This window comes from Amborella trichopoda, chromosome 11, assembly GCF_054954075.1.
Source record: "Amborella trichopoda isolate Santa Cruz 75 chromosome 11, AtrichopodaSantaCruz75HAP2 v2.0, whole genome shotgun sequence".
NCBI classification, from domain to species: Eukaryota; Viridiplantae; Streptophyta; class Magnoliopsida; order Amborellales; family Amborellaceae; genus Amborella; species Amborella trichopoda.
In genome coordinates, this window is record NC_142346.1 from 30792561 (window position 1) to 30863262 (window position 70702).

At 36.2% G+C, this 70702-nt stretch overlaps 2 protein-coding genes across 12 annotated transcripts; one reads left to right on the forward strand and one right to left on the reverse strand.

The window, feature by feature from the left end:
* The first annotated feature begins 6274 nt into the window (after nucleotides 1-6274).
* LOC18449050 (Methylthiotransferase) lies at nucleotides 6275-49111 on the forward strand. Of its 11 annotated transcripts, none has more exons than XR_016044292.1 (12): nucleotides 6275-6449; nucleotides 6539-6577; nucleotides 43794-43885; nucleotides 44334-44583; nucleotides 44687-44806; nucleotides 44885-44960; nucleotides 45313-45537; nucleotides 45693-45801; nucleotides 45943-46035; nucleotides 48055-48215; nucleotides 48368-48465; nucleotides 48564-49111. XR_016044292.1 is itself a non-coding variant. In XM_088851734.1 (12 exons), exons 7-12 carry the CDS (start codon nucleotides 44958-44960, stop codon nucleotides 48935-48937), a joined length of 1161 nt encoding a protein of 386 aa, XP_088707860.1. In that variant the 5' UTR covers nucleotides 6275-6449; nucleotides 6539-6577; nucleotides 9920-9981; nucleotides 43794-43885; nucleotides 44334-44583; nucleotides 44687-44806; nucleotides 44885-44957; the 3' UTR covers nucleotides 48938-49111. The 11 variants fall into 11 exon arrangements, 9 of the variants coding, with proteins under 9 accessions (XP_088707860.1, XP_088707856.1, XP_020532194.1 ...); XM_088851734.1 differs by adding an exon at nucleotides 9920-9981 and having other exon boundaries at nucleotides 48368-49111; XM_088851730.1 differs by adding an exon at nucleotides 9920-9981 and having other exon boundaries at nucleotides 45329-45537; nucleotides 48368-49111.
* Nucleotides 49112-52916: 3805 nt separating this feature from the next.
* Nucleotides 52917-56347, reverse strand: LOC105421788 (FT-interacting protein 3-like). The gene has a single exon (XM_011630568.3). It carries the CDS (start codon nucleotides 56186-56188, stop codon nucleotides 53228-53230), a length of 2961 nt encoding a protein of 986 aa, XP_011628870.1. The 5' UTR covers nucleotides 56189-56347; the 3' UTR covers nucleotides 52917-53227.
* Nucleotides 56348-70702: the final 14355 nt, after the last annotated feature.

The following is a 70702-nucleotide window of genomic DNA, read 5'->3' on the forward strand; positions in this document are numbered from 1 at the left end:
AAACTTTTCAGGTCAGAGGTGGACCAGTTATCACATCTACCATGAAGCCAACATGGTAGCAGACGCATTTGCCAAGAAGGAAATATCACTTTTTAATACTACAATTTGGCGTTCTAGATTGCCGAATTTTATTTCTTTGTCTTTATTTCATGATTTGGCACAATTGTCCTATAGTAGGGTTGTCAAAATTTGATTTGTATTTTCTCCATTTTTAGTTAATAAAAAATAGGTGGCTGACCTTCTCCACCACTGACTTACCCAAAAAAAGGTATATGATCTCTCACCACAAACTTTTATTAGGAACTCAAAATTTAATTCTTTTCTTTAAAAATATATTTTAAAAGTAATCCCCATATTTAACATGCATAAAATACTATTAATAAATATTTTTCTTGATAGATCAAGTATACAATGTGTTTTTATGGGTACACTTTAGACAATATACTTTACATCGTCCACATTGCATGTGTGGGAGTGGCGTACAATAATTAATGAACTACCAAAGTTAATTAATAATAAAATTAGATTTAAATCATAAAAAAATTATTGTTCTTTTATAAAATATGTACATGAGATTACTCGCATATTTAATTAGTTACTTGAACTCTTTGGCGATCAAATTGTCAGGTAAGTTTGTTGATCTTAATTGCCTATTTATAACTTTATAAGTATAATGTCAAGATTAAAAAAATATAAAGGAAGAAGTTATATCAAGGAAGAAATTTTTTTTTATTGAATTACAATATTGAAATCATGATTTTTTTGTATATTAGTTCTAAATAAAGTCTACATTCATGGTATTTTTCTAAAATAAATTCGACACAATTTGAGTGGGTAGCACAACATAATGCAACAATGGAATGCATAATTAACAATAATATATATATATATATATATATAGATATCCAAGTACATATTTGTAACTTCTAACTAATAACTTACAAATATTTAAATTATTTTTTATAAGTTACAATAGTCATAATAAATTATAAAGTTTTATTATAGTAAACTCTTAAAAATTGATTAATAAATATAGTTAACTTTAAAACATAATAGTAATTACTGATAAACCTACAATATAATCTAGCAAGACCACAATAAAAAAAATTTCTATTTTTTCTTTACATTATTAAAGCATTAAGCCCCGTGTTCGTTTGTAATGCATACGCCCCTTTCAAATATGTAATGAAATAATATAATTCATTTTAAATAAATTCTACATTAATGTTGACTTCTTTGAAATAAATTTTACATAAGTTAAGCAGGTGACACAACATAGTCCCAACATAAAGATGACACATTGTGCGATTACAAGATTAATTAAAAACAAACCTACAATATAATCTAGCAAGATCGTAATAAAGAATTTCCAATTTATAATTATTAAAAAATCTAATTGGTAATTTCTTTAAAATGAATTTCACACAAGTTGAGTAAGCAACAGAACATAGTGGCACCACAAAAATGACGCTTTGCACTGCTCGAAGCAATAGTTTAGTTAAGATTAACGCTTCTTGAAAATAATAACACAAGTTGTGTGAGTAACACAACATAGTGCCCACCACAAAAATGACATGTTGAACTGTTCTAAGCAGCAATTTACTTAATACTCTTATCAATTGAATGTCAAGTTTGAATATTAGTCAATTATTATTTATATATCAGTATAATATCAACTAATCAGTCAAATTATAAAGTTACTAAGCTATATGTGTTATGACTCAGTATAAGTTACATAGGTTGTTCTTACATATTCTTATGGTAAAAAAAACATGCTATTACCTTCCCTTGGGTATCTCTAGAGCCAATTATGGTTGACACATAAACTCATCACACAAATTGAGTTGGTAACACCATAAATCAGCACCACAAACATAACGAATTCAATTATTCTAAATTTTATGTTACTTAAAATTAATTTGCAAAATTATAATTTATTAAAAAAATTATATAAGGTTGTAATCTTACAATATAGAATTAAGATACACCTATAAAATCCATCGTAAAGACTATTTTGAAGTTAGAAAACCCGCTAACAGATGATTTTCTACATCGAGATAGATGAATATGAAAAAAAGAAGAAGAAAAAGATATCGAGTCCTAAAAATAGTACATCTTGCAATACATTATCTGGACCATCCATTTTCAATATTTTCATGTGTTTATAGATCTACTTGATTTGAACCATTTTTTTAGTCTAAAATTTTATAATTATAGATGAAAATAGATTCTTTTTACGCCAAAATTATACCTTATGATAAATTTTGATGCTGCACCTTACTTTGATTGTTTAAGGTTTAAACCTTAGGTAAAACACACCCTCATTAGAAACCTTCTAATTTATTTTAAAATATTTCAAATCACTTGTGGAGCACATCGATTCTGGTATTATGAATAATGCACCATTCCGACCCCAAGTTGTATGATAGATAAAGCACAGAGGCTACCATTTCCCCTCCATTTTAAGAAAATGCCTAGGCCTGATTAACGAGGACTCGAGAGAACCCGGGTATCCTGAGTTTAGTGATCCAACTCAGGGACCCCAAAAAAAAATAAAAAATGCAAAAATTTTAAAAATAAGAAATTTATTTGTAATATGTTTTTTTGTATGTTTTTCTATAGTTTTGGCACATATTGGAAAGTGTTTTGGTCACAAATACTTATTTCTATATTTTCCCTTCTTTGTGGATTAGTTCTAAAATACCCCCATCACAAAATGAGTTTTTCAAAATTCATTTTTTTACTACTTTTTTAACCTCATTTAGATGCATTTTGTGTAATTTTACTTTAAACATATTTTTTCTATTTTTGGCCCAACTCGGGCCGTGTTACTTAGACTTGGGCTGAGTACTTGGCCTAATTCATTCTTTCCAATGTTGCTTCATCCATCAACAGGACCTAATTGTTGTGGTCCCAAGGTAGTAGAGCTGGCAATGGGCTGGCTTCAACTTCACCCTAGCCCAGCCCCAGCTGCCATAAGACCTACCTTGGCTCGGCCCGGCCTTGACCAAGCCAGAGAGGCCCTAGCCCAATCCTGATCAGGACTCGCTCAAGCTAGATAAACAAACAGAGAAATCAGGGAAAATAAAGAAAAAAAGGAGGGTTGGGCCGGCCTACCATTTGTGGCCCTGCCCTGGCCCGACCCTCAGGGCTTAGTGGCACAACCTTAGCCCCCTCGGGCCACATTTTGTAGCCTAGACCCTAACGTTTTTGGTCTGGGTCAACTTGGTCGAGTGACTCGGTCCCCTATAATGCAGCTACAAAAAAGAAAAAGAAATAGAAAACTCAAATGTTAAAGAGTGGCAATGGGTTGTATTGGTCCAAGACACTTGGAAGAAGACTCGACCCACCAGTCTGAGTTAGAGTCTTTAAATGACAATTATACAAAGAATTATTTTAAATATATAATTAATGTTGTTTATATGCATTTTGTAATGATATATACCAGTTGAGTTGGCCTAATAGGATCCAAGCTGGACCAAACTACGAGGCTCATGTCAAGGTCAAGTGGACCCAGACCGAAGCTATTGAGTCCATTGTCCATGCCTATAGAGTCTAGACGTAGACCCAATTGGGTCGACCTCAACCCACCCCATTTCTCATAGGTAAGTATTGGGTTCCAACAAAACATCAGACCGTTTGACAGAGGTCCCAGCTCATGCGAGATCAGTGACTCCTAATGTGATAAATTGATGGAATACTATATAAAGATATCATTTACTTTTGACACAAGGAGGTCACAATCACTTGTGCCCATCAAATTTCAAATTTGGTGGTTGTAAAAGTGTTACTGACTTGATTAAAAGTTCAAATAAAAAATTCTTGAGCTTAGTGATATTAGAAACTCAAAATATTGCAGAGAACTCTCTTTATTAATTGCTCATCAAGAATATACAAGACCCCATATAAATATACTGCTAATAACAGTTCTGGATAGATACCAACAACTATGGATAATTACTAACTAATCTTGAGATACCTATTGACACCTAACCTTATCAAGATATATATATATATCCATATACATACATATCTATACTGATATGTATCCATAATGATGTATATCGATACTAACAATATATCCATACGCTAACACTCCCCTTCAAACTCAAGATGTTCACAAAGCAGCTTTAGTTTGAACAATAAGTTGCATAAACGAACTAGTTGGATCTTGAAGTCTTGATGTGCATAGACTGCTTGAACAACATGCACATAATAACACTTGGAAGAGCCAACAGAACTCAGTCGAAAAAAGACTAGGTAGAGAATCGAAATTGACTCGACAGATAGTCAAAACTGACTCGACAAAGAGTTGAAACACAACTCGGAGGCCTTTGACAGTGCTTCCTTGGTCTATGAGCTTCTCTCACTAAACTGAGAGTATTGATTAATTCAACCGTAAACGAAGTGGAGAGCTGAAGATTTTGTTAAATTGATAGTGTTGATTGATTCAAGGAGAGCAGAAGTTTTTGTGCAAAGGGCGAGTCTCGTAATTTCATTTTGTCAGATGATGATGGAGTTTCTCCATATTTTATGCCCTCTTAAGAGCAGTAATGGCAGCTTCCTTGACCGGGGGAAGGTAGACCATGAAACCCAATCTAGGGTAGAACCACCGACTAATGTGAGCATCATTCTCAAGAGATGCAAAATCGTAAAATCAATCCATTGCTCTATGCAGGCATATTCAAATGGTGAAGTGCCATAGAGAATGTTATCTCCCTTCAAACGAGCAACAAAACATGAAATATCATTGCTCTCGAATATGGGACCTTCAGGTGTTTCCAACACGGGAACCTTGCCCATTGGGTTCATCTTAAGAAATTCAGGAATTTATTAGAAACCCCCACCTCAAAAGACTCAATGAGTTTGACTTCCACACCAGCATACTCCGCTGCAATCAGCTCCTTGAAAGCATTTTTATTGTTGTTCCATGCATGCAAGATCAGACCATGACTCAAAAACGGTGATAAAACCACGGACTGATTTACTGAAGATTAGGAGGTTGAGGGGTCGATCGAATTAGAGAGAATAAAGAGAGAGAAACTCTGATATCGTGAAAATACGGTGGGCATGAATCCGAGCCAATGACAGAGGTAGGGGGTAATGAAATTTCCTGACCTCAGATATGAGGTTGAGGACGACGAGCCCATATTTGAGGTTGATGAGTCTATTGCTCTAATACCATATTAGAAACTCAAAATACTGCAGAGAACTCTTTTTATTATTTGATTAATCAAGAATATACAAGACCCCGTATAAATATAAAGCTAATAACAGTTATGGAAAGATACCAACAACTATAAATAATTACTAATTAATCTTGAGATACCTATTGAGACCTAACCTTATCAAGAGATATATATACCCATATACATACATATCCAGACTGACATGTATCCATAATGATGTACATCAATACTAACAAGATATCCATACGATAACAAGTGACACATTAAGCCATCTAATGACTAAGAGTAATTACCTTGTACCAATGATAAATCTCATCTTATACAATTCTAAAAGGGATTGTATACAATGAGACCATTTACCTTTGATACAAGGTGGTCACAATTACTTACAACCATCCGATTTGAAATTTGATAGCTTGGATGCGTCACAAAGTTCAAGAAAAATTATTTTAAAGTTTGAACTTAGTCAATAGAATGATTGCAGCCACCCAAATTCACTGCCAATGGTCAAGATTAATGTCTCACCTTGTACCAAAGGTAAATGGTTTCATGCTAGACTTCTCATTCTAAAATTGATACTGAAAACTACTTGAGCTTTATGATACACATTAAGTCATCTTTTGTGATATACATTAGTCATCTAATTTGACATGTAATGACTATTTTTTGGGTAATTCACCGGAAAAGATTCAAGTAGATTGGGAGTTAGCTTTTTGAACGTATTAGTGGGGTGATGTTGGCGTCGGGAATAAAAACCACATGACTAGAGTATAGCGTGCTATCACTACAACTCAAGCCCTTTCAAAGTAGTAAGAGGTATTTGGGGGGCCAGCCCTTTTATGAGAAAGAAGTCCGAGACCTCATCAATGGGCAATAATGCTTTGGCCCGTGCCATTCTCATGGGCAGGAGTAATTATACTTATACAAATGATACATGTTCTCATTGTATGCATTCCCTAAATTGATAATGGAGACTTACAGAAGTACGGTGGCACCGCGGCGCAGGATGCTTTTTGCTTGAAACTCCCCCATTTGAAACATGGAGAACTTGGGTTCTTAAAAAGGGCTTCGGAAGCTCTCTGCGTAAGGTTCGTGATAGACATATCAAGATTGGAAAAAATGGAAGATATTGAAGATGTGATTGGCAGTGGAGCTCCTCCTGGTCTTCGCTTTCCTATGATAGCAGTTGGAATGAAACCCAAAAAGCTTCAATCTCGCAAAATGGAGGACATCCCTTCACTGAACATACCTGGAACGCAGGTGAAAACTCTAATTTGTATATTTTTGTTTATTTATTTTGTTTGTTTCTTTTTTATATGCTTTCTTATGGTGATGAATTTTATCGACAGACGATATACATAAAGACATTTGGATGCTCCCACAATCAGGTATCATCTCTTTAGCTTTCTAGTTTTGGATTAGTTTTTATGAATTGATGTTGTATTATTTTACACGGGAGTTTGGGAGAAAATGTTTTGCTTTATTTCTGGTTAATGTACGTTATAAAAGTGAGTTATGGTTCTCTAACAAGAAAACGATTCACTTGTGGTAGGTTGAACAATCTTGTAGCCTAATTCAGCTTTCCCTTATTGTTCCTATCTTGCTTTTTGGTACTCTCTGAAGACTACTGATACTCATTTTTGGGATCAGTAGCCTTATCAAATTTTAATTAGTGAATGGATCATAAAAGTTTCTGAAAAGATTATTACTTCAAGCATTACTTGCCTCCTAGGTTTTGGTTCCGACTACAAAATAGAACCGGAGGCGGAACCAACTTGGCAAGGAATGCTGAGGAAATGCATGTTCTAACATAGTTTCAAGATGAAACCTGAATCAATGCTTTGTCATAAAAAACTATGTTTCAAATTTAAACTCTGATTCGTAAAATTGTTGAACAATTGGTACCCAAGAATGGGAGTAAGGAATACAATTCTACAATATGATACGACTTAAAATGAAGTTCATGAACACCATAGATGTAATCAATTCAAATTTCCCTCTTTTTTAAATGGAAAATCAAGCTGCAAAATGGAGTTACATGCCTCGAGAGAGAGTCTATTGAATATTAATGTGGTCTCATGCTTGTTTAGGACACCTCACCATACGTCTAGGTAGATTACTTAGAGGATATGGTGGCTCATGGGCAATGTACCTAACAAGTCTTCTATCCGAGTTGTTGGCATGGTCCAGGCATGTAACCCTTTTCATTTTCTGATAATGAATAATGTGTTTTACTACAAGAAAGTATAAAATTTTGAAGGCCTTTGCTTAAGGATCATACTTTCTCCCCTAAGTGAACCTCAAACACAGGGTAAAACCCTGCTGATGAACCCAAACCTGAGCACCGATTCCCTTATCCTCTACCAATTGCCCTCACACTCATGTTGCTGCCCGTAAGCACTGCTAATTTATCTGATTCAGTGCCAAAAAATATTTAACCTCAAGATAGAGAGCATGGTAAACCAAGTGAGCCTCCAAAATAACTTTTCAGCATCTGACAATGGAATAACCAGAAGTGGAACAAAAAGTGTTTACTGCTGCAAATCTGGGATTCAGCTAGAGAGGATAAATAGTGTGCCATCTCTTAGCCAATAACTTGAGAAATTAGATGCCAATTTTTACGGTGAATCTTGCCATCCATAGATAATAAGTTTACTGATTCTATCACTTCAGTTTCTATTTCTTTCTACTGCATCTAGTATCTATCTCTCTTTTTGCATGCTCGTAGAACTTGATTTATGCTACTCTTTCCAATGAAATGCCATACATACATACATACGTACATATATATATACAGAAGCAACTCATAATGCATGAAGCCACCCTTAGACTTGAGGCTTCAGGTTGACTTGAGGTGCCATGTGCCTATGCATTTGGGGGGTTCTCACACTTGAAATCCTTAATGAAGGACATGATATTTTGGTTCTTGATTCTTCAAAGCTTAAAACCTACAGAATAAAAAAGAAAGAACTTGATATTTCAAAAGTACTTGCTTTATGCAAGTGACCTGGAATTTGTAAATCTGACCAGATTTAACTGTAGAATGCTTCCAAATTTGTCAAATTAGGGTTTCCAAACTTAGGACCTTGGTTTCTTGATCTTATGCCATACAGTTTAAGAAGAAATCAATCTTCATCATACATGAGTTTCATTTATTAATCATGTAACACACAAACACAAGGAACATGCATCCGCAATGTAAGGTTTATGGTAACACTATTGAGGCTTTGATAAATGAGAGCTGAAAAGCTGAAGGCATTAGATTATGAAGAAAGGAGCTACAATAGAAAATCAGAATGGTTGGGAGGGAATGCAAGTAAAGATGGAAATAGGACTTGAGGAAGCATTTGAGGATGAATCTATTTTTGGATTGAATGAACTAGAATTCATTTCCTTTATCAACTTAAATGGTAAATGCTAGGGATAGAATGGAGGTGAGTATAAGGAGAGCTGATAGTGAGAACGCTACAAAAATTATTTCCTTGATTGCTAACAGAAATGGTTTTTTTTTTTTAAATAACCAAAGTGGATAAATGAAAGCATGACAGATATTCAAAGGCAGCATCTAGATGATCTAGAAAAGAAAATCCTTTATCAATAAGATGCCTGCATGACACGTTCATTGGCTAGTATGTCAGCATCACTTTTTGGCTTCTGTCCTTACATGCTGAAAATAGAGCGATCAATGGACCAATCTCATATTAAATAATATCACCGAGGACCAATGGGGAGAGAGCACTCCGCTTGCCTATCTAATAAGTCAATGAAGTTTCACATGGAAAAAGCTGAAAGTGATTGAGCAAATAAGGAGGATATCGTTGAAAAGATGAAGAAAGGTTTTGATTGAGTTGGTTTGATCCTGCTCCCATGTCAATCAGGTCGAGGTCTGGACGTGCCTCTTGGACCTAGCTGGTTGGGTTTAGATCGTGTGGATCTAGACCCATCCAACCAAATTTTGGTTATTTCTAGTAAACAAGTCAAATGTTGTGTTTGACTAAGCTGAATGGCTGCTTCAGCCTTTCATTGTCAGATTTGAGTTGGAGATACTCCTAGTGTGAGGCCATAGTAGGAAGTTGAAGGTGTCGGGCATTTCGAAACATGGGTGGAGGAAATTTTTTCAGAAATGTAAATACTCCCAAGGTTTTTAGAGGATCTAAGGCCAAGGACACTGAGAGCCCAGAGTGAATGCTTCTGACTTTTCTTGGATTTAGGTAAACTCAAACAAAATCTTAGCCTTAGGATTTGATTGCTACTTAGATGTTGTACAAGGCATGTTATTTGTGCACACTATTAGGCTTGCTCATTACCTTGAAATTCACTAGGCTTTTCGTATTTCTTTTGATTTCAAGAATGTCATACTTTTTTTATCAAAGATAAGCAGTATGAATGGAGATGCAGAGATCTCCCTATCCTATAGAAACTAAGGGTAGGATTTTCCAATACTAACACCTAGCTGGTAGCATAGAGACTTAATTTGTTACTTGCAATCTTGTAGTATAACATAGAGAATTAATTTGTTACTTGTAATCTTGTGGCGATGACCTTAGTCTGTTCTATTTGAATTTGTTGTTCTGCTTCCTCTCATCCTAGGTCTCTTGTGTATCTTCCTGGTTTTTCTGATGATGTGCTCTCTCGTGATAACAAGAAGTGGCCTCCCTTATACTGAATCCCATACTTTTCCTTACGGTCCACTCTCAAAATATTCCTCTAAAAGTTTTCCAAACATACAGGTGCTACCAAAAGGAGATTGTGGAGATGCTAACTATAGACATCCATGAGTTGCTGAATCATGGTAATCATTAGAGAGTTGTTTCTAGCAGATCCTACTGCTAAATAAAAGTCAAAGTCAAGCCTCTCATATTGCGGAGGTGTAGCTATTGCTTATCTGGCTTCATCACATCATTACATGCTTAGGCCAATTAATTGTTTTGGGAGCATACTATCTTATTTGAAATTAATTTACTCTTGATAGTATTACGTTGCTAGTTGTTTGGTACTTACCTTGTATTATTTGCTTATTTATTTTTTTCTGGCAATTACGGCTATTTTTAGCTACAGCTGGCTATAAGAAAAGTGATTTTCAGAAAATTATTTTGAGTAAAGTAAAAAAAGTCTTTCCAAAAAGATAAAACTTTATGTAAAACTGCCTGTAAATTTATCTTATATAACTTTATAATGGACAATGCCAAACAAAGACAATTGATTAATTTATTGAGATAGTGAATTGTTGGACAAGAACCTTTACAATGGATAAGAAGTTTTCTCCGAATTCTCATGGTTCGACTTCATGCTTCGGCTTTATAAAAGTCAAAAGGGAAGGTTTTATTGGTTGTGACTCCAATACTTGAGGGAAAATATGTCTCTCTTGGACCAAAATTTGCATGTCTTTATTTAATGGGAGTGCGATGCCAATCTAGCTAATTCATCAACCGGTCCACTGAATTGTCAAGGAATGTGATTGATTCTCATCTCATGAAACAATGAAATAAGATTTTAGCCATTCCGACGTATGTGACTAATTCTCTTTTCTGACTTCATAAGTCCCCAAAAGCTGTCTGAGAACAAGTTAGGAATCACCAAGTGTGGCTAAGGTATTAACCTGCATCTCGATGGCCATTTCTAGGCAATGGTAAGAGCTTCATATTCTGCATCATTATTGTAGCAAAACTTCTCTAGGGAGAAAGAGAATGAAAATAACTCCTGTTCTTGGCCTTTGGCTTTGAGAAGCTCCATCGATACAACTTTTCCTAAGGACAAGAGGTTTAACCATTAACACAGCCTCATATGGTAAATCCTCATTTAGAGGAGATCCATCTGGTAAAGGATCTGCTGCTAAGAAATTGGCTAACGCTTATCCCATTTTTGCTTTCTGTGGGACATATTTAATATTGAATTTCATAAAGGGAGCCAACCATTTGGATAGACGGCCTAAGAGAACGGGTGAGTCTATCCTAGAAACCAATTGCATGGGATGTGTGAGGAGGCAATGGTGTAACTTTTGAACTGCGAATATTAGTGCCATGCATGTCTTTTCGATGGGTGAGTAGTTACTAGTTATATTCTGCCCCAACCATCAGGCAGGTTAGATAGTTAATGTGATTTCTTTGCATTCCTTATTGTGCGGAGCCAGTACTGCTCCTAGCGACCTTCCGAGACCAGCAACATATAGTATAAGTGGCTGAAAGGAGAAGTTAGGAGGTTGATGCTACTGAAAGCATTTTGGTGGGCTTGATCCACTCGTGGGGCACTCCTTTCTTCATCAGCCTTGAGAAAAGTTGGCACCTTCTTGAGAGGTTTGAAATAAACTCGGATATATGTGAGTCTCCTTTGTAAGGATTTTAAAAATTCGCAAATTCTTTGTGGCGGCATCTCTTGTATGGTTTTGATCTTTGTGGGATCAATCTCAATGCCTCTATGTAGATTGATAAGCCCCAGGAATTTTCTTGATGTTAGGGATGGGTATGCAACTTTTGGAGGAACATTTAAAGATCATGTATGTGATATTTCCAAGCTTTTGAGTTCACAAACAAATCATCTGTATGACATTCCACCATATTATGTAGGAGTTCATTGAAGATGATGCCAATGGCTTGTTGGTTTATCACTCTTGCATTCTTGAGACCAAAATGTAGTATTTTGTAACAAAAGATTCCTTTAGGCATATGAAAATGTAATGAGCTCTTCCTCCTCTGGGACCATCTTTATTTGATTATACTCAGTGTTTCAAAAAGCGCTAGGTAGGTCCTAGGTAAATTGGGGGGTTCGAGCCGCCCAGCGCCTAGGTGGGCGCCCAGAACCTGTGCGGCCTAGTTGAATCCAAATAAGGATTCTACAGTCCAGTTGAATCCAAATATGGATTTTGCAGTTATTTGAGTATCAGACTATCTGTTATATTCAAATTATACTATGTATTAGCATTTAACACACATTCCATAAGCATAACCATAATGCACACTTTCCATAAGCATAACCATAATCCATAAGTCGGTTCATACTCCATAATCTATATCCAATTAAAATTTAAAATATGCCAACCAACCAAATTATAAAACTATGAAAGTAATACTTGAAGACTCAAAAGAATCTTAAATAGTTCAAATGTTCAATACACAATACTTCAATCAAAGTTCAAACTTCAAAGTAACAAAGTTTAATTATTCAACAATCAACATTCATTCATCATCAGAAAATCTTAGGTCAGCTGCATTGGCATCATATTCATCGGAGTCGACGGAGTCGTCACTCTTCTCGACATATTGCTACTCGTCTTCTTCCGTCTCTTGTGAATCTGCCTCTTCTTCCTACTCCTCCTCCACCTTGTTCTCTGTGCAGAAGCTCTAGTGGCCCTAGGAGGGTCAGCTGATGTCCCTGAAGCATCCATGACGATGTCCCATGTCAATCCTTCATGTCCCTTGACCTCATTATCATCAACTTACCACTCCATAACATTGTCCATATTATTTGATCTGATGGGGTCTCTATTAGCTCTCTTAGCAAATCTGTCCTTTAAGAATTGATTGTACTTGACATAGACAATGTCATTGACCTTCTTTGATTCAAGCCTGTTCCTTTTCTTTGTATGAACCTAACAAAATAAAATGAAAGTGAACTAAGTAAAATCTAATATCTATGGTTCATGTATTATTTATAAAATTATACAAATTACCCTTATGGCCTTACCCCTTCAAAAGTACTCCAATTGCACTCACAATCAGATGAAGAAATGGTTATGTTTAAGATCCAAATGGCCAACTTTTGTAAATTTGGAGAACTACGCTTATGTTGGCTTCACCAATGGGCTGCAACGAACTAAAAAAAATCATAAATAAATAATAGAAATACTTGATTACTTGAACAGTTGAATTTGATGAAGATGAACTTAAGAATATTATTAATATAATAATATTTAATACTTGGATTAATTTTGGTCCTTTGCCTCATCACCATTGGACTCCCAAAAGACTTTAATGAGCACTTGCAATTTATCAGCTCATCAGCGCATACAATATCCTGCATTTCAAGATCAGGGACTAACACCTCTATACACTTATTAAATCGATCCATGATTGTGTCATTTGTTTGTATATCCTTGTAATATAAAACAAAGCTGTGTTCAAAAAATAATCAGCTGCATGCAATTGCCGATGTAGCTGTTTATTCCACTTCTCATCAATATTCTGCCAAACAGGCTTGTAGCGGGTTTCTTCATCATTGAAATTTTGGGCTATCTCTCTTTTACATTTCTCCATAGCATCATATATAGCCCATAGACGGCTTGTCACTATCAACCATGCGAAGGACTTTGATAAGAGGAAAAAATACCTTAAGAGCATCCTTCACACCTCGCTAAAAAGCCTTAGAAAGTATAATCTCTCACTTTCTTCCCAACTTGAGCCTTAGACCACTTGCATGTTCTCCACTCATCTGAGGTAAACATTTGTTTCAACTGCACTCTCCTCGAATGTACGCTATCTAGGCATAAGTACCAGGTCGCAAATCTCGTGACCCAAGCCTCACAATCTCTTTCTTCTTTGTAAAGGTACACATCATGCTGAGGGTGATATGGTGGCTATAAATGAAATTCGTAACATACTTGGCCTTCTTCACTGCATCTGATATCTCGGTTAAATTGTGAAGTGCCTCAAGCATGAGGTCTATACAATGTGCTGCACATGGTGCCCAAAAGATTCTAGGATAAGCTATGCGCAACAAATTAGATGCTGCAACATTGGGAGCAGCATTGTCTGTAACAACCTGTACAACAAGGTGCTCCCCAACATCCTTGATTCCCTTCTCTATCACTTGAAATATGTAATGGGTATCATGGATATGATCAGAGGCATCAATAGACCTAAAAAAAAAGTCCCTACTGGACAATTCATAGGCATATTCATTTGACTTCTTCTCTTCCTATCACTCCAAGCATCAGTCATAAGAAAAACCGCATACTGAGCCCATGCATCTTTCTTAAGTTCTACAGCTTCCTTCGTGGCATTCACTGCCTATTTTAAAAAAGGCTTTGAAAGCTCATATGGGGTTGGGGGTTTCATCCCAGGGCTAAACTGGCCAATTGCCTATACTACAACATAAAAGCTGCTCAAGCGAGCGGTATTGAAAGGAATGCTCGCCTCATAAAACCATGTAGCCAAATAATATGCGGCTTTCTCTCTCTTCCTTCTTGATTCTATTTTCAATGGTGGTTTGCTTTTTTGTTTTCTCTCCTGCAATCTCAAGGTCAGGCCGAGGTAAGAAACTATCCATAGGGCCTCTAACCCGAGGCTTCTTAGTCCTAGAACCAGAAGCAATTACAACTCCCTTCCCCTTTCCCCTAATAATGGATTGCTCAACCTCTTGACATCCCTCCCCAATCTTTTCCTTATCACTATCATCATCATCAAAATTGACTCGAACCCCAGACCTAATCTCTGCTATAGAGGCAAAGCTCTCATTTTTTTTTCATTTTCACCATGTTCATAAAATTCCTTATTTCCTCTTTAACAGTATCATGAGTCTTTTTTCATGGGGCAACATCCCCCCTGATATCGGGAAGATGTTTCTTGAACCGGTTTATGCCCCATTGTGTATCACTTTCACAAAAATTGCATCTTATGCAATTTTTATCATTAGGATCTGGTTATAGCCATATTTCCAACCGGGATCACCACTCCTATTAGATCTCAAAGAAGACATCTAAAAAATAATGCAAATTACTAAAGCAATAAAAAAAATCACTTACTTTAAGTTTGATTGCTCAATCTTCAAACTTCCACCTCAAAGATATTTCTAAATACTCAAAATCTTCTAAAACACCCCCTAATAACTTTGCAAAATCTCAAAAAGTAAATATAATACCAATGGGTGATGTTTTGATCAATTTTAGTTAACTTTGAGTAACCCTTCGATCTTAAAAAATTCACGACAATCTACTTTTTTGGTAGTTTTCTCTCTCTAAATTTGGCTCAAACAAGGTTCAGGTTTCCAGTGAACCTAAACCCCAATTTTTGGGCCTTAAAAACAAAAAAAAAGACGTAAAATGCCCTCACGATTTTTTTTGCAGCCCTTGGGCATGGCGCCGGCCCTAGGCCACTGCCTAGGCTTTGACGGTCCAGATTGGCCGCCTAGGCTTGGGCGATGTGCCCAGGCCTTTCGGACCGCCTAGGCGTCTGCCTAGGTGTTGGGCGGTCCACTTTTTGAATCACTGATTATACCCTTAGCATGCATTAATGAGTAAGAATGTTTCTTGCCCTTTAGCGGCATCAATTAATATTTCAGTTATCAGGAGAGGGAGATTGTCTTCAACACAAATGGCATTCAACTCGTGAAAGTCCCAACAAACTCAAAATTTACCCTTTTTTCTTCCAAACTGACGCAGTATTGGCTAAAAATATTATATTGGACCTCCCTAATGAGTCCAACATTAATGAGATTGTCAAATTCTGGGTGTAGCCTTTGTTGACCTTGCTAGACTGGCTTGGTTTTGGGATCAATAGTGTAGCCACATCAGAATCTAAACCTGGCATTTCGTGAGTTCAAGCGAAGCTAACTTTATTTTCTTCGAGGAAGCTCTTGTATTCCTCCCTTTTGTCGTTGCTTAGTGCATCACTAAGAAAATTGGGCCATGGACCACTTTCATCCATGATTACCTGTTCTCCCAATGTAGGTGTCGATCCTACTATGGGATCTCACTCCAGCATGCCTAGATAGGGATCTCCATGGGATCTCGATCCCCACTTTTTAGGGATCTCTCCTAGCCACTCGAACGTGCAAAAGAGTCTAATAAGATAATTCATATGGATCTAGTTGCTATCATATTCTCTCTCTTTCATGCTCTTGGATGTTGTAAAGTGTAAAACTGCATATAAAACAGCTTGTTATGTGTTTGGGTGTTGTAACATCAGAAATTTTAAGTAAAGCAGAAATTTATGAATAAAGAATCAGGTCCCTTGTGTTGATTGGTGATCCTAATGTGCCTGTTTATAATTTTTTATTTTATTTTATGCTATTAATGTTACATAAAATGCACCTCAAATCAGCAAAAAATTATTCTTTATTAATTGAAGAGAAATTAATTAATTAATAATTACGTTTTATTTTTGTTTGCCCATGTTTTATTGCATTTTGTGAGATTATTAGATTTTTTTATTTTTTTTTTATAAAATTTCTGATTTTTTGAAAATTTTGATGTGCTCATTTTATTTCATCATCATCATCATCAAAGTCTTTTTCCAACTATTTAGGTTGGCTACACGGATATGTGCTCATTTTATTTATTAATTAAAAAATTCCACGGAATGCTTCTTACCTAGGGAGCTTCTTGCATGTATCGATCCATTGCTCCTGCTCCCACCCGGCCCCTGCTTCATGCAACTATGTTTTCATCCATCAAGTTGATTTGTGTCAATTCAACTATGGTTTGGCCTACTTCTGTGGAAACTATAGCGAATGTCGAGGCGTACTTAATGTCATTGTCTTTTGAGCAAGTGTATCCATGTTGATGGTAATTATGACCTCGACTCATATATCGCATGACTTCGAGGTTTTTGGACAGTATACTTCTCGGCATCTAATTTAGCACATTCTACACATGTAAAATCAATTACACTTGTAATAAAGACACCGTTTCTATTCAGTCGATCAAGTCTTTGACCAAGTCTCCAGCTATAGAGAAAAATTGAACGACTTTTTAATAGAATTGTAATAGTATCCTGGGGCAAAACTGCGGTGGTGTTGAATTTTCTCCTCTTGAGTAAAATAATTTGGCCCTTATAGAGGTCCTTTCGTTCTCCATACCTCTAGCATTACTTGTTTGCCTTCTCCCAAATGAAACGATATCTGCAGAGTAATGGGCTTAAACTGATTTTGTCTTGGCCTTAAGATCAAACTAGAGGTGGATGCCCAGAATCTTCCAGGTCAGAGAATCTACTTGCAGCATTTTGTCACTCAGAATGGAGCTGCCAATCCACTTCCATTATTTAAAACTTCATTTTTTGAGAAATCATGGTTTATACTCCACATGGTATTCTGACTACTATAATAATACTATTCAGGGGGAGAGCTCCATCTTTCAGAGGATTGACATTACGTCTCTCTGTTGCTCTTTTTTTTCTTCCGTTTATCAAATGGAATCGCTTTTTGGTTAGGACTTTCTGCTACGGCCATAAAGTCTCCTTAACAACTTCTTTGGGAAATATTTGACTGAGGTGTTAAATTGGACATTCAATCGAGCTTCTCCTTGCCATCCTCAGTTTGAACCTCCACTTTATTCTTACCTCTTTGCTTTCATCTTTGAGATATATTGCTAGCCTCTGATCGCATTGATGAACTTGAATCTTGTTCATGGTTTTTAACTGCATCTTCATTTTGGATATAGAACTTCAGATCAGCATAGTAGTCTTCTGCACCAGTAAAGGATTTTCTATCAGCATGAACCCTTTTCTGCTTCTCATTCTCATAGTATTTGAGACATTAGTGGAGGATGGAAGCAACGTCTTGGTTGTCATAGGGCCATAGCTTCCAAGAAGAACAGTATAGGAGATATTATGCATCAGTCACATGAAAAAGGACTTTCATATCTGAATCCTTGATTTTAAATGCAAGTCTTATGGTTCTCAAAGCTTGTTGACATTTTTAATTGGAAACTTGAATATTGGGGTTTGCGGGGTGCTGGATATTGATTGTTAACTCAGTTTTTTGAAGAGTCTTCAGTGGCAGCAATTTGACAGCAGATCCACAATCAAGCATAGTCTGTACCTCATGAGTGCCATCCATGTCAATAGTGATGTACAATGGCGGTTATGAGATTTGGTGCCAACTGTAAATCATCATTAGTGAATGTGAGGGATATTTCCTTTTGCATGATTGCCTGAAGCTTAATAGTCTTGAGGTGAGCTTAAGGCTTGAAGCGATGTCATTCTAAGCTCTTCAGACACCATGAGTCTCTTTTAGGTGAGCAACCACATTACATTTAATGTCCTTCTTGAAGCTTGCTGATGAGAATTATTTATCTGAAATACTGGCATTAACACGTGTCACCCCCTCATTGTTTGAGTTTGATTTGGTCTACATTCCCCTTGATCTTGAGGTGGCCTAGTTTTGGTTGTCTTTCTTCTAGATGGAAGAGTAATCTCATCACTCTCTGGTCTAGATTCCCCTTGATCTTTAGGTGGCCTAGTGTTGGTTGTCTTTCTTCTAGATGGAAGAGTAATCTCATCAATCTCAACTTCAGCAACCTATACCATTAGATATTCCACTCTATCTGGTACTTCATCAGTTCATCCCTAGCTGGTGTTTTGCCTTGTACTTTGCATATTCATTACCATCATGCCTTGGCAATTTAGGCATGGATTCACTCAACGTGATAGAAGTTCTACTTCTTGGTGGAGGAGATTCCACTTTCCTCTTGCCCTAAGGTACATGGAGTTTTCTCTTGCACTTAGATATATGGAGCTTCTCCTAACCTGAGAATAACTCTTACTTAGTGATAAACCTCATTCTCCTTAAAGCTTCTTGTTGTAGCCTATCCTTCTCTTTTTAACACGTACCGACACCCTTCATCAATATCACATTGGTGGTTGATGAGTTGAGAGTGCAAGAGTATGCAGAATGAATCTCATGCAATTCGGGTGGATGACACCCTTTTTCTTTTTGCAGAATAGGGATTTCAGAAAGAGATCTAAAGGTTGCAGGTGGGTCCTATGAAAGTAGGATTAGTTAAATTTACCTCCTCCTTGGGACTTGAAGGTGGTTCCTTTGCAATGATCACTTTCTTTGCATGAGTCTTCTTTTTGATGATGTCCTTTTAAGGCCAACATCTTCTGTCACAACTAGTGGTTTAAAAAACGGCGAGTCGGCCCGGAATCGCCCTGGTCAACACGGGAATCGGCAACCCCGTGCCGATTCTTGCGAAATACCAGAGATCGGGCGGTTCTAGAGCTGAAACGGTGAGTCGCTACAGTAACACAACAATTTGGTACAGTGACCCAGCAGTAACACGGCGACTCGCTACAGGGACCCGGCACCACATGTCCATGAGCACAAAGTGGCAAGCTGCGTCACTCACTTCACACACATCCTCATGTGGTACCAAGGAAACATTTATACAATTCAACCTCTTTTCAATTTTTCGATGTGGGATTTGAGAGTTGTACTTGGCTTGAAAAGGTAATATAATATAATATTTTTATATCACATGGACAATGGCAGAAGTGGCGCTCTGGGCTACTTGGTTATCACATCCTTTTTCAATGTGAAGGTCCTTCGTTCAAATCCTCCCCGCAGTGCCATTTTTAAATTTTTGGTTCAAATTCTCCCGCCAGCGTCGTTTTTTAATTTTTATTTACAAGAACGTTCTATTTTTTTTGACAAGAATTTCTTGTCAAAAAAATAGAAAGTTCTTGTAAAAAAAAATTTAATTTTTCTTGTCAAACAAAAATAAAAGGTTCTTGTAAAAAAAAAAAAAGGTAATACAACAAGTATTTCTTGTCAAAAAAAAAAATAAAAGGTTCTTGTCAAAAAAATAAAAGTTTCATGTCAAAAAAATAAAAGGTTCTTTTCAAAAAAAATAAAAGGTAATATAACAAGTATTTCTTGTCAAAAAAATAAAAGGTTCTTGTCAAAGAAAGAAAAAAGAAAAGAAAGGTAATACAACAAGTATTTCTTGTAAAAAAATAAAAATAAAGAGTTCTTGTCAAAAAAAAAAAAAAAGAGGTAATATAACAAGTATTTCTTGTCAAAAAATAAAAAGAAAAAATAAAAGGTAATGCAACAAGTATTAGGGTTTTAGTGGATTACGGTTGTCTGCCAATTCGAGATTTTGGTGGCCATTTTTTTCATCGATTTAATTCATTCTTTATTGTAGTCCATGTATGATTATATACTTCATCCATGATAATTCTATGATTTTTCTTTTGTGTGATGTAAATTTAATGCTTAACAGAAGTTCATACAGGGAAATAACATCGCAATATTCGCATAGTGATGAAAAAAATGAAAGTTAATACTGTTGTACCCCCATTTCTTATTGGATTCTTAGAAAACAACATTTATAACGAATTTTAATAATTGTTTTTGATTTTTTTAAGGCTTAATCCGACCGATTCGGTAGATTTTCGATCCGGATCGCCGATTCACCAATCCGAATGGTTTTTGGGGTACTCGATCCGAGGCACTGATCTGTTTTTTAAACCACTGGTCACATCACATAATCCAGCTATATTCACTGTAGTTTGGGTCTTTAGATTTTTTTGGCTTCCTTGGGATTTAAAGTATTGAGGGATGCAACTGCCCAGTACCCATGAGCCGGTCGAGTATTTTTGGGTCTAGCTTAGTGTAGGAAAATCGAACCGGAACGGTTAAACCAGACAAGTGGCCAGAAGTGGTTCAACTTGCCTAATCCGTAAATCGGAGTCCCGGGCGGTCAAAAAAGTGTTAAAAAAAAAAAAATAAATACAAAAAAAAATAAAATGTGAAAAGTATATTTAAAGCATGATTAAACAAAGCACATCCAAATAAAGTTGAAAATTAATGAAAAAAATTGGATTTTAAAGAATCAATTTGTGCTCAGGAGTATTTTTGAATTTTTTTAAAAAAGATGGGAAAATATAAAAAAAACTATTAATGGCCAAAACAATTTCCAATCTTTGCCAAAATGATGAAAAATATTTAAAAAATGCATTGCCAACAAAATCGTTTATTTTTTGGGATTTTATATAATATTTTTGATTTTTTTTAAATTACTCGGTCGGTTCACCAAAACCCGTCGAAACTGGCCGGTTCCGATCTAACCGGGCTGTTTGAACCGCCGGATATTTCCTGCATTGGTCTGGCTCTTTACCGAAAGACTATTTCTTGTTGAGTTACTCTTTTGGTGATGTCACCTATGCCTTCCTTTATTTGGGTGGCTGACCATTCTTTATGTATTTGACTTCCCTAGTCTTTGGATGTTTCATCTCGACTCTTAGGAAGTCTTTGAGACCTGCATGATTCTCAATGTTCTGTGGTCCTTGGAATCCTTTTTTGATTCCTTGGGGATCTTTCCCTTGTCATTCTTTTGGATCGCGATAATCTTCTTAGCTTCCTTAGAAGGATTAGGTTTATTTATTCCTCTTTCACCTTCTCTCCTTGGTGGAGTAGGCTTGGAATCGTCCAGCTTGAAGGACCTCTCTGTAATCATTGTTTGTGACATCAAATAATGAAACATGAATGGATCGCTGGCTTGGAGCTAAATAGTGATATCCTTATTTAGATTCCTGAGTCACATATCTATGGCCTTTTATTTGGGCATTGGATAAGATAAATTGATGCTCAGATTTCATCATCTGGTGATAAACAGAATATCTCTCTCATGAGTTTGCTATTTTGTTTTCACAAGATCTGACATTAGGATATCTCTTTGCATGTTATAAAGCACACACGAAGAACTCTTTTTATATGTGCTCCCAAGAAGTAATGGAGCCTGGCAGGCAGCAACCTTGCATACCATGTAAAGGCTGGCCTCGTGAGTGTCCCTACAAACCTTCTTAGAAAAAGCTATTTGTTCTTGGTAGGATTACCACAAGCCTCTATAAAACAAGTAGAGTGTTTTGAGGTGATCCATTATCATTGAACCTGACAAATCTGTAATGTCCCAAAGGAAAAGGAGCATCATCCATATATTGTGAATATGGCTTTTCATAAGCCGCAGGAAATTTAACTGTTGGGCCTTGGAACCTTGTCAAGTCCTCCATGATCATTTTTGGTACCATCCCGGTTGTGATTGATGGTCTACTTGATATAGGTACAACCAATGTCTGACAATCCGAATCGGCCCGGCAAAAAATCGGTCTGGATAGGCAGAGTGGCAGTCTGCATCGGTGGATTGGTAGGAAACGGCCTTAACATTTTTTCAAAAAAATTACCAAAAATTTTTATATTGTTTTTGGGGCTTTCAAGAAAAAATAGGGGTGGCGCATTATGAATTTTCTTATTTTGTAACAGTTCATGAATATTGAAACGCCATTTCCTATTTGAATGTCTGTTGAACATTACATCCATATCATAGAAAAAATAAGCATACAATCATCATGGATGTGAAATACATGGTCCAAAATAGAGCATACAGTTATAAAAACACAACCTAACCGTCAAATCAAAGCTTTGATCTTGTAGAACGCTCTTCAACAATCATTTAGAAGAATTTAGTGAAAATGGTTGAAAGTTTATATTAACTAATATTAGATATATTATCTAATGTATTATCTAGAATCAAGTTATTATTTAATATATTTGAATTTTGATATATTTAAATTATAAATTTACAATATATTATGTGGGAAAAGTTTATAAAGAGCCGAGGCTCTAAACAATCAAATTGGAGTCTACCTCAAAAATTTCAGTTTAAGAGGTTGTTTTGATGCCCAAATATCCTCGAATTGATCATCTCGACATCAAGATGCCTGAACATGAGAAAAAAATGGATTTCAAATTTTGAAATGTCTTTTGTAACGCATTTTTGGACCGTCAAGTTTCAAGATTTTCAAGTTTTGATAAATATGTCGATCTACACTATTTTTGAAGCTTTAAACTTTATAAATAACGATGAAAATGTATTTTAAGGCTATCACAAAGATTTTCAGTATTGAAACCACATTTCTCGACTTTGAAGGTAGGCTTTAACTTGATTGTTTAGAGCCTAGGCTCTATACAAACCGCACCCATTAGATATTATCTAGTGATACTATCCAAAATATTATCGATTATTATTTTCCTATCTAATATATTTTCTAATATTTTATTTTAATAGACATTATGATATATCTATCAGTTAATTAAATAATATTTAAAAGTTTTGACACCTGGTAAAACATATGTAATTATATCTTAAAAATATATATTAGATAATTAGAAAATATATGTTTAAAGTTCAAACTTGAACGGGGTATATTAAACATTTTATCTAATTAAACATAAATATCTTCCATTTATTTAATATATATTTAATTATTTAGCTAAATTTAAAAAATATAATATATGTAGAAAATTTCTAGTTTTAAAAGTTTATACAAGGTAACAACCTTATGCTATTGAAGTAAGTGCACATTAAAAATCCTCTAGAAGCGAGTGTTCCTGTGTTGGAGAACCCTCCAATTGATCATCTCCATCTCGAGATGTGCAGATATAAAGGAAAAAAATTTTAAATTCTAAAAATAGTGCATCTTGTAACAAGTTATCTGAACTGTCTATTTTCATGATTTTGAAGTGTTCATGGATTTGCTCAATCTTGTACCATTTTTGAAAGTTTGAATTTCATAACTGGGGACGAAAATGGAGTTTCAACCCATCATAAAGTTTCTGACATTGGGATTATATCTCCAAGCAAATTTTAGAGGTGTGCCGTTGTTACACCCCAAGAATTTACAATACTGTTATTCCTGAGATGTGACAGACAAAACATATATACATCTATTGATAGGACAAATTTACAGTGGCGAGGTCTTACAAAGTAACAAAAGAAAGCTAGCACAACAACAATATCTTCCAAGGTTGATCTTGACTAGCACTCAAAATGAATCCGCAATTATCCTGAAAAAAATGTTTACTATAGTTTGATGAGTTTGACTATTCAGTAAGTGATCATCATAATCCTAAAAATAATCATGATTGAAAGATATCAATATTTTCTAAAATGAGATTTATTAACAGAAATGCATCAACAGTTTCACTTTCAATAAATGCATAATTAATTATAATCCGAGTAATTGAAATGCTTATAACACTTTTAACGGTAGTGCATAATTCAAAGGATTTCACAAAATACCCTACTGGCATCCCAAGTAGGTCACCTATATACCCCATCAGCGTTCTGATGGGTCCACTTAATCCCTATCGACGTCCCAGATAGGTCCACTTAATCCCTGCAGGTCCACTTATACCTCACCGGCGAACCGGATGAGTCCACTTAATCTCTACCGGCGTCCCAGATAGGTCCACTTATACCTCACCGGCGAACCGGATGAGTCCACTTGCATACTTAAATTATTTCTAAATCTCTTTAAACATTCGAAAGCAGCAATATCATGTACTCAACATATCACTGAAATCATTAATATGAATTTCACTTAAACCATTAATAACAGTCAGTCTCTATAACATTTCAAAAATAACCAATCAAATATTTTGGGCTCAAATTTAGAAAGGTAGCAGTTTGTAAAGGCATTCTAGCATAATTGCCAATTTAATATGTATAGAAAAACTCTTATAGAAATTCAAGAATACGGAATTATCACAATTTATGGGATATCAATCCACAAATAAACATTTCACAACAATACTATAATCAATTGCAAAAATGTCAATTTTTAAATAATAAGGCAGTCATTTGCACATGAATTTTACAATGTCTAAATATTCAAAACAGTAGAAAGAAATATTACAATTTTACTAAAAGTAGAAATATCACATTTATTTCTAACAATAGACAAGAAAAATAAATAAATTTATTTTTCTAATTTACAGCATTCAAAATTTCTAACATAGATAAAATATCACAATTTTTATTAAAAAGATTATTTTTCAAGATAATGAGGTCACGTGCGCATAAAATTTATCGCGCCTAAAATTCATGATAATAAGCAGAAATAATTATTTCATTTTATTTTTAAAAAGAATGGATTATTTTTCGAGACAATGAGGTCACTTACACACAAAACTGATAAAATAAAGATCCTAGACGGAAATATCACTATTTATTAAAAACAGACTATTTTTCAGGAAGATGATGTCACTTACCCACAAATATTTGAGAGGGAGCTTCCGATAAAAATTCGGTTCGAGAGAGTTCACTGTGTTTCGACCAGAGAGAGAGAGAGATCTCAAAATTTTCTAGGGTGGGAGTGTTCACCTCCCCTATTTAAATTCTTATAACGTATTATTATATTATTTTATTAGGCTCTACCTCATACCTGAGGTGTCGCGTTAAGAGTCTGTTTTTAACATATGAAAACCACGTCCATTAAAGGATGTGGCAAGCAGCAAGCAAAAGTTTAAACCAAGTAAAAACCTTTGAAAATAGTGATGGTCCCCAAGGACCATCATACTCAAACAGACCATCACCTATTTAAAAGTATCTTTTCTCTTTTTTTTTTTTTTTTTAAAAATTTTTTTTTTTTAGGATTGTTACAGCTGTACCTCTATAGTATAAGGAGGGCGCCTGACATAAACATCACTCTTACCTAGAATATAATTTTTTTGGATATTAATTTATCTAAATTTTTTTACTCAAAATCCAATGATTATATGATGGAAAAAAAATGTTATAAACTGGAAATTAGATTATCTTAAGTTAGGTAATCCCTTCCTGACACTACCTACAAGAAGAGAAAATTGATATAATCAGTGGTTTAAAAAACGGATCGGTGCCTCCGATCGGGCACCCCAAAAACCCTTTCGGATCAGTGAATCGACGATCCGGATCGGGAATCTGCCGAATCGGTTCGATTAAGCCTTAAAACAAAACCCAAAAAAATTATTAAAATTCATTATAAATGTTGTTTTTTAGGAATCCAATAAGAAATGGGGGTGCTACATTATTAACTTTCATTTTTTTCATCAATATGCGAATACTGAGATGTTATTTTTCTGTATGAACTTATGTTAACCATTAAATTTACATCACACAAAAGAAAATCATAGAATTATCATGAATGGAATATATAATCATACATGGACTACTATAAATAATGGATTAAATCGATTAAAAAATGGCCACCAAAATCTCGAATTGCCGAAAAACCCTAATCTGCTAAAACCCTAATACTTGTTGTATTACCTTTTATTTTTTCTTTTTATTTTTTGACAACAAATACTTGTTATATTATCTTTTTTTTGACAAGGACTCTTTATTTTTATTTTTTTACAAGAAATACTTGTATTATTACCCTTTTTTTTTCTTTGACAATAAACTTTTACTTTTTTAACAAGAAATATTTGTTATATTACCTTTTATTTTTTTTGAAAAGAACCTTTTATTTTTTTGACATGAACCTTTTATTTTTTTGACAAGAACCTTTTATTTTATTTTTTTGAGAAGAACCTTTTATTTTATTTTTTTGATCAGAAATAATTGTTGTATTACCTTTTATTTATTTTTGACAAGAACCTTTTATTTTTGTTTGACAAGAAAAATAAATTTTTTTTTTTACAAGAACCTTTTATTTTTTTGACAAGAAATTCTTTTAAAAAAAAAATACAAGGTTCTTGTAAAAAATAAATAAAAAACAGCGCTGGCGGGAGGATTTGAACGATAAATTTAAAAATGGTGCTAGAAGGAGGATTTGAACCACGGACCTTCACATTGAAAAAGGATGTGATAACCAAGTAGCCCACAATGCCACTTCTGCCATTATCCACGTGATATAAAAATATTATACTATATTACCTTTTCAAGCCAAGTGCAACTTTCAAGTCCCACATCTAAAAATTGAAAAGAGATTGAGTGGTATAAATGTTTCCTTGGTACCACATGAGGATGCGTGTGAAGTGAGTGAGGGAGCATGCGACTTTCTGCTCATGGACATGTGGCGCCGGGTCCTTGTAGGGAGTGGCCGTGTTACTGTAGCGAGTCAGCATGTTACTGTTGGGTCACTGTACCGAATCGCCATGTTACTGTAGCGACTCGCCGTTTCAGCTTTAGAACCGTCCGATTTCCAGTATTTTGCAAGAATCGGCATGGGGTTGCCGATTCTTGTGTCGACCTGGGCGATTCCGGGTCGACTCACTGTTTTTTAAACCACTGGATATAATACATTACAAAAAAATTCGGCATTTGCTAGAATTTTTCGAGATAACCCTAAGTAGTGTGAAAAAGATAAATGTAACTTTTGTTGAAAAATTACTACAACAATTTTAATATTATGATTAGAATTTTAGTACATTTATATTAAATATAATAATAACAATTTTTTTGGGGAAAAAAAAAAAAAAAAAAAAAAAAAAATATATATATATATATATAGAAAAAAGATTTCCTAAGCTATAATAAATTGTATAGGCTACGAGCTCCCAGCTGTGAAATCTTTCATCGCGTGTCTTTTTTTTTTTTGAGGAAGTTAATGGTTTGTATTTCTAAAGGAAGTGTACATATGTAAGAGTTGAGAGTACCCACATACCCGGGTCTCTCAACCAAAAAATAGGCCACCTAGCTGTGGTCCTATACAAAAAATGGAGGACTTATAGGACATACCCAATTACAAGAAATATACTGTGCAAAAGAAATAGAAGGTGCGTTCGTAGAGGTCTAGAGCAAAAAAGGAGATGGACCAACGACAAAACCATAGTTGAAGTAGCTCAACAAAAAGTCGCATTTATATTGGGGCTTCAGCTTTGGTCCAAGCACCATCCTTAGTCAGAAGATTTGCGAAGTCATTTGACGTCCTCCAGATATGCGTCCAGGAGACGTTTATATCCTTGCAAATATGCTCAATTTCGTCAAAAATATGGGCGAGGTACCAAGGAGGAGTGACCTTTCCAGAGGCCTAGAAGATAATGTTTTTGGCATCCCCCTCGACAAACTACTGAGAACCCCAGGATTGGTCAAACTTTTTAAGACCCAATAAGAGAGCCATATTGCAAACTGAGTGTCTCCGTGGCCTAGGTGGTATGAGTAAGAGGCCAGAATATTGCCATTGTGGTCACGAAAGATCCCTCTGGTTCGAGCTGGGCCTGAGGGAGCATCCATCGAAATTGAGCTTGATGATGCCATCCAGGGGAGGTGACCAGTAGTTGGCTCTTGATACCTGTGGGGGGTATAAGGTGTATGATATTCTTCCAGTCATGAAGGAAAGTGGCTGCGGAGATACACCAGCGAAAGCCCTGTGGTTGGAAGCCCAAAAGATAACCAACATCTTGTGGAATTCCACGAAAAATCCAGGATTTTCTTTTGAGCCAAAGAACCCATATGGTTGCTGCTGTGTAAGCTTTCCAGAGGATTCTGCCCGCCTTTGGCCTTTGAGAATCAAAGGAAGAAGTAAGTAGTGCCTGAAGAGAGGCTAGGGTAATGCATGAAAGTCCAAAAAGTTGAATAATAAGGTTCCAAAGTTTAAGGGCTAGGTGGTAATGAATGAACATATGGGAGTTCGCTTTTTCCTCACAAAGGCATGTGACACACCTATTGGGGATGGGAATCCCTCTCCTTTGGAGATGGTCTACAATGAGAACTTGTTCAGAGAAGCAATCCAGTTGAAAGCATGCACTTTGGGTGGTGCGATGGTGGACCAAACTTTGGAGAGAACAGAGGTAGGGTTGAGAGGGAAGGTGGGAGGTTGCAGGAGTCTCTTATAAAAGGATGTCACTGAAAAGGAGCCAGAGGGGGAAGGGGTCCATACCAAGGTGTCTGTCCCCAAAAGGACGAGGAAAGTAGAGTGGAGGGAGGCCGACAGTGATATGAAGTCCAAAGATTCTTCCTCAGAGAGCGATCGTCTAAAAGAGGGGTTCCAGACCCTACAGTTTCCAGAGATAACCATTTCATCAGCCACTAGGAGGATTTGTTAACAACCAGAGAGTATAGAGAAGGGAAGAGATCTCTTAGGGCGGTGTGGCTTATCCAAAAGTCAGACCAGAAATGCACTCTAGCACCTCCTCTCGGATGAAAGCGAATGAATTGCTTGAACAATGAAAGGGAGGTCAAGAATGATTTCCAGGCACCAGAGCCCCTGGTCAAGGGTCTCCCCTCGGGCAGCCAAAGATCAGCCAAAATTCTATATTTGCTGTGGTGCACCTGGGCCCAAAGCGAGCTGTTCTGGGTGGCCAACCTCCACCACTATTTGCCAAACAGCGCTAAGTTGTGTTTTCTTAGAACTCTGATTTCAAGACCTCCCTGGTATTCAGGAGGATCACTTTGTCCCAGGAGATAAGGTGGAGTTTTTTGACTCAGGTTCACCAGACCAAAGGAAGTTCCTCATTAGTTGGTTGTAACGGTTAGCTACAAAGGCGAGCATATGGAATAAGGACATAAGGTGGACCAAAGAGTTGGCCGGGGTGGCTTTGATAAGATTAAAATTCATATCACCATTTAATTTTAATCATTTTTCTATAAATCAGATTAAGATGAAATGTTGGGTGTATATACTTAATACTATTGCGCACCATATAAAAATATAAAACAATTACTTTCAATAATTTAAAATGACTAAATTACCCCCATCATTTTTCTGGGGTATTTCGGTCATTTTATATTTTAGGAAATATTTTTATGTATTTTTTATTGTATGCCCAATTTTTTAGTACTCATGTCCAAGATTTCATTACGATCTGATTTCGAGAAAAAAGATTAAAGTTCAAATAGTGATATGAATTTTGAAGCACCCGATAAAGATCTGACAGTTGTGAGTTAATAGCTTATACTATTCATTATAGCTAGTAGTTTAGGAATTCTTTTTCGATATATATATATATCTATATATATATATATATATATCAGTGTTTTAAAATGCGGCCGCATCATGTGGTATGCGGTGGGCTCCGCATCTAAACTGATTGCATATGCGCCGCATCATAGCCGCATCGCACCTCATCTTTTCCGTCGATTTTATATTTTGATTGTGCCCCTCGAGGAGGGGCAAAATGGTCTTAAATGGGGGAAACGTATTAAACCCCCTAAACAATGATTTATAGCCACTTTTGTGGCTTTTTGGATCAAATCGAGCCAAAAAAAATTAGGCGGAAGTTTTTTTTTCATTCAAATCTTTGATTTGGCGGTTGTTTGATACTTGGATGTTGATTTGATGCTTTTGATTATTAATTTGGGGAAGTTAAGGTGAAAATATGATGATTTACAACCACTTTTGTGCCTTTTTTTTTTATCAAATCAAGCAAAAAAAAAATTAGGCGGAAATTTTTTTTTCCTTCAAATATTCAATTTGGCGGTTGTTTGATACTTGGATGTTGATGTGATGCTTTTGATTGTTAATTTGGGGAAGTTAGGGTGAATTTGTGACAAGAAAGAAATCGAGCATTGCTTTAAGAATCGGTAACTTTTTATTCCTTCTTGTACAGTAATACTGTAATACTTATTTTTGGGGCAATGTTTTCTTCCCAATCTTCTCGTAATAAGGATCCGGCTTGGAAATATGCCAAACTAAAAAATTCGCAAGATAGAAATTGTGTGATATGCTTGCTCTGTGGAAATACTTATATGGGTGGTATTTTTCGACAAAAAGAGCCCTTAGCCAGAATTTCTGGGAATGTAAGAGCATGCCCACAAGCTACAGATGATATAAAAAAGGAGATTGGAGAATACTTGGATAGATTGAAAAAAGAGAAAGAGAAGAAAAAAAATGAAAAGAAAAGAATTACTTGATGATATGCAATTATTTGATGATGCTATTGATGATGATGATACTTCTGAAGTTGCTATGAGGCAAAGGGTTACTCGTACTCCAATATCAAGAGAGAGGGTTATAAATATTGGTTGTAGTGTTGAAAAAAGAACAGCTCTCTCTAAGGGGCCAATGGATGTTTTTTTTACCCCCAGCCCCGAAATTGTGGTTCAGGAGAGAGAAAAAAACAAAACAAACCACAATTGAAAATAGATACGAGAAAGAATAGAGGAAGTTGGTATGTAAGTGGATTGCAAAGTGGATTTACATGGTCGGTATTCCTTTTAAGATTATAACTCTTGATAGTTTTGTATGTATGGTCCAGGCAATTGGGCAATATGCCCCAAGACTTGTTCCTCCTTCACTACATGAAGTTAGGGAGCTCTTGATGAAGGATGCTGTATTTGATGTGAATAAAATTTTGATTTCTCAGAGAGAAGGGTTGGAGAAATATGGGGCCACTATTATGTGTGATGGTTGGTCCAATGGGAAGTCAAGGGCATTCATTAATTTTTTGGTTAACTTCCCCGACATGTACTTTTTTTTGTTAAGGCTGTTGATGCATCAGACAAGTCACATGATGCTAAATACTTATGTGGCTTGATGGATGAGATTGTAGAGTTTGTTGGAGAGAAAATGTGGTACAAATTGTCACTGACTATGGTGCCAATTATGCTGTAGTTGGGCATTTCTGGACTTTGAAATGGACGTATATGTTTTGGACTCCTTGCACAGCTCATTATGTTAATCTTATGCTTAAGGAAATGGGTACATCTTTATTTAGTGGGGTGATTTCAAAAGATATGTTTGTTGTTGGATTTATTTACAATCACACCATAGTCTTAAGCATGATGAGGTCTTTTACAAAGAAGAGGGAATTAGTGAGACCGGGTATCACTAGATTTGCCACGTCATTTCTCACTCTTCGAAGCCTAGCCAAGCAAAAAGGTGCCTTGAGGACTATGTTTGCTTCGGAGCAATGGAGTCAAAGTAAATGGTCAAAGCATAAGGATGGGAGAAAGGCTGAAAAAATTATTCTGAATACTTCTTTTTGGAGTCAAATAATTCTTGCATTGGAGGTGGCATGCCCTTTAGTGAGAGTGCTTCGACTGGTTGATGGTGATGTGAAGCTTGCCATGGATTATATACATGAGGCAATGACTAGGGCAAGAGCAGTGATAAAGGATGTTTTAAAGGATGATGAAAACATGCGCAAGGCTATACTTGAAATTATTTATAGGAGATGGGATACCCAGCTTCACAGGCACCTCCATTCAGCCGGTTACTTTCTAAACCCATCTCTTCATTACAAGCACCTCTCCATTGAGTCTGATCGTGTAATAAATGGTGGGTTCTTAGATGTGCTTGAGAGGTTGGTGCCTAACAAAGATATCCAGGATGAGATCCAGAGTCATGAATTGATTAAGTGCAAGTTAGTCTTGGGAAACTTTGGGAGAGATATTGTTATTCGAAATAAGGACACTATAGATCTAGGTAAAGGCCAAAAGTACCTTAACTTGTCTATGACTTTATTTACCCTTAATTTTTATCTATAATCTAAATTATAAATTATTATACAGCGGCATGGTGGGCGTTGTATGGAAGTGAGACACCAAATCTACAACGTCTTGCTATTCGAGTGTTGAATCTCACATGTAGCTCAGCTGGTTGTGAACGCAATTGGAGTGCATTTGATTTGAGCATGTAAGTGCTTAACTCCTTATTCCTTAATCTTTATTTCTTGGATTTCAATTTCAAATTTCAATTTTCTAATATAAAATCTAATTTCAATTTTCTACCACAGCTCCATAAAAAAAAAAACGAATAAGTTGGAGTTGAATGATTTGGTTTATGTGCGTTATAATGAGTGGCTTAGGGAGAGGTATCAAAATCGCATGAAGCTCAACCCTATTCAATTGTATGAAGCTGATGGTGATTCCACAAGTGAGTGGACCGGATCCAAGACTAGAGCGTGTGTTTGAGGGTAAGGAACTTACATGGCTCGATCTCGAGCTAGCAACAGGGGTTAATGAAGAAGATCGACCTAACACTAGAGCACAGAGGAGTAGAGGAGCAGTAGGAGCTAGGTCTAGTCGCATTCGGGCATCAGCTCCAGAGGTTGAGGAGGAGGTGCCTGACTCATAGGCGATCGAGGAAGAAGAATACATGGAGGCTGCCAAGGATGATATTGATGATGCAAATGACGACTCTCAAGATGACTTTTCTGATTAATATTTGAAAAATTGACTTCAAAATTGTCTAGGATGATTGTATTAAGTAACTATTAACTCTTATTGAGCTTGATTTCAAAACTCTTTAATCTTCATGGAGACATGGACTTTTGGTTTGTAGTATCACTATTTTGTAACTTTGAAGTTTGTGGTTGCAAATTTGCACTTATGGTTATTGATTGTTGAATGTTTTATGAAGTTAGTTTCAAGTTTCTAGTTTCTATCAGGGGATAATGGATACAAAATCTTCGACAGCTATTTTTGGACTTAATCATTAAACTAAAATAGCTACTATCACATATATCACCTCCATATTTTTTTCTATGCATTAACCTATTTTTTCAGATTTTTTGGATTTTTTTTTATATTTATTGACCGTTTCGTTGCGATGTACCCGCATCCAGACTGCATCGAGCTGTATCGGGCCCCCCACCGCTTTGGCCACATCCCTCATTTTAGAACACTGATATATATATATATATATATATATATATATATATATATATATATATATATATATATATATATATATATATATATATATATATATATATATATATATATATATATATATATATATATATATATATATGGTATACAAATGTTGGTAATTCCGTTCTTTGTTCTTTGTGTTGATGCTTATTTGTTTGTTTTGTTTATGCATTGTTGCGTTTGTGCATAGTTGGTATCAAAGCCATTAATCATTAAGACAATAGTCTTGTTCACTATAGGACAGTCCAAAGTAACTATAAGTCGCAGTGAGCCCATAAACCCAGAAAGACCAGAGAGTTGAGGGTATTCAAAGGCACTGTTTCCTGTTGACTCGGTTACGGGACGATAATGCTGAACAAAATTTCTACTCTTAATGGCTAGCATATTTAGATCTTTATCTCGTAGGACTAGTATTGATAATACTCTTCAAGTTAATAATAACAAAGAAATTATTATAAATAAGGTAGAAAAACATATTCAAAATTGGAATATTCCCAAAGTTCCAATATATGATATTTATCAAAAAGGTACTTTTGAATTTAAAAGTGATTATTCAATTAAAACTGTTGAGAAATCAATTTCTGTCATGGAAACTAATGACAATTTCCAATTATTATCTAGATCAATGATCGAGGAACATAAAAAGAGATACACATTGGTCTTACACAGGTAGCAATTAAACCTCTAACCAGGACAAGACTAAATAACTCTGTCTTGTTGTGTGTTAGAGACATAGGAAATTCTCAGATTCTTTATTAGGAATAGTAGAATCTAGCTTATGTGAAGGATCAATTTATTTTAATTGTTATCCTAATTTATCAGTAGCACTCACAAATCCAAATATTTTAAAGGTATTTACTCTAAACCTTAAAACACCAGGGTTTGACATGGATCTTGGATCTCAAAATATTGCAATAGTTTACATAATTTGCTATAAAGTGATGAATACACTTATTGCCCAAATGTTAAAAGAATAGACTCTAGAGGCCAAACGGTATTTTTCCAAACAAATGTAGGGAAATCAAATCTAATTGTTTCAAAGACTTTGTCTTGGAACCAGATCACTCTACCTGAAAGATGGAGCATGCACTTAGAAGTGCAATCAAAACCTTTAAAAAATAAAGATGTTGAACAATTAATAGAATATTCTGATGGGGAAGTAGAAATCTAATTTTCCTCATTAAGAAAAGCTAGAATAAATGTTTCACGATTACCTTCTAAACTTCCTGCTTGGCTTTCGTACTCCTCAGTTCCACTAACTGATTAGGAGAAGGAACATGAGAGGATCAGTTTGGAAGGATTCCGGACAACTGAAAGTCAAGTCTAAAGACCTTATTATGGGGTGGACACTCCCAGTTCTTCGATTAAACAAAAAGAACCAGAAGATCACATTGAATCAACATTCTCTGATGTTGAGTTTGAATTATATGTGATACAAAGGGAAAAGGATTTTGAAATCAATAAAAGTCATTAAAAAAATGACTTTTACTCGGAAGAAAATAGAGAAATGAGGGAATGGTTTCAGAAGGAATTCAAAGAGAGATTGAGAATCAAATTTCATGAGAAATATTATGAATTCATGAAACGGAATAAATTTAATATCCGATTCTTTATATGGTTTGAATGGTTTTGTAAAAAACAAAACATACCCTTTCCAGATTTTCCTAAGGAAAAGAAGAAAAATTAATGTGGCTGAAAATACTTTCCAGCCATATACAACAAAAGAAGGGAAAATCATCCAAGCAATACATCCCGCCTGAAACGGCAGAGAAAGTGAAGGAGTAAAAGCATCCCCATATGAGATTGAGCCTAAAAGATTAGATTCTCCAGCCAATATAGAAAGCATAAATCATATAATTGAACAAAATAATTGTAAAAATTTATACTTAAAATCCTTAGGAAAACAAACTACTATTATTGAGAATCTTTTAATAAAAGAAAAGCAAGCAGGAGAAAAGCCTAAGGAACCTATTATGTTTAAACCTCCTCCAAGTATTGCAAAAGAAACTTTTAAACTACACCCAGTTAGAAAAGAAGATAATGAGTTTTAGACGAACTCGTAGGAAGGTTATCTAAATTAGACATCTCCGGCAGAGCAAAGCCAGAAACTTATGGAATACAAAAGGACCAAGTAAATATCCTCCAGGAAGACAGCTATAATTACTCAGAACAAGAAATAATCGAATTAGAGGATGTTTTTAATACACCTAATCTAGAGGTTAATAGGATTTCTTATGGAAGAAAAACCATGCTTACAACTCCTACTAAAATGTACTATACCCTACCTACTCCTGTGGATCTTTAAATTGAAGAAGATTATATAGTTAACCTTGATCAATATGATGGGAAATCCATAGTTGAATGGAATGTAGATGGAATGTCTGAATATCAAATAATCAACCTAATGAAACATATGATGATAATGTATGCCACTGGATCAAAGAACAATGGGAACACAAATGCAGATATTGCTAAAGCAATAATATGTGGATTCACATGCCAACTTAGTTGGTGGGATTTTTGCCGTGAAGAAAGTGCTAAAAATCAAATATTAGGTGCAAAAAAGAGATGCAGTGTTTGGACTGAACCCTACCTAGGAATTAAACAAGAAATTTCTGTAGAAGAAGAAGATGCAGTAAATACCCGTATCTATACAATTACGTTACACTTTGTTGGGAGTACTGCCTTGCAGTTGAATAGGTCTAAAGAATTGCTTATGGACTTAAGATTTGCAACTTTATCTCATTATAAGTGGTACAAAGATGTATTTTGGTCTAAAGTCCTTACTAGGGAAGATGCCAAATCAGATTGTTGGAAGGAAAAATTTGTAGGACATCCAAATCTATTTGCTGAAAAAGTTAAGACCAGACGTAGGAATAAACACAATGGGGAATACCCTACCATGCTTATACATATGGAGAATTGTCTGTAGAAATATGCGCAGAAGGATTAGCCTTATGTATAGATGTAAAGTTAAAAAGGCAATTAGAAAAGGATAGAATAACAGAAAAAAGATAATTACGAGACTTCTGTGAACAATTTGGTTATAATACATTAATTCAGAATTCTCATCATAAGGGAAAAACACAGAGTTTTCAAAAAATAAGTATCATAAAAAGAAGAGAACTTCTAATAAGAAGACAGAAAAATTCTTCAAAAAGAATAAAATAGGTAAATTTCCCAAAAATGGAAATAAAAGAAAATACCTATATGTTACAATTGCTGAATGGTAGGACATAATAAAAAAAAATGTCGTATAAAAAAGAAGATTAGCTCTTTGAAATATTGATGAAGACGTAAAAAGGTACGATGTCAAATTGTCAAATCCAGATAGCTCTTCAGAGAAGTCATCAGATTCTGAAGAAGAATTAATGGTAGGAACAATTGAGGATGAGCATTTAATACTACTGATACTGAGTCAGAATCCTCGGAATCAGAAGATAATACTTACAACAATAACTATAGTTGAGAAGTTAGATAAAATGGGGATAGAATCCAATATTAAAGGACATAAGGTCAAATTTGAATTTATAGAAAAAGCATATATCCAGGAAATCAACCAAATAAAAGATAAATTCAGACAAAAGAAAGATTCCTATTTTCTTTAAAGGAAGAAATTCGTTACAGAACTGTCAAACAAAAATTAGATGCCTTTAAGCTAAAGAGGGAAATACAAGATTTCCAAACCTTATTGGAAAAGGAAATCTGCGCTGATGTTCCTAATGTCTTTAGGAATAGGAAATAACATATGGTTGAATTACCATATGAACCATACTTCAATGAAAGATTAATTCCAACTAAGGCTAGACCAATCCAAATAAATGATAGGCTGCTAGAAATATGTAAACAATAAATCCAGGATTTATTAGACAAAAATCTAATAAGAAAAAGTTATTCTCCTTGGAGTTGTCCAACTTTTTATGTTGAAAAAGCTGCTGAATTAGAGAGAGGAACTCCGCGGTTAGTAATAACGTATAAACCTTTAAATAAATCCTTTAGATGGATTAGGTACCTAATACCTAATAAAAAAGATTTGCTAAACAGACTGCATGAGGTATTAGTATTTTCCAAATTTGATATGAAATCTGGCTATTGGCAGATACAAATTGCAAAAAAAGATAGATATAAAATAACATTTACAGTTCTATTTGGGCACTGAGTGGAATGTTATGCCTTTTGAGCTAAAAAATGCCCCGTCAGAATTTCATAATATTATGAACGACATCTTCAATCCCTATACTTCATTCATGATTGTTTATATTGATGATGTCTTTGTATTCTCTAATACTATTGATTAGCGTTGGAAGCACCTGAACTTATCCTAAAAGGTAGCCAAAAATGCAGGACTGGTGGTTTCAGCAGAAAAGGTAAAGCTATTTCAATCTAATATTAGATTTTTAGGGCATAATATTAATAATGGAACTGTAATTACTATAGATAGAGCAATACAGATTGCAGATAAATTCCCTAATGAAATCAAGGATAAAAAACAATCACAAAGGTTTCTAGGAAGTCTCAATTATAAAGCAGACTTTTATAAAGACCTTGCAAAAGATTGTAAACCCTTATTCGAAAGATTAAAGAAAAATCCTCCAGAATGGGGAGGAGAGCATTCTAAAGCGGTACAAAAAATCAAGCTCAAAGCTAAAGAAATCCCATGCTTAGCTATTTCTCATCCAAAAGCATTTAAAATAGTAGAAACATATGCTTCTGAATTGGGGTTTGGAGGAATATTAAAATAAAAATTTCAAAATAAAGGTTAGGTATACTTCCGGGGTGTGGAAACCATCTCAACAAAAATACTCAACTATTAAAAAGGAAGTTTTAGCCACTGTACATTGTATCACTAAATTTGAAAGTGATTTGTTAAATCAAGAATTCCTCATACGAACAGATTGTAAAGCAACTAAAGACGTTCTTGAAAAGAACATAAAAAATTTAGCATCTAAACAAATGTTTGCAAGATGGCAAGCAATCTTGTTATCCTTTGATTTCCTGATTGAACATATTAATGGAGAGTCCGATATATTAGTATCTAAAAGAGTGGGAGGGATATGTACTTATATTTTGTCACTTTATATGAAGTGCCATGGATCATGAGATGGGCTTATACGCTCAATGAAGAAACATACCGATGGGATTATATCCCACATTTAGGAAAATAGGTTTTTCTTAGATGGTGGGATAAATTCAATAGATCACCATTAATCCTTGAAAATATAGTACTAAAAGAAATCCCAATATTAAATTCGCTCCCTTATGGCCAGGCCAACCCCAATGAGTTAATAGGTTGTTTTAAATCAGTTCAACACCAAAACCCTAAGTTGTCCAAAGCTGAGATAAAATGTCAATTCCTTATTGCCCTAAGAGAAGACTATCATCACGACATGTCAACCTCAACAAACGTAGACGTAGAAGATGAAGTGAATCTAAATGGTGATGATTGTTATGGCATATATTTGACCCCAGCACAAACGATGATTGTACTAAAAGCAAAAGCACTAGACATAAGGCATCTACTTTTCTTAAAGAAAATCGTATGGGCGATTCGACTCTAACCTATCCAGGACACGTGCCCCAAAAAGCAGATAGCTACAGTAACTAAGTTAGTGGCTACAGTAACTCCACGGACATATCCTTTGAAAAGGACCACTGCATGGATTTAAACATCTTTGAAGTCCACCGACAAGGACCACTTTGCGGACTTAAAACATCTTTGAAGTCCGAATAAAAAGGCCTATATAAGGGGCTCTTAACTTAGAGAAATCATCAGTTGTTGAAGTGATTTTAGAGAGTACTTGTTCTAGAGTGTTTACATTGTAAGATTTGAGTAGTTCTTATGAGTTTCTTTTGTGATTCATCTCTTGGGTTGAGTTTGTCATCTATTCTGGTGGTGAGTCAAGCTCCTTTGTTGCGTTTGTGCATACGTTTGTGCATTGTATCCATCTATGTAAGTTATTTCATCTTTATAAAAGTTTATGTTGGTAATTCCTTTCTTTTTTCTTTGCGTTTATCCTTATTTGTTCGATCTGTTTATGCATTGTGTATATATATATGGATTGTATACAATGAGACTATTTACCTTTCATACAAGGTGGTCACAATTATGTTCAACCATCTGATGTGAAATTTCTTTTTAATAGCTTAGGTGTGTCACAAAGTTCGAGAAAATTTCTTTTGAAGTTTGAGCTTGGTTAATGGAACAAATATAGCCATCTAATTTTAAATCTAATGGTCAAGATTAATTGTGACCACCTTGTATTTGTACCAAAGATAAATGGTCTCGTTGTATACTTTTCCATATATATATATATATATATATATATATATATATATATAAATAGGAAAAAGCTGGGGTTAGCCCACTAGCTCCTATGAACATATGAGCCCAACGGCTCAGATTGATTCTAGGCCGATCTGACAATCACGGATGTTTGGTAGTGCTTGAATTTTATTTTATTTACAACAAATCTAAATTACTTGAAATTTTAAGTGTGTATTCTTTTCATCAAGGTGCACCTAATTAAAAAAAAATTTATATTTGTGAAAAGCAAAATGACCAAAATACCTCTAAAACCTTTCGGGGGTATTTTGGTCAATTTATTTCATGTAAAATATTTTTTTGATAGTTTTTAAAGATTCACCTATTTTTGATGAACACACGCCTAAAATTTCAAATGATTTGGATTTGTAGAAAAAAAAATAAAATTCAAACACTATCGAACATCCATGATCGTCTGATCGGCCCAAATTCAATCTGGGCCGTTGGGCTCATATGTTCATATGAGCCAGTGGGTTAACCCCAGCTTTTTGCATATATATATATATATATATATAGAGAGAGATAGAGATATGGAAGATACTGCAATTGTTAACAATTTTTTTTTAAAAAAAGATATTACAAAACACCTATAGGCGAAAATGAACAGTGATTACGCCTACCCTCATCACCGTTCAAAGTTCATCGTACGGTCATGATTGTTTGGTTGTGTTTCATTTTTCATTTTTTTTTTTACAAATCGGAATGATTTGAAATTTAGAGCGTGTGTTCATAAAAAACTTGGCGAATCTACGAAAAATATCAAAAAAATATTTTACATGAAAACAATTGACCAAAATACCTCCAAAATGTTTGGGGGGGATTTTGGTCAATTTTTTCCGCGCATTATTTTTTTTATATTTTTATTAGGTGCGCTTCACTAAGATGTACACAGGCTTCAAATTTCTGATCATTCCGATTTGTGGAAAACAAATGAAAAATAAAACACTATCGGACAATCGTGTCCGTGCGATGAACTTTGGACGGTGATGAAGGTAGGTTAACTAATAAATTCATATAATTACAATTTAATGATACAATAGTTTCTAAAAAGGAATTATACGCTTACATCTATATTGTGCGAACTCAAAACAATAATAACAAATTCTTTTAAGAAAATTTATTTTACAGGAAAGCAAAAAAGTTTGTAAAATAAATATAGATTAGAAAAATTCAGAAAAATAAGATAGGTATTGTAAATAAATACCCCTAATAAATTGTCATATTGCATAATATCAAAAATTCTTTTTCTTTTCAAAAACATTGGTTTTATAAATCTCAGTAAAAAAAATTGAAGATAATTATAGAACTAGTGAAAAATAAATCAGATTATAAGGATTAATCCTTCCTAACAGGAAATTACGCAAAACCCCTATGAACATTATGCAATTTATTAGCAATGTTTTAGTGAAAGAGCATTTATCAGGCAAACCCTTAACCAAGCCTTATTTGGGGCTAGATTCAATATAGGTCCAGTAAATTACAATGAATGTTATTGCAGAGTGATTCAATACGATTCATTTGAAGTAAATTTCACCAAATTTGGTTCAATATTGAAGAGAATCGAGTTATTTAGGGATTTTCAGAAACCCTAGGTTTATAGAAAATTCGAGTAAAAATTCTAATAATAAAGGTAACTATGTTAGAGGAGATCTAAGCCGTTGTAGATCGCAACGGCCGCTTCAATTTGAAGATAAACCTCTTCAATCACACATGATTTTCAGGATCTAAGAAACTGAGATGGAAGAGAACCAGAAAATTTTCCCGCTCGATCCAAGCAAATATGTTGTTTAATAAGGCAAATAGAACATTCAATCTTGTAGAAGATTTGATTATGAACATTTTGAACCAAATTTCATTGACTTTAGTTCAAATTTGGTGCTAAACTGTGAAGAATGGCAGATTTGGGGAAACATGTTTTTGTTATTAGACCTTTCAAAAAAACTTTTGGAACTAATTCCATCTGTTGCGGAATTTGAAGCAAAATACTTTTGATTCTCTGAATACATTAAAAAAAAAAAACAAAGATTACATTGAAGAAATTAAGAAAAAATGGCACTTAATTGACCCAGTTACCTTGCTTGTTACTCAATCTTCTCGTTCTGCAAAAGTCTCTTTATTCTTTCTTTACTATTCATCCATGTTCTCTGTCGGCTGCTTGAATGTATTTTTGGTCAGTTGGAACAATCGTCCTTTTTGTCCAAAAATTCAAAGTGCAATATGGTGGGAACAGTTATTATATCAGTTAAAAGAAATGGGGCTTTTTACACAGCTGCATGAACATGTTGAGTGTGCATCCAATCGCTTTAAGACATCTCTTATATAAGTTTAAAATATTGTTTGTTGCTTAAGGACATAAAGGCAATCATTTGAATGCTTCCCTGTAATATAGGGGCAGTATATCAAAATGCCATCCATGAATTTATGTCTCAGTCAATGATTCAAAGCTCCAATTTAACTATGTTGTTGAATAAATTCAAAAATAAATTTTGAGATTTTTGTTCAAATTCATGCATGATTTTGTCATTTCAATTCATTTTGTATGCTAGTGAATATGATACATTTTTTGATCCAATTGTATCAAAAATTGGCCGACGTCTTCACACTTAAAAGGGTGTCTTGGTTTCTGCCATGGTTAGGCTCTTAAATGTCATGATGATTTTCAAATATCTGAAAATAAAGTTTGACATCATTTTGATTATATTTGACTTCATTTCAATGTTTTTTTCTTTGACTATGTGATTGTTAGGTCAGAAAAAGATCTTATTCCAGGTTTTTGCTGAAATTAATTATTTTGACTGTCGAAGCGATTTAAAAACACCCTAGACACCCAAATAGTTGGTTAATCATCAACCATTGGCTTGCCATCTTGATCATTTTTTAACTTTATCCAAAGTCCATTATTCAACTACTTGACTTTTTGTAATCATATGGCCCAGTACATTACCTGCATTCTTACCATGGTTAAGGACTTAGGCACTCATGAGGGCTTTATGCACTGGAGTGTCATGGTTTTCACCAGGGTTAAGTAGTTAGGCATTTTTAGGGTACATAAATCATGCAAATGTCTGCATTCCCTGTCTTCTTGGGAATGCTTTCCATTAATGTTGCTAAGAATAGCCTCCTCTCTGTTTTGGCTCCATGTGGACCTACAACAGGCCTCAAAAGACGAATTTGGGTCTTAGAAAAGGGGCACATTTTCATTATAGAACAGATTTGAAAGAGAACTTGAGCATCAAATCCTTCAATTATTTTCAGGTCTCTCTTATTTTATAAACAATTGTCTATTTAGGAAGTGTGGGTGCTCAATATTGCTCCCTAACTAGGGGGAGCTTCTGGCAAACCACGAACCCCTGATCCAAATCCTGCTTCCTCTCCCAACAAGTATGATTGTGTTCGATGCATCCTTGGGGGATCTCATTTGTCAGTGTAATGTTCTATCTTTGTCTGGCGAGTCTATAAAATTTTGAGGGTGAGGTTCTGGTGAGGCCACGTATTTATGAAATTTGCTAAGGTCTCACCTCAAACTGTGTTGGATAAACCAGATGTGGCAGTGGAAGACCTTGTTATGACCTGCAAATCCATTTGTTCAACATGTGCAGATCAGGTGGATTTTTGAAGACTTCTGATGGATATCAGAATAAGTGTTGCGAAATAGACCCTTTTTAGGGCTTCAAATCGATATTTTTCTTTTAGATCCATGGTCATTGATGTGGACATGACTGATTTGCAGGTTTCTGGCACCCGAACTACATTTTCCAGCGAGATATGAGGTGCGACTGTATAAAGCAGTGGCTTTACAAAATACTTTTTCTTATTTAAATCAAGAAAATTATAAGAGTAAGAAATGAGAATCAGTGGAACACACTGAAATTCAAGGAAAAAGGATGTGTCCAATGGAACAATACAGAAGCTGTGAAGCATAAGATGATGAGCTTGGTGTAACTGTGTACTTGCATTTTGTTTATTTTACCGGGACATGACATTGTTGGAACCAATTGCTTTCACTAACTCAAAATATCTGACAATTTTTTACTTGTGTATAGAATTTCTTTTCGGCATTACTAATGTGTGTGTTTACTTCTTGTTTTGCACTCTTTTCATCAATTGATATGTGTTGCTTAGCATAAAAGGCAACAGTTAGTTTGTGTTGATTAAAATCATATACTGTGATTTTGCACTTAAGCAATCTCTTTGTGCTGCTTTTGAGCAGAGTGACAGTGAATACATGGCCGGCCAACTTTCAGCTTATGGATATGCTATTAATGACAATCCTGAGGAGGCAGATTTGTGGCTGATTAATACGTGAGACTATTTCTCATCTTTTATTATGCTTTTATCCTTCTTACTTATCAGTGCTATTCCCATCAAGAGCTAACGGAGCTGTTTCTTTAAACTCTTGGCAATTTATCATGCATTAAGTTTTGAGGAAGAGTGAAATCAACTCATTTCCAGTTATGTGGTTTTGGTGTTACAAACTTCTCAAAATTGAGTCGAAGTATTGAATTGACTGGTGAGGACCAAAAAGAACCATAACTTTTGGGAGGTCTGCAGTTTGGATTTTTGTTAACCACAAGAAATATTTTGAGTTTGAGTTTGTGTATTGTGATCATGAGTCAGTAGGCATGTTCACACAGTTGTTAATATATTTTTACACCTCCCTTATTCTCTTTATGGTATCGTTTAGGCTTCCTCTAGACATGTAATATGTGCATTGCATCATCATTTAATTTATCCCTTTTCTTTGGAACAGATGTACTGTGAAGTCACCTAGTCAATCTGCTATGGAGACCCTGATATTAAAATCTAAAAGTGCGAGGAAACCACTAGTGGTGGCAGGATGCGTCCCTCAAGGCAGTAAAGATCTGAAGGAACTGGAAGGTGTGAGTATAATTGGTGTTCAACAAATTGATCGAGTTGTGGAGGTAGTTGAAGAAACATTGAAAGGTCATGAGGTGCGCCTCTTGAAAAGAAGCACGCTGCCAGCACTTGACCTGCCAAAGGTACAAATAACTTCAAAATCATCAATTTTATGCATACATTTTCTCATTAGCACATCCTTGCTTCTGCAATAATTTCTTTTCTGAGCTCATGTAACTATGATAGGTGAGGAAGAATAGATTTGTTGAGATTCTTCCCATTAACGTCGGCTGTTTAGGCGCTTGCACTTATTGTAAGACAAAGCATGCTCGTGGACATTTAGGGAGTTATACAGTGGAAAGCCTGGTATATTTCTCTTCCTCTAATTTTTTTCCATCGAGGATCGGTACTGTCTCTTATGGTTACTGTGGGTTCATGTTGTAGGTTAATCGTGTTAGACAAGTTATATCAGGAGGAGTAAAAGAGATTTGGTTGAGCAGTGAAGACACGGGTGCTTATGGTATGTTCCAAACAATAATTTCTGAAACTATATGCTTCCATCGCTAATATCTTGAGAAGCTGAAATTAACAAGTCTATGGAAGAGTAGAATTTTGATTTAGAAATTGTGGAAAGCGATAGAAAATATCATTAATTGATGGCAACCTTGGAAATTCTAAAGGGTTTCATGATGTAGTTTTCTAAGGGAAATATCAACTCATTATTTTCTTAATCATTTTGGCTCTTACTTGTAAACTTCTATAGTGTCTTGGAGTGACTCAAAAATATCATATATGGCAATGTTTATCTCAATATGTATTCCAAAGTGCATTCTTGTCTGTACCCATTATTCCTGTAAAGACAACAGAAGCAGTCTGGTTCTTTTTCAGGTCGAGATATAGGAGTCAATCTTCCAATTTTACTGAATGCAATTGTTGCGGAGCTTCCTCCTGATAGAAGTACAATACTTCGGATTGGCATGACAAATCCTCCTTTTATTCTTGAGCACTTGAATGAGATAGCTAAAGTTTTGTGCCATCCATGTGTGTACTCATTTCTGCATGTACCAGTCCAGTCTGGAAGTGATTTTGTACTGAAGGTAAATCAGTAATTGCTTATAGAAACTGTGGGGCTTAGTCATTGTATAGCTTTTATCAACTAGAAATTACGAAACTTTTGTTGCGTCTAAATAGCACTTAGTGTATAGAGTTGTACGTAAAGATTAGTAACTTATGTTCTCCTCCATGAGTACAGGCAATGAATCGAGAATATACTGTGGGTGAGTTCAAAGTTGTGGTAGATACTCTAAATCAACTAGTACCTGGCATGCAAATTGCAACTGACATAATATGTGGATTCCCAGGTTAGATACCCATATACATTTTTTCTTTATTATCCTTATTTCTTTAGTAAGCTGGATAGTAATTGATAACTGGGCTTAAATGCTTTCACTATTTAGAAATTTAATACGCATACATCATCAAGAGCTTTACCGGATTCTCAGGTGAAACAGATGAAGATTTTGCTGAAACCATTAAGCTGATTCAGGAGTATAGATTTCCACATGTTCATATCTCACAATTCTATCCAAGACCAGGTATAGTTCAGTAAAATACTTTCATGTCTGATTTGATGTTTAAGGACAAATCAATGCATGCATATTGAATGCTGCTTGTTTTGTCCACTATGCTACTTTAGTTTCTTTGTCAAACTGTTTTGATCATATGAGGCTAGAAACTTGTTCAAGCTGTTTATTGAGTATGTTGCTTCGATGTTTCTTTGGAATGCCCATACCCCATCTCTGTCTATACTCTATAGTGAAGAACTGAACTTGCAGTCAAATGGAAACTTTTTCTGTCAACAAAGTCAACAAGATGTCTGATGAGTTAACTTCACTACAACAAAATCAGACTTGGGGCCTAGTACTCCCATCTGTTTTATAGAACCTATAATTTAGGTCTTAATGCCTTTGATATTTGAGCTGGATCTTGTCGCAGAGTGATCCATTTGATAGTGTGGTCTTGATTATGTTCAGGCTTCCTTCACCCCATTCGAGCACATGTGCAGGATCCAGATCTCCACTGCTGGTTGCCTATTGTCAGGCCCCTAGCCTTGATGCATGCATGCTGGTCAAGGGGGAGGGCCAGAAAAGTTCCCTCGAACCAGCCAATCTAAGGATGAGAGGCTGTACCATGGTGCTTGTGGTGCACCTATGCTAGTTAGGCAGGAAGATGGTGATAGCCTTGGGTTGACCGGTGGACCGCTACGGACAAGGCACGATGGTGGTGCATGACCCAGAGCTGGTGGTGCTTAACCCAGAGACCGTGGTGCATGACCCTGAGTCAGTGGTGCATGGCAAGGAAAGGGGATTTAGGCCCTGCAGCCAGCTCAGTGCACAGCAAGGCAGTGCCCTGGACCATGGGGCCCATGATGTGCTGAGGTTGGGCAAGCAGCCAAATTGGAATTCAAATAGTGGCAGGACAATGATGGTGCGGCAAAGGCATCCGTGGCTGGCCGGCATGGTGCATGAAGGTTGCGTGTTCGGCATGCCAATGCCTGCAGGCACCTGCCAGGGGCCTACAACACCCATCATGAGGCACCAGGGGGCCCAAGCAACCCCAACGGTCATCCTGGCAGGTGCAGCAGAGGCAGCCGCTAGGTGGCACTTGTAATTTGAATTTCAAATAGTGTGACCAGTGGTCTATATAAACCCTAGGCCTAGACCCATAGTGGGCATCTGTGGCAGTGTACCCTGTAATTGTGAAGAGCTTGATAAAACTGGGCCACGGCCCTTAGACCCTAGTCCCTGTGCGTGTGTGTATGCTTATGTACTAGTGTGTGCACACTTGTGCTGTGGTGGTGGTGCTGGGTGAGGCTAAACCTGTGCTTCAAGTGAACCAGGCTTGTGAGACAGGGCCACACAATTGGCTAGAAAAAAACTCATTGATGATAATTGATATGAAATCTTAGCATGTATATGGCTTACAAGTTCTATGAAAGATATTCAGTGATGGATGGTTTTGGCTCCATGTGTGAATCATTTACAAAGATTTGTGATATAATGCTTATGGAAAACAATATCCTTAAAAAGTGACTGCTGCCTTTGCATGCATTGTTATAATAATGTAGTACAGGTAACAATTAGACAACTGATGGTGGAATCCCCGAGATACACACACACATACAGTTGCGGTTATATTAAAAGTTTATTAATGAATTGTATGTTTCATTCCACCATCTTGATAAGAACTGGTGGTGGAATCTCATGTATATAAACAGTAGTTTGTTTTCATTGCTGATAATTGATATGGAATCTTGGCATGTATATAAGATTTGCAAGTTCTATGAAAGATATTCAGTGTTAGATGGTTTAAGCTCCATGTTTGGTTATTTACAAAGATTTGTGATATATCTTGATGGCAACAATATCTTTTAAATTTAAAATAAAAAAAAATGAAAAACTTGAAAGATATTGCATACCTTGTGATAATAATATATTACAGGTAACGATGACCAGTTTTCCTTATTTGTGAACAATTGAAATTAACAAACTTTTAATATTTCATTGCTGTTGTTTGTAATCTTTGGTTGGTGCTTGATTCTTTGCCTTACTAAGGTACGCCTGCTGCAAGGATGAAGAAAGTGCCAAGTCGCACTGTGAAGAACCGCAGCCGTGAATTGACATCGGTTTTTGAATCATTCACTCCTTACCATGGAATGGAAGGACGGATTGAGAAAATATGGATTACAGAAACTGCTACTGATGGGATTTACTTGGTTAGATTCCCCCCCTCCTATCTTGCATTTTTGCTTTTAACATGGATGGTTCGATGTTACTTCTCTTCCGAAGTGTCTTTCTGAACACGACTTTCATATAATTGCAGTTGATATCAGAATCAATCTCTCTCTCTCTCTCTCTCTGCCTGCAGGTGGGACACACAAAAGGGTATATTCAGGTACTCGTGGTTGCCCCCAAGAGCATGCTCGGCACCTCAACCTATGTGAAGATTACTTCAGTAGGCAGATGGTCAGTATTTGGAGATGTGATTGAAATTCCAGATGACAATATTTGTGGTGGAGGAGACGTATTAATGGGTGATTCCGCTATTTTTGGTTTGTCTAAAGATGGTTCCTGCTCTATAGAAGAAACTGAATGTTATGCATGTGACTGTGAGGAGAGATGCAACGACATGGATACTCATAAAGTTTCCACCAATATTACAAATCAAGAAGATAGAAGAATCAACGGAGGAAGTTCAAATTACTACTCGAGCATGAAACATGGTGTATCTTTACGGTGGTTGATATCAAGGAAGCAGAAGAACTGGCTTGGAAGCAAAGATGGCCGCACTTCAGGAGCTGGTGAGAAAGAAGAAGTGAGCAGAGAGTTAGCCAGGTTTAGTTACATCGATTGGGCCCTTATGGGGGTGATGGTTTTGAGCTTTGCATGTGCTATGATTTCAGCAATTTTGTATTTCTTTATTGTCAACTCATCATAGCTGCTTGATTTTGCTTTGTTGCCTGTGGTTATGATGTGGACTGTGCCAAGGTCAAAGGTAATGCCTGAAATGTTTGGAATTCCTTTTTCTTTTCTTGGCGCATGAGTGTCCCAAAAGGTGTCGTAGAGCTTGTGGTTTCAAAAATGTTGCATGGTGTAAAAGTTGTGTGAAAAATATGAGGTGTTGCGTTGTAGTCGTACTAGTGTTTGAAAATGCTGATATGGGCTCTCTGGGTCCTGAACCGAGACAGAGGTTGAGTCTAAGACCTGACAGCCGATTTTGAGGGAAAATAGCAATGAGAATCCTAAACGCTAGACAATAGCCCAATTTTAGGGTGACTCTTTTTCAGAATCGCTAGGGTCCCAATCCTAAGTCGTCACTTGGGCAATTCCTTCGGCTCAAAAACTTTGGCATCACTTTGTTATACTATGCTAGATACCATGTCATGGCAGCTGTCCATTCTTTACAACAGAGAGTTGATGTGAACCTTTCTTCCACCTCTCAATGTCTTGGTGGAGGAATGAGTTCTGTCATGGGTGGACGGTCGATGTGATGTGAAAGTTCACTTACCAGAAACTGCATGCATCACTGTATACAATGTGCGTGCGAAAGTGTGTGGTGGTATCCATTTATATGTTGCATGATTATGGACAGGTACACCTGTGTTGTATCGATTGGCTTCAGGTAGAGGAATGATAGAGGGGCCTGTTTATATTCATGCATCTTGTAAACAAGCGCCATGGTATCGACACATGTATAACCTGAATGGACCTGCGTGCACATACGTGCGTGTGCACATGTGCGTATATATATATATATATATATATATATATATATATATATATATATATATATATATATATATATATATATATATATATATATATAGTTTATGTTAGGGTGTTTACATTATGGAGTAATTTATCATTGTGCTTAACATTTTTAGGTATTATATATTCTTGTTTTGTATATGGAGTATTTGTTTTTTAATAAAGGTATTTTTTGTCATTAAGAGTGGTGTGACGCTATCCACATGAAGAATAACGTCACTCACATGGAGCATACTAGTGGCATGTAATGCTCATGTGAATGATGTCACACCCCATTTAAATAGGAAAAGGTTTATATAAGGTTACAACCTTATAATGTAGAGTTACATATGCACTTCAAAAATCCATCGAAAAAGGTAGTTTTAATGTTGAAAAACCTTTTGATTGATCATCTCGACATCGAGATGTATGACCACGAAAAATAAAACGATTTTAAGTTTAAGAAATAGTGCATTTTACAACATATTATCTACACCATCCATTTTCAAGATTTTCATATGTTTATAGATCTACTTGATTTTAACCATTTTTGAAATTTAAAATTTTATAATTACATATAAAAATAGATTTTGAGATAATCCTAAGAGCATTTTACATCAAAATTATATATCAAGATAAAATTTGAAGGCATACCTTACCTCCAAGCTACGGATGCATTTGTATGTCAACTGCACCCATTTAAATGCTTATACCTCTCCTAATAACAAAAAATACCCTTACTAAAAAATCGTTCCATGTATAAAACAAGGTTATACAAGTGTCCAAAATTAATGAGTACAATGATAAATTACTATATAGTGTGAGCACTTTAATATAACTCTAACACCCACACACACACACAAACAAATATATATATATATATATATATATATATATGGTGCGGTTTCTATAAGGTTGCAACCTTAAACAATCCATTTAAGGCGCACCTTAAATTTTTATCATAAAATATAATTTTGTTGTAAAAAATTAGTATTATTTTAAAATCTATTTTTATACCTAATTAGAAAATTTTAAATTTAAAAAATGATTAAAATCAAGTAGATCTATACATATATGAAAATCTTGAAAATAGATGGTTTAGATAATGTGTTACAAGATGCACTATTCGTGGGACTCAAAAACTTTTTTTTTTTCATATTCATACATCTTGATGTCAAGATGATTGATTAGAGGGTTTTTTCAACATTAAAACAACATTTTCGATAGATTTTTGAGGTGCATATGTGATTCTATATTTTAAGGTTGCAACCTCTTATAAACTTTTTTATATATATATATATATATAGATTTGGGGGTGGGGCAGTTAGTGTTAGTTGTGCGTATTAAATCGGAGGGGCGGTTGTGATTGGCATGCTTGTAACATTTTGTTAGTTAGGGTTGGTTTGGTTATATACAAAAGCTGCATTTTTACAGTGGAGAGTCGCTGGCAATACTAGCGAGTGGGGTTCCACCCATCTGTCCTTTGTCCGTATGTGTTAGGGTGCAGCTCCGCATTGAAGGAGTCGAATTTGGCCCTTCTGCACAGCTGTTAGGGTGCAACCCTCGCATTGAAGGAGTCGAATATGGACTGGACCATCGGATTGGCAGTTGGAGGAAATCGGGGTCAGGGAGTAGGTAAGCCAAGCGGTCCTCCTTGTAAGATTTTATGAATGTATTTGTTTTTCAACTGGCCGATTTCAATTAATTGAAAAAAAAACTAAGATGATGATGATTTGTTTTTCATGATAAGGAGAGAGAGAGGGGGGTTAGGTTAGGTTAGGTGAGGTGAGGGTCAGTTTTGGAAAAGGGAGCAGTAAAAAGTTTGGGAGAGGTCGATATCGTTTGTCGGAGGTAGGATATGATTTCTGAAAATGAGAATTTTTGCCTTCGGTTGATATTAATGTTAAAATTCAATGAGATTTTGATGTATGAACAACCGCTTGTTGGACCAGTATAAAAATGAGAGAGAGACGGGGAAAGCATAGCTATCAAGTTCTGACAAGCACTCTGTCTAATAGGCCGGTCAGATAATCCATGTTGGTTGTTCTGGTCCAAGCAAGTTCTAATTCAAGTAAAAATCAATAAAAATCGGCATACAGTGCCAAGTTTTGACCTGTTTGGCGAGTTAAACAAAGTAAATAAATTTTCTCTAATATATCTCATATTTATGAACTGATAATCTTATTCCTATTGTATCTCTTTTCCAAATCTGGTCCTTTGGATCCCTCCCCAGTTTGGTTGGCGGTCTGATCCTAATAAATGTGCTCAAAATGCAATTCGGCAAACTATATTTCGACGCCATCATCTCAAGGAGATTTTCGTGCAACAAGTGTGATTGATACTTATGGCCTAAAAATTGCGAGTCCAAATCGAGTTCGGGTTAGATAGGTACTAATGAAATTCTTTTATGGATCTAGGAATCCATCTGCTTAGGTTTCCATAAAATCGATACTTAAGGTCTGTGATACTGAGTAATTCATATGCAAATTTTTCTGAGCCGCAAAAAACCACAAATCCCCATCCGTTTATCAGAGGGCAGATCCAACCGATTCCCAATTTCAAAATACCGGTGATACCCATTAAAGTGTGAAAAACGAGGGTGAGGTCGTGGTGTTAGTACCCCTGTATTTTAGTTATTGGTTTCTATTCTTACAGACACCACTCTATTAACCCGTTATGAAAAAAAATAAAAAAAATAAAAAAAAATAATATAAAGTGAGACTATTTACCTTTGGTACAAAGTGGGACATTAATCTTGACCATTGGATGTAAAATAGAGTGGCTGTAATTATTTCATTGACCAAGTTCAAACTTCAAAAAAAATTTTTTCAAATTTGGTGACACATCCAAGCTATCAAACTTCACATCGGATGATTGTAAATAATTGTGACCATCTTATATCAAAAGTAAATAGTATCACGCTATTAAAAAAAAAAAAAACTCTCAAAAAAATTGGTTAGGAACTGTATTCCCCCTGAAATACCCAAAAACAATCACTTCAATCGACTCATCCTAAAATATTTGTGCGGTTCTTCCTTGCCAGTTATACCGTGAAATGCTAATGAATGCTTCCCAAAACTGACACATCCTCTCGCTCTTCTCCATAATTATATATCCCCTCTCTTTCCAAGAAAGTCACTACAGAAATCATAGCACAAAGGAAACCGATGAAATCAAGAAAGGAAACTTTATTGAAATACCAAAAGCTCAAAATCCGATCAAAATTTACATCCTAGTCACATTCCATCTCTAATTCTCCCAATCCATCTCTAATTCTCCAAGACACATAAAGTAGGCCCCTTTTTTCCCCCACGGATCAGAAAAAGTCGGTGTATCATTTTATACACACCACTTAGACTAATTATTCTTATTACTATGTATCATTACAACATTGAAGATCTGAGCCCAATAAGACGAGAAAAATAATAGTGACCAAAGATTCGGTCAAGGAGTTGGCCGGAAAAAAAGAAAAAAAGGAGGACTAGATGAGGCGGTCCGACTGGGCTGGTAGCCGGCGATAGAAGTTGAGGGGGGCGGAGGGCAGCTTGGTCCTGAACCGGGGGTGGCGCAGAAGGTAGAGCCCCACCAGCACCGCCACCACCTGAAACGGTGTCGCATACACAAACACCACGGTGAACAAGCAAAACATGACGAATATGGCCGTCGCCCTCGGGTCCCTCCAGCTGAGCAACGCATTGGCACGCTCGCCCTGCGTTGCGAGGTCCCCCGCCACTGTCTGCACCCTTCCAGCGACGCTCCTCAGCCGGTCGTACCTCATCCTCACTATGTCGGTCGCCTTGCTCGTCGGGAATGTGTCCATCTCCTCGTCGAGCTCGTCAGGGTGAGAGCGGTCGGCGTGCGACAGCCTGACGTCCATGTGCGGCGGGTGCCTCGGCCGGAACCTGTAGTTCCATATGCCAACTAAGAACATGTAGAGGAAGAGGGTGGGTAGTATGAGCTCGGGGTGCCAGACGAGGATGAGGAAGACCACATGGAAGAGGATGGTGGTGACGGGGTTTCGCCAATTGCAGACATCTTCGAACCACCGGCTGATGCCCGCGATCCCCGAGAGGACCGACACCACCCTCTGAAAGTTAGCCTTAGCGCGGCGGAGGCTCCACATGTGGGAGCGGGAGTCGAGCATGTACTCGACAACCTCCTTGCGCAAGGGGGGCTCCATGCGGTCGAGCCTCGACGCCACAATTTGCATGGCCTGGAAGCGGAGGTTTTCGAGTTGGCCTACTGTGAGGGGGAGGAGGTAGTGCATCTTCGGGAGGAGGGGCTGCGAGTAGAGATGCATCATGTTGACGAAGGAGGTGCAGGTGAAACGCACTGCGAGGTGGAGCTCGCCCATCGGCTTCACGCCGGACGGCTGGAGAGCTATCAGAGGGTAGGCACGAGCGTAGACGCGTTCGGTGTCGAGGGTTGACAGCCGGATCCGGACCTTGCCGATACTCCTGTCTCTGTTGTCGCTGCCACCGTCGAGGTGTCCATTGTCGAAAACCCCGATGGTGACGACGGTGCAGGGGTCATACACCTCCCATGTGTACTGCTCATTCCATCGCGGCTGAAGGGAGTCGACAATGGTTCGGGTGCGCACCCACTTCGGCCCGTACTTGGCCACGCAGTAGGCGTCGGTGGTCTGGTGCCCGCCTCTGTTCTTCATGGGCACAAGACCGTTCGCACTGATGATGCCGATCTCGAGAACTCCGATGGCCGGATACTTTGCCAGAAGCCGGTGCTGTGTCGCCCTCAGGTCGCTGCTGTAGTGCGTCGACTCGTCGAGGACATGGTACCCGCCCTCGAGGCACAGCCTGAGGTGAATCCTGCTCGCGAATTTCACCTCCTTCTTCTTCTCCGCCTCGGTCTCAGTCACAGAAGTCGGCTTCTCCAGGCTGAACCACCGCGACGGAGTGGAGACGACATCAATCCTGCTCGGCGTGCCAGTGAGGGGAATGGCAATCTTACCAATTAGCTCGGCCTTGCCGGGTCCGATCCTGTCTTCGACCATGATCATTAACCGGTCCTCGTAGGGCTGAGCGGCGATGAACAACATATCTTCCTGGAAGGCCGGGTTGATCGTCCTCCCCACAGGCCTCGTCCTCTGCTCCTGGTTCCCAAGCTGAACCCTAACTGTGGCCTCCGGCACCCGCCCCTTCTCCGACGCCACCAAGTCCTGGGCCTCGAGGACGCTGACTCTCAGGTACCAGAGCTTGGGTGCGACATAAACCCTCGACCTGGTGTTCATGAGCCCCTCGTGCGTTGCCAAGACCGCCGCGTCCGAGTGCCAGGCGTTCGGAAACGCCTCGTCCGCCTGGGTGCCCATCCAAACAGCCAGCATAATCTCACCCTTAGTCTTCCTCTCCCCACTCTTCTCCTGAAGCTTGTACCACTGTGGTGCCATGGGGCTATCAGGCGGCACACGCGTCGGCACCTCCCCGACCTCGAACAGAACCCTCCCCACAAAATCATCCTTCACCACATCCTTGTCCTTCAGCACCACCTCCACCACGCTCGCCTGAAACCTCTCCTTCGAGAAGGCAAAAACCTGGTTCCACACAGGGTTCAAATTCTTCTCGAAATGCTTGGTCTGGCCCTTGTAGTTCCCCAGCTTCACCTCCACATAGGGGTCGCAGCTCCCGCTCACGTCCATGGCCGGAAGGTCTCGTGCTTTGGCGACATGAACATAGAGATACTGCATCTGCTCCACCAGATCGTATGCGCTCGTCGACTTGCCTCGTTTCAGCAAGGCCTCTATCTTTGGGGCCGTCTCCCTCACCTCAAAACTTGGCCCCCCACCACCAGGCATCGCCAGTTGCATCAGTTTTGCTTGCGGCAGTGGTGCCTCCGCCTTCTTCTCCTCCATTGGCTTGAACCCGAAAAACCCAAGCCCAAATCCGAAACCAGGTGGGTCGCTCGCCGCTGGTTTTTGAAACACCCTGCTCCCTTCCTTCTCTTTCTTGCTCTTCTTTTTCACCGTCTCCTCCTGCATTGGCACAGAGCCCATGGGGATTTCGGCATTGGGAGGTTTCTGCGTCGGGAAATCAAAAGTGTGGTAGATTTTGAGGGCGATATCGCCACGAATGTGCGAGAACAGGCCTCGCTTGTCGAGAGGGAAGCGGTTGAGGCGGGCTTCGCTCTCCGGGACGACAGAGGCTCCCGATATGCGCACGCGGCCGAGGAAGTTGTTGTGGTGGCGCTCGGAAGAGGAGGCCTTCCGGTCGTTGTAGACGGTCACGTCGATGGTTCGGTCCGGCAGCGCGTTGGGGTCTCCGACCTGGAATTCGAGGTGCTCGTTCCATGAGGGGTTAAGATCTTTCTGCTTGGTTTGAGTCCTCTGTCTCTGATTCTCGAAGTCGACCTCCACGAAGGGGCTCGCCGAGCCATGCCCGTCTTTTGGCATAAGGTTGCTGGAGTCCAGCACCTCCACCACCAGCTTCATGGTGACCTCCCTCTCTCTCTCTCTCTCTCTCTAAACCACCCAAAATTGGCCTTTGAGCTCAATTGCTGGCCCCTCTCTCAACAGGAAGGCCACCAGAGTTGCTTGGCTCTTTGAAAGGAGGCCAAGTGTTAGAATTGGGGTTTTTGAGAATATGGTGACATGGAACTGAGAAGTGGGCTTTGGGGTTTTGCCAGGATCACTTGACATTAATCGAAGCTTGCTTTTCTTTTGTTTTCCTGTTTTGCCTTATTTCACAATTTGACAATAATGGCCTCTTCTTCATCTTTTTGCTTGGTTTTTCTTTTTCTCTTGGGTAAAGCTAGCACGGAGCGGTCCACACCTATAAAAATTCCTCTCACATCTAGGTTAAGTGGCTACTTTATAAGTTCAGGAAAAGTATTGAATGAGATCAATATATTAATTTTTACCATTAGATCTGAAATTGGGTCCCTACAATTCTTCTATTAATCAACTTCATACTTCAATTTTTTTTTTTTCGAACTTTGTTACACATCCAGCTGTCAAACTTCACATCGGATGGTTGTAAGTTATAACTAATTGTGACCATCTTGTATCAAAAATAAATGATCTCATTGTATACTTTCTCATAGATTTATTCGTATAGAGAAATAAAAGTTATTTATGTAGGTTATTTGGATTCCGATGAAAATCGGTATTTTAGGGAGGGGAAAAGGAAACCATATGAAAATATTAAAAGAAAAAAGATTTGGGATTGTATCTTATGAGACCATTTGCTATTGTTATAAGAAAAAAACAATCACTCTCAGTCATTGGATGTTAAATTGGATGATTTAGTGTGCATAATGGAAGAATTTGAGAAATTTTTTTTTGAACTTGAGTTTAGTGAATGACACACTTACAAAATCAGACGTGTGACTGCCTTATACTAAAAATAAATAATCTCTTTACTAATAAACTAGAGGCAGATCCAGTAAACAACAAAATTTCTCTTAAACATGAGATTGTTCACTTAAAACAAATGGAAAAATGGGGTGGTATCATGTGTCACAAAAGGGCCACTAAGCACCTCAATTGTGGATTTTAAGTTTTTATTCAACACCTATTTGTTTCCTTGTATCCCTAAGTTTCTATTTTTCTTATCTATTTTTCTTATAAAGAAAACAATGATGTGAGTGCCCCACTTTCCTACAATAATTGAATGTAGAATCCAGCTAACGTGGCTTGCGCACACAAAAAAGAAAGGGCGGAATATACACGAATGTGTGTGGACTTTTGTGTGGTGAATCGATCAAAATATTGATTAAAATGGCAGCTTTTAGCCTTTTAGCAATATCCGATGACATGTGCCCGACTGTTGAAAATTACATTTAGAAAATTACATTTAGCCTTTTAGCAATATCCGATGACATGTTCCCTTCTCAAAAGTTTATACTATGTAGCATACTGTTGAAAATTACATTTAGAAAAGGATGAGGTTTATACGGTCATCTTTATAGTACAAGAAAGATGATAGCAACTCTTTTGACCATTAGATGTACAATTACCCGACTCAAACTTTGTGGATGCACCCTTCAATTTCACGTCTAGTACTTAGATATGATTGTAAATTTTTTGTATTAAATATAAATGGTGTCCTAGCATATAATCCCTTAAGTACGTTTAGTTTGTAAATATTTTTTAAAACATATTTTTATGTGAAAAAATTCTTGAAAAATATTTTTACGTGAAATTTTTTTCTCATGTAGCTAGATGTGAATATATTTTCACACCAATTTAGTTGTCAATTGGCGTGAAAAAATACACAGGGACTAATTAGTATGAAAATATTCGTACACTTAAACCACATGAGGGAATTCTTTCACGTTTTCATACGAAACAAACATGCCCGTGTATTTAACACTCTCAAGGAGTTTTTTAAATTATTGTGATTCCCAATTCGGAGAGCTGATCTAGATGGGGAGTCCCTTGGGGCCGAATTAGTTCGAGGATGATATTAGTCCTAGCCCATTTCTCCCTAAAAACCCCTCTTTCCTATATATATATATATATATATAAAATATTATCTAACGGATATTTACGTCCCTTAAATCTCCATCACATAAACCCCAATCTAATTTTTTTATCTATTTTTTAATATTTTCTGAATTATCAATTTGGTTCAATCCAAACTTATCTTAGTCACTTATCCATCAATCCGACACTGCCACAGGTGATCGGTCCACCAGACTAATGTGAGCCTTGAAAGTTAAAACGCTGCTCTCAAGTACTTGGGTGGGACCAAAAAGACATGGTTTTAATTTCCTGTCGCTTGCCTTATCGAGCAAGTAAATTGAAGAATCATAAAAAAGGAAAACTGCGGAATTGGTTTCAACGAAGGAAAATGATTCAGTGGGGGAGATAAAAAGGCAATGTTCGGTGCAAGGTGAAGCTACAATGGATGATTTTGAACGTCAGAGCTTTTAATAAGATAGTTTAGCGGATCATTAGCCGATAAGAACCCATTTTTATTGGTTTTTGAGGAAAGCTGGCTGCTGTTTTAATCAAACTTGAAATTAATCTCTCTCTCTCTCTCTTCCTTTTTACCTTTCGGGAAAGCACTCTCCTTTACTAAAGCAGGTGATCTTTTGGGAGAAGATTCTGCCAAATCCCATTAGTTGACATTGAAAAAGGCAAAACGATGAGGAAAAGAATCCACCATTAATTTTAACTTTTATAAATTGTATGAACAAGGAATACTTCGTAATCTTTGTGTTTGGAGGGTATTGTATTTGCATGTGATGCTCCTCTGAGTAGTCATTAATTTAATTTTCCTTTTCATGTGGTGCTTTGTTTCTATATGAATGTGTGGTTGATGGATGAAAGTAAGAATGATTGTGGTTGGTGGGGATGCGAGGGACCACCCCAGCAACAAGAAGTCACGTTGGGATCCAGTGGGGATTATTTTGGACTCTCTCCCTCTCGGAATCTGCTTTCTATCTCACCCTTTTTGTTTTTTCATTTTTAGTCTTCCTTTCTAATGAGGACTGATAATGGCACAAGAAGCCCGGCCTGGTCAGCCCGCCCCCAAAAAGTTACTACTGTGGCTTGAGCGCTAGTCTAGGGTGACTGGGGTGAGTGCCAGCCCGATTCGGTTCCATTCTTTTTCTTGTTTTCTTCACATTTGTTTCTGGCTGAGTCATTCCGACCCGCCCCGGCCCCGACCGAACCATCTATTCCTTGTTTTTTATGCAACGTGTAAGTTAAAGGTGAGGCGGTTGCTATCACCTCCGTCATTGCCGGCAGGGATCCATGTGGCTAAGATAAGAATATGACCTTGTCTTATCACCGTCCAATCAAATGCATTGAACGGTGATGGAGAAACCCTAGATGCTTGCAATATGTTCCACTCCCCATCGCCGTCCAGCTCATCGATGGTATGATAATAAATTCTACTTGATTTTGTTACTATGGACTTCTGGAATACACTTTATTTTACCTTTGCCAATCTTTGCTGTGAAAATCAAATGCATTTATCTTTGCCGCAATAATTCTTTTATTTTATTTTTTCTTTCTTTTCATTTTTCAATTTATATTCCTTTTTTCTTCGACTCTTTTATTCAGGTCTCTAGCCTAAATTGTACTCCTTTCATTATCGCATTGAAATTTTGTGATTTTTTATATGGATTGTTGATCCAGAAGGGAATTGTTCAGGACCAAACTGATTTTGAGATGGTACCTTAAGCTTCTCTTACATTTTTTCATGATTTTCAATTTCCTTAGATCTGCTCGATATATACTATTTTTGAAGTTTTGGATTTTATAATTAAAAATAAAAATATATTTTAACACTATTACAAATATTTTTTGTATTGAAACCACATTTTTCGATACTATTTGAAGGTGTGCTTTGCTTTGATTGTTTACACCTATAAAATTAAATGAAAAATATTATAGACAAAGGAAATACAGGTATGGGCGCAGCTGTCCATTTTCGCAACGTTGACCGAGGCCTCTAAACCACTTGACGGTTCCTATCAACTGCTTTAATCCAGGGAATTAGAAATTTTTAATTAATGAAAAAGAAGAAACTCGGGTAATGTTATTTTGAAAGGGAATGTGTTAATCTTAGGAACTTTTTACACTAAAATTACGTGCAATGATAAAGTTTGGAGGTGTTATTAAGGTTGCAACCTTATAGAAAGCACACTTTATTTCAAAACATGGCTTAGGGTTCAATTTGAGCAAAGGAACCCATATACTTTACACGTATTTAGAAAATGGGATTGTATATAATGTGAGCATTTATTTTTTATACAAGATGGTCACAATTACTTACAACCATCTGAAGTGAAGTTTGATCGTATCCATACGTCACAAAATTCGAAAAAATTTCTTTTGAAGTTTGAGCTTGGTCAATAGAATAATTGCAGCCACCCAATTTCACATCTAATGGTCAAGATTAATGTATCTTGTACCAAAGGTAAATGATCTCATTCTATATTTTTCCTTAAAAAATGAAGGGAAATACAAATATAAAGATGGACAAATTACCTCATGGTTGATAGGTTTCAAGAATATTCTAATTACTGGTAATATGAACCGCAAATATCATCCTACGAGGAATGTGTATTTAATTGGTTAAAATAAAGTATACAAGTACAAACCATAACCCAAGCATGAGAAATAACGCATAAAACATACACATCACAAAACACAAAGATTTATATTGTTCACAAGAGAGAATATAACAAACTGAAATCTACTATACCAATGAGAATTCCATTTTAGATTTTGAAAAATAGAGTTTCCTCTCAAACCCTTGACAAAACCGAGTCGAACAACATTTTTATACTATCTTACCTTACAGAAATTATCCACCAATTATGCATTCCTATTCCACAACTAAACTATTGTTTAGAAAGAGAATCCTATTCCACAACTAAACTATTGTTTAGAAAGAGAACTGTAAGAGCAATTGAGACTCTCTCGTTAAAAAGAAATACCACTTAAAATCTTCCTGAAAAATATTTATAACAAACCAAACCATTAATCTATAGGAGGCATCACACTATTTCTCACTTTAAGAAGTTCACTTTTCTCATTATTGAGGCCTTGCTTCTATGTAAGAGGCGCCTGCCTCTCTCTTGAGAGGAAGCCCACCTTTCCAATGAGGTGGATAACTAGCGCTAAGGTATCTTCTACCTCTCATTCCTTGTATATATTAGCAATCCAACAATAAAAAACTTCTCATTGACATATTGTTACTTTATACTATTTATACTATAGAAGTAAAGTACACTTAAAAAATCTAGTAGAAAAGAGTGCTCCGAAGTTGTTAAAACCTTCCAACTATCATCTCGTCCTCGAGATCTATGGATATTAAGAAAAAAAAAGAAAAAAATTTCAAGTTTTAAAAATAATGCATATCATAACTTATCTGGATAGTCTATTTTTATATTTTTTATACATCTACTCGATCTGTACTGTCTTTTAAATTTGGGTGTGGTTTCTACAAGGTTGCAACTTTAAACAATCCAAATAAGGTGCACCTCCAAATTTTATAATAATATATAATTTTAGTGTAAAATGTTATTAGGATTATCTCAAAATCTATTTTCATATGTAATTATAAAATTTTGAGCTCTAAAAATGATTAAAATCAAGTAGATCTATAAACATATGAAAATCTTGAAATTGGGCGGTCGAGATAATGTGCTGCAAGGTGCACAGTTTATAGGACTCAAAATCTTTTTTCTTTCATATTCATACATCGTGAGGTTGAGATTATCAATTAGACGGTTTTTTAACATTAAACATTTTTAAGGTTACAACCTTATATAAATTTTTTCCTTTAAATTTTAAATTCTACAATTAGGGTTGAACATAAATTTTATTTATTTTTTAAAAATGGGTTGAACATAAATTTTTAAGTTATTGTAAAATTTGCGATAAACTATATCTTTTGACAATGTTTAGAAGTGTACCTTATACATTATAAGGTGGACACCGTACACAAACCTCGACCATCATATATATGTTCTCGAAGTTGAATACTGCAAATGTAATTATTACATCACTCATTGCACTCATTTATTTCAGCACTCATTATCCTCATTAGTTTCTCTACTCTTTACCCTTCATTATACACATTCCCACATATTATAATTCCTTTTCTCTCACCACTCCCACAAGTTTCTCATCACCACTCTCTTTCTACATCACTCTCTCTCCTATATTTGTCTTACTTCCCTATCAAACCCCCTATTCACACCCACTACCATGGCTATACAATGAGCTGCTAATATTGGGCCACATACCACGTGCATGTGTTCCCTTCCCATGAATTCATGTACCCTTCAAAGGAGAGAGGCAGCTATATGATGTCTCGAGGGATGGTTTTTTTTTTTTTTTTTAGGGTTGTGTTGGTTTTTTTTTTATTTTATAGATGTATCAAATTTATACCGTTTAACTAAAATAAATAATGTCAAAACATTACAACCGTACTTTTGCAAATAAAGTTACTAACTTTTTTTTTTTGTTGTTTTTTTAAAGTTGTATTGTTTTTTTTAAAGATGTACCAAATTTACTAAAATAAACAATGTCAAAGCATTGCAACCTTTTGCAAATAAAATTACAACCTTATACAAATGATACTCTTTTCCAAGAACTTTTCAAAAGAAATTCTTCATGTTGCCCATGCAACTCTCCTTTTTTCTTTTAAGAAAATTAAAAATCTTCGTGCCTATGATGGTATGATATTCTCACAATCATGACTCATGGCTTTTTCACCAACAAGGACACTATCTAAAATATAAAAATTTCCAATAAGACTATAACAAGATGCTATGACCCATTGCAGATCTCCTACGAATTACCTCTAAAACACCACATGATCTTCCCCACTCTCCCTCTACAAACTTCTTTCTCTCTCTTATATTCTTTTTCTTTTTCTCCTGCCTGCTCAAGCCGTAAAATAGCTGTTTTGTAGAGCCTTTTTTTCAAGTCCCAATCTAGTCATCATTTTCATGATATGGCACAACTTCCTTATTCTAGCGTTCTAAGATTACGAGCTGTATATTCTTTTTATTATTAATAAAAATTGAGTAGAGAGCTCCCCACTGACTTGTCAAAAAAAAAAAAAAAATATTATCATGTAGTGTCTCCAACCAATATATTATATTCCTTAGAATTTTCTTTGTTATAAAACCTTCTTAAATTTTCTTTCCAATTTTTTTTTTTTTTTTTTGGTGTAAGTCACTTTCTTTCCAATTTCCCATAATACACTATAAATCCAAAGAACAAAACAAAAAAAAAACCTTATTCACGATATGACCCAAAAATGTCCCTTAAAAAGGTAATTTTTCCAACATTTAAGAGGAACTTGAACCCAATCAAGCAAAAACATTTTCATTGATGTTCTAATGAATTCCAAAAAATAAAATTTTATTTTGAGATGCTAATCCACCTTTAGAACGGAGCTGCTATCCCGCAAATATACGGGAATTTTTGTCAATGCCGAAGGAATGGATGATTCGGTACCGTATAAAGTTTTGGGCAAGCTGTCTATGCTTTTCCTACATCATAGAAGTTCTGTCCCCCCCCTTATCCAACCGTCATTCCAAATGGAGGGCTAAGATTGTCCCAATCACAATGTCACGTCTCTACATTATTTTTTTTCTATAAACTATTTTGACACCAAATTTTGGATGTTCATTCCTCTATTACACTCGCACTAGCAAAAAATATAAAAAAAATATTTTCAATAAAATAAAATGACCCAAATTCCCGTTAAAATTTCAAGGGGTATTTTGGTCATTATATTTTATCAAAAAATTATTTTTAATATTTTTTATAGGTATGCCATAATGAGAAGATGACACGTACCAAATTTCATATTCATACAATTTGAGACGTCAGATCTAAGATCAAACGATGAGTGGCTCTATTGATCAAAATTGGACGGCTAGATGGTAGGGAGAGGATAGAACTTCAATGATATAAGGGAAGCATAGAAACCTTTCCCTAAAGTTTTACTCTATTAAACAATACAATCAAATTTACTTCACTTCTGTTGAAGACGTTGAAGTCTTCAGATTTTTGGCCCAGACCGAAGCGAAATGAAACGATGGTGCATCTACTTCGGCCTGGTTCATGTCGCTTCAGCCCACTTCAATTTGATTCGGCCTCTTTAGTCAAAGCACATAAAATTTTTATTATTTTGATATATTACTTAAAATATAAATTGACCAAAATACCCTAGAAAAGTTTCGAGGGTATTTTGGTCAATTTATATTTTCGAATTATTTTTTGATATTTTTATAAGATTCTGCTATTGTTTAAGAATAGACACTCAAATTCCAAATGATTTGGATTTGTGTAAAAAAAATGAAAATTCAAATACGAAATGAGGGTGTGACCATTGGATTGAGCCCATATTCAATCTGGGTCGTTGGCTGACACTGTAGCTGTCAGCCTGTGGGTTGGTGGGATCGTTTTTATAAGATTCTACTATTGTTTCATTTTTTTTTTTTTGTGCGACTTGGTCATATGTACACACGGCCCAAATTTTAGATAAATCTGATTAGTATAATAATTATGAAAATTCAAATACTACCGAACAACCGTGACCTTGTGATGAACTTTGGATGATGATGAGGTGTAGGTAAAGTACTGTAGAACTTCACCTATAGGCATTTTGTAGATGCTTTCATATATATATATATATATATATATATATATATATATATATATATATATATATATAAGAAAAAGTTAGGATTAACGCACCAGCTCATATGAACATATGAACCCAATGTCCCAGATTGATTTTGAGCCGATCTGACGATCATAGATGTCGGGTAGTATTTGAATTTTAGTTTTTTTTTTTACAAATTTAAATCACTTAAAATTTTAGGCGTGTGTTCATAAAAAAAATTGAATCTTCTAAAAATATCAAAAAAATATTTTATATGAAATAAATTGACCAAAATACCCCTAAAAATATTCGGGACGTATTTTGGTCATTTATTTTTTGTAAATAATTTTTTTTTATATTTTTATTAGGTGTGCCTTGATGAGAGTAACACACACTTAAAATTTAAAAATATTTAGATTTATATAAAAATAAATAAAATTCAAGAACTACCAAACATATGTGATCGTCAAATTGGTCAAGATTCAATCTGGGCTGTTGGGCTCGTATGTTCATATGAGCTAGTGGGCTAATCTCATCTTTTCTCATATATATATATATATATATATATATATATATATATATATATATATAAGGAAATGATCTAATGTAACGATTGTATAGTAGTATAATGCAACTATACTTCTAAAAAGCCATATTTTTGGCATTTGTATGACCCCAAATTTTGCACACACGTTATAATGCAACCACACCTCTAAAAAACCATATTTTTGGTATTTGTATGACCCCAAATTTTTCACATACATTCTCTTCATCCTCATAATCAAATCCTATGAAATAAAATTCAATTTACACCCAACTTATAGTCAAAATTAGTACCCATCAACAATGAATCTCGACCATCCATTTAGGGAATTTCAAGATCTAGACCTTAACAAATTCAAAATCACTTTTTTCATTTTTAGCATTATTAATCTAATGATGGCAACACAATATAAAAATTTTGGGAATAAAAAAATCCTTCCGAGGCCTATATCTAACCATCTCAATCAAATAGACGACTTATATTAATTGGGCTAGAATGCAAACTTTCTAAGGCATTTTTTCAGAATTTTTGTTTTTGTGATTGTTCTTCATAATGAAAAGAGAGTACATTTAAAAATTCGTGTCAAAGAAATGTCTCTAACATGGTTTTTAAAGATGGTTGCATTATACTACTCTACAACCATTGCATGAAATCATTCTCCATATATATATATGGAAGATGCTAGGTGAGTCCACTAGCTAATGGAATAATATACGTCCAATGGCCCAGATTGAATCTGAGCCGATTTGATGGTCAAGACTGTATATCGGTAATATAATTTTAATATTTTTGTTATGTAAATCCAAAGAATATGAAATTTGGATCATAAACTCTTCTCAACAAGACGCACCCAATAAAAATATTAAAAAAATAATTCACATAAATTAAATTGATTAAAATATCCCTGAACATTTCAGGGGTATTTGGTCAATTTAATTTATGTGAATTATTATTTTTATATTTTTATTCAATGAGATTGGCTCGGGAGGTAGTCCAGGCATCAAGGCGTAGCAGTTACTCGATAAGAGAAAGACAAAACCTTAGCCGTCACCGTAACTTGGTTATTCATGATGATGACAATATTAAAGCTGTTGAGGGCCATAACATAGAACAAGGTGGGGGTCACACAGAACAGGGTAGGGGAGAGCATGAAGACTGGACAAGTCTTAGAGACTTTAGCCAATGAGGTACCACAAGAAATGTTTCTGACTAGCGAGGGGGCACAACTGCAGCATTACAGACTCCACCAGACCTTACTCAGATTTTTCACGCTGTAAATCCTGATAGTGCAACATAACAGTACTATGATCCATCTCTCAACTCTCATTACTACTAGTCATTGTTAGTTGGACTTTGTAACTTCATTAATTGAATTAATGTCAAATTATATATTGTCTTACATATCTTCATAGTATTCAAAATTTTAATTTCAAATATTAATTTATATAAAAAGTTGTTTCAACTTTTTTTTGTATGATAAATGTATGTAATATGACAGTATACACTTAATCTAAGTTGTTCTAATTTTTTTTGAGGTTTTTCCCTTTTAAAAAAAAAAAAAATATCTACTTGACCGGTTAGTCCTGTTCCGGTTCAAACTACTCCCAACCCCTGGGCCGGTTAACTGTTCTAGTTTGATTTTGCGAACTCTAATGCAAATGCATGGAAGGCCAGTAATGCCTGGCACTGATTATTAAAATAAATAGGGCCTAGGCCATGAACTATGGTCCGAGGGATGTGCTAGGGTCTGGAAGAGCCTTTTTTTTTTTTTTTTTTTTTTTTTTTTTTCATTTTTTTTGGTCGGGCTCGGCCTGGCCCAACCCTATGGGGACAAGGGCCAGACCACACTTATTGCCACTCCTAAATGCTTGTAAGTTCATAAATTGGGGCAGGATTAAGGATTTTAAGACTGTAACCTTCACCAAGAAATCATAATGCAACAATTCAGTTCTTAAGAAAAAGATGCGCGAGAAATCAATATTTTGTGTCATATCTCAAGCTATCCAATTTGACATTTAATAACTAGTTGGCATTGTGATCTTCTTGTTACAAAAAAATAATTAATCTCATAATCATAAAGTAAAGGAAAAATTTTTCGTGCGGGCTAGATCGCATTTCTACATATACAGTCCAGAAAGTGTAAAGCATCTATCTTAAAGATGGATACAAGTAAGTGTCCCATCTAAAACAATAGAAACTAGAACAGTTAACTGGCCCAGGGGTTGGGAGTAGTTTGAACCGGAACAGGACTAACCGGTCAAGTAGATATTTTTTTTTTTTTTAAAAGGGAAAAACCTCAAAAAAAATTAGAACAACTTAGATTAAGTGTATACTGTCATATTACATACATTTATCATACAAAAAAAAGTTGAAACAACTTTTTATATAAATTAATATTTGAAATTAAAATTTTGAATACTATGAAGATATGTAAGACAATATATAATTTGACATTAATTCAATTAATGAAGTTACAAAGTCCAACTAACAATGACTAGTAGTAATGAGAGTTGAGAGATGGATCATAGTACTGTTATGTTGCACTATCAGGATTTACAGCGTGAAAAATCTGAGTAAGGTCTGGTGGAGTCTGTAATGCTGCAGTTGTGCCCCCTCGCTAGTCAGAAACATTTCTTGTGGTACCTCATTGGCTAAAGTCTCTAATACTTGTCCAGTCTTCATGCTCTCCCCTACCCTGTTCTGTGTGACCCCCACCTTGTTCTATGTTATGGCCCTCAACAGCTTTAATATTGTCATCATCATGAATAACCAAGTTACGGTGACGGCTAAGGTTTTGTCTTTCTCTTATCGAGTAACTGCTACGCCTTGATGCCTGGACTACCTCCCGAGCCAATCTCATTGAATCTTCCTGATCATCGGGCACCGCATCGTGTTGCGCCTCTTCACATTCCTGGATGATTGGACCTTGCCAGTCATTTTCCATTGTCCATTTGTTTCTTTGTCATCCTGTGCCCCATCATCATCCTGTGTATAATCGTCAGCTATATCTACTGCCATGTCTCCTTCATTGGATAATGCAACATCTGCATTATCATCCATATCGGCAACTGCCCCACTAAGAAAATCTTGGTCTAATAGTAGGGTCCTTTGTGATACCCACTCATCGGCGAGGTCGCTAACGGAAAATGTAATCAAGGTTGATCAGCGTGTAGTATGTGGGGGTCCTCCTTATATGTTTCTCTCTCTCAATTTCAAGTTGTAATGAACATACATCAAGATGTGCAACGTCTTAGTCTTTAACTTATTCAGCCTCGGGCGGGTATTTACTGCAACGTACTCTAGTTTCTGTCACAGGCCGATGAAGCACATGTTTGACTCAAAACTTTAACTACAATTTTTTGCAATTACTTTGTTCGAATTTCATGTATCGTCCACCATTGTGCTAACCCAAACAAACATAGAAATACTTAACAATAGAAAATAAATTGATTTAAAAAAACCACAAATAGTATTGTACAAAACTATTGCAAGTTTTAACTTAAAATTAACCTGGGTGCAATTTTCCAACTGCTTTTTTGGCATTGTTCTATGTAAATTCCCCATTTTGTTCCATGTACATGATAAGCTAGAAATAACAAGATGCGTATACAAGAAATTAGTACAACATAGAAATGCAATTCATTATTCTGAATTGAATTACATAAGCCTATAGATGCAATTTCTTACCCCTCCATGATATCTGCATCATATAAGGTGGCATTGGAGTACAAGTTTTGTGGATTAAGAAATAACCATGCATATGGTTTGTTATATTATTAATTACGGTAGCTTTACTCGCAGTTGAGAAAGAATCATGAATTGCGACGATGAATCATAAATTACCTGTTGCATGGATATCCCGGTGCAGTTGGTCTCTCCACCTATGATCAACGATCTCCAATATCCCTTCAGTCCATATGTTATTCTCAAATATAACTTCTCTTGTGTGTCTCATTGCATCGAACAGAAACCCCATTGCGGGTTTACCATCAAAGTCAACTAACTTGAACACCTGCACTAGAGGTTCAGTTACAGAGACAACATGGTTACATTGAGCCCATAACCTCTGATCGACAAGGATGATTTCAACCTGCCTTCCATGTTGACTCATTGTTGCGCTATCAGCTTGCCATTCATTAGAGCATATCATTGACCTCAATCCCACCTTGTTGACCAATATCGATTGTATAGTAAGGAACGATGTAGCGAACCTAGTAGTGGACTTCTTGACAATCTCTTGCATGCAATGCTCCCTCATCAAAGCATGGAGGTACGTGTGACTGTATATGAATCTTGTAATCAGTTTACACTTTAAAATATAAGTTTTAACCCTCTTCAGCTTCCCTATTTTTTTAAGCATCAAATTAATACAATGGGCAGCACAAGGAGTCCAACAAAGATTGCGTCTTCTCTCCATTAGCAACAAGTCTATTTTTCTGTAGTTCGTAGCATTATCAGTCACTACTTGGAACACATTTTTAGGCCCAACCTCATTTACAATTTTGTCCAAGTGCACGCATATCAGTCTCCCAGTATGTTTCTTTCTTGATAAATCAATGTTAGAGTGGTAAACAATGCCCCTAGGTCAACTTATTAAAAAATTGACAAGATGCCTATGAGACTTGTCCTTCCAACCGTCTGTCATAATGGTCACTCCTGTACCTAACCAACAGACCTTGAACTACGCAATATGCTTATCGACATCATGAACAACAGATTCTAAACATGGCCTTGCAAGCTCCTTCACAGTTGGGCCCCTAACACCTGGCCCTACCTCAACTATAGAAGCTACCAACTATGGGTAGAAGTCTGAGCTCGCAGACTTAAATAACATTGCATTATCATACCAGAACATGCGAATCATCTTTCTCGCCTTTTCTATTAATATACCTGCTAACATAAATTTTATTTTATTTTGATGATATTGTGGCTTGTGGGGATCAAGTCTAGAGGGTTCGCGGGTCATTTGTGGCACATCTATGGGTTCATGTCGTTGAGTAGTAGATGGCTGACTATAAGAGGATGGGCGACTAGAGAGACTACGCCTCAATCTACTAGATGTGGACCTAAGCAATGAATGTCCGTATCCTCCCCTACCCGGTAGTACAGGTTGTTGAGGCTAATGGCTATTGGATGCACCACCTCTTATCCTAAACATCTCTTGAATTTTTATTTGTCTATAATTTAGCTCTTAGAGGCTGGCAATCCTAGCTCGTTCTATTTGAGCCTCGAATTCTGTTTCTTGGTCATCATCATCATATATTGGACTTTCGTTACCCCTACCTACCTCCTCCGCATCCCTTTCTTTTTGCAT

Coding starts and splice junctions, on each gene's coding strand:
- LOC18449050 (XM_006859099.4), top strand. CDS start 6,309: ATGGAAGATATTGAAGATGTGATTGGCAGTGGAGCTCCTCCTGGTCTT. Junction 45,538..45,692: donor GAAGTGATTTTGTACTGAAG/GTAAATCAGTAA, acceptor CCATGAGTACAG/GCAATGAATCGAGAATATAC. Junction 48,216..48,367: donor CTACTGATGGGATTTACTTG/GTTAGATTCCCC, acceptor CTCTGCCTGCAG/GTGGGACACACAAAAGGGTA.
- LOC105421788 (XM_011630568.3), bottom strand. CDS start 56,188: ATGAAGCTGGTGGTGGAGGTGCTGGACTCCAGCAACCTTATGCCAAAA.